We start from the raw sequence: 72089 nt of genomic DNA, 5'->3' as shown, positions 1-72089 counted from the left end.
GCAAACGTGTAGCTTTTCGGCGAAAATCGCCGTTTTGAATCCAAATTGGTCATTTGTGTGAATCATGCAGATTCGTTAAAAAAATGTTTAGGGGGGTGGGGGGGTGTCGTGTCGTCAGAGCAGCAGTGAGAAGAGGAGCGTTTATTTCTTATTCTCGGCGCCGTCCGTTTTGTCAGTACGATGGTGTTGAAGGTGGATGGGGAAGTGGGTCGTTTTATTTTTTAACAAATCAAGCGCTCTTTTTATTTTTTATTTTTATTGAACAATATACAATTTACAAAATATTCAGGTATTCAAATAGCACAAATAGACCATAAAAACATGACATACAGGAGAAAAAAAAGACAAAAAACAACAATACAAGCATATTATCTGGTAACATTAAACAGAGAAATCGGGAAAATGAAGATTATACAAAGTTAAGAGTTTTACATTTTTTTTGTTATTTACTAGATCTAGTGATTTGATTAGAAGATTGAATTCCAATTTGAAGTGGGTGAAAATAGGTGGGGATTTGGCGAATTTTTGCTTGTGAATAAAAATTTTGGCATAAAGAGTAATGAAATTAAAAATAAACTCCAGTTCGTCATTGTCTGGGTTGCTGTAGTAGCAAATGATGTCCTTGAGGTTAAAGGAATAATTTAAATTTTATGTCGAATTTTATGTTCACTTTTGGGAGCTTATACAATCGCCCTTAATAAACATGTACAAAGAGTGTATTAGTCAGGGAGAGATGACTACATCAATGAAGCAGGGTGTCATCTCTCTAATCCCTAAACCAGATAAAGACCATTTATTAATAGATAACTGGCGCCCTATCACTCTTTTAACTATTGATTACAAAATTCTGGCCTCTGTGTAATATGCAAACAGATTAAAAAAAGGGTTAGATTCGATTGTAGCCTTTCGGCTACAAACAGGATTTATGAAGAATCGTCATATCAGTGGTAATATTAGACTTGTCTTGGACTTGTTGGATTATGCTGATAATGTTAATACTGAAGCCTTAATTTTATTTTTGGATTTTTATAAGGCATTTGACACAATTGAGCACCCGTTTCTTTTACACACGATGAAGGCTTTCGGTTTTGGCAATGTTTTTGTTGACACTGTCAGCATATGTTCTACAATGACATCAATAGTTCTGTTATAGTTAATTATAATACGTCACAAAGATTTAAGATTAGCAGAGGAGTTAGGCAACGTTGTAACATTTCCCCTTTTCTCTTTATTTTAGTAACAGAATTATTGTCTATTAATATCACTAAGGATGTGGGTTTCGAAGGTATCTCCATCTTTGGGAAGGAACTAAAAAAAACAAATCAAGCGCTCCCTGAGTCCCTTCTCTTCCATGTGACGTCGTCGTCAGCTGGCAGCGCTCAAGTCAACACTGACTGCACTCACTCAGTGCGCTGCGAGCCACAGACACAGAGGAGAGCAGAGCGGTCTCAAAGCTTGCAAAGTTGCCGTAGTTGTGGTGTGACTGTGGACTGTTGGCTGTTTGATTCGCTTGCATCGCGGTCGTGCGCTATTCTGCATCGATGTGTGATGCGATATTATCGGTTATAGCCTTGTTGATTTTACGATGATTCGCTAGCTTAGCCACATGCTAACATTAAAGAGTCGCCGTGACTTCTTCCTACAGAAGGAGGCTGAGACATGTCACAAAAAGTCTGGTCTCAACTTAAGAACGGACTAACTGAGCTCGAGTTACAAGTGAAAAGGAAAGGATCGACCTTTTCTTTGACGATGATGGCTAGCTAGATTGCAGTTAGCCAGGAGAATCCACTAAATGAATCATGTGATTTACAACTGTTTCCCAAACACTGGGTCGGGACCCATGTGTGGGTCGTGGACACATTTTTATGGGTCCCTTCATTTTTGGTTTCCTACATTTCGTTTTTAATTATTTCAAAACATTTTCAAAAAACATTCCCTCCCCAAAAAAGCTAAACATTTCATGATAAAAAAAAAAAAAGTAAATTACTTTTCTAATTTCATGAATAAATAAAATACAAAATGATCTAAGAAATGATCTTAGAAAACAAATAGGCCTATTTAAGTAGTTAAAATAGCCGATCTACAAGCTCACAGTGCACATTGTCACTATGCCTGTTTATTAAAGACAAGTCGCTAAATATTAGGATATTCCTATAACTACCGGTATATCTGTAGGCTATATTATTGTAGATTTAATTTTCTTTATTATATCTAGAACAATTGGTGGCAACAAGTCCAATGTTGCTGCATATGTATGATATGTATGAGTAAGTCACTGTTTAACCGAGTTAGAAACGTGCAAATTCAGTAAAGAAAGGTCAATTTTATCCCCATGAAAATGTGTCACCTTTTTCACCTTGGGGCTGTTTGCATGTCTGTAAGTAAATGTACTTTACACCACTGGTTTTGCCAATAAAGCTTACTTGAATTGAATTGCTAAAGGGTTAACTTACTGTAGATACAGTATATATTTTTTGTCTAGAATGCATATTTTTTTGTGCTGTAAGTGAAATTATCTACACAATGTAGTCTGTATGTTGTATTGACGCTCATAAAGAACAAAAACACTAAAGACTGTCTTGTATTAGTCCATGTTAGTTTGAACATGTGGTTACTGTACATGTTACATACAAAGGATTAAAGCAAAAATAAAGCATGTGTACTGAAAAGATGTTTGTCAGGCCACGTCCCAATCTGCCATTTGTGAAAAGGCGTGAAAGGACCTCACTCTCAGAGTTACAGACCTCAGTTACATTGTTGTTTTTTTCCCACCAACAGTAAACAAACCAACATACATTAAGTTTACACAGGGTATCTGCAACCTTTATAAACTTACAATTGAATGACTTTTAAGACCTTAGAAGACCCAAAAATAAAGCAAACATTGTGAGAATAGCAGAAATACAAGCTCACGCCGACTCGCTGTGTGAGGCGTTGTGATCTTGTAGTTCAGCCATTTTCACAATATGCATCTGTGTACTAGGACCTATTACATGCTGTGTTAAATTAAAAGATTCGGTCAAGTGCAAGAAATCAGCAGCGAACTTGTCGGACGCAACATCAATATGAATATTAAAATCACCTGACAGTACTACTTGGCTGTATGTAACTATCACGGAGGATAAAAACTCTGAAAACTCATTTAAAAAGGCACTGTTAGGGCCAGGAACACGGTAGATTAAAATAGAGTAAAAAGGATTAGAAGAGCCAATCTTAAACATGTGTGCCTCAAAATGTATTAAAAGAACCAATGTCGATAGAGCGACAACTGAATTTCTGATTAAAAACAATGGCTAGCCCACCACCTCTACCAGAAGGCCTGGGGTCGCTGATATATTTGCAGTCGGGTGGACATATGGCATTCATCACTACACAGTCATTACCTTTCAGCCATGTCTCTGTTAAAAAGAGAAAGTCAAGATTATGGGAGGAGAAAAAATCCCGTAATATAAACTTTTTATTGCAGACGGACCTAGCATTTATTAGTGCCATTTTTAGAATAAATGAATTGGCATTTGTAGATTGTTGCTTTTGATTTTTTTGGCTGCTAGGCAGTGTTGCCAGACGTACGATAATTATCGTATTTGTACGATAATTTGACCCTCTGTACGATGTACGATCAATAATTCAAAAAATGCCCAAATGTACGATAATTTCGGCATATCATCAAAAAGAGCGTGAATTCACTATTTTCCCTGGCTGCTGATCTGGGATCTGGTTTGGCTTCTCAAAATAAGCCAGGAAATCAGTCAATCTGACCCTAGATCTGTACTTGGAGGCATTAAAAACACTGGTTGCATCTTTCCAGACCAGTTTCAGGCTTTTATTTGTGTAAGCTCCAAAAAGTTGCCTGCCTCCACACAGCATATCTGATGCGTTTTTGTCACGCAGGAGTCTAAAACGAGGTCTAAAGACGCATTTTTTGGTGAAATTACGTTTTTACGCGAGTGATTTCTCTTTTTTTGGCCGTGTACGATAGTTTCATGTCAAATACGATAATTCTGAGACTCCGGTACGATAATTCAACATTTCCCATCTGGTAACACTGCTGCTAGGGATCAGGGGAACTGTAATTAAAATGGATGCATCACGCTTTGTGCTGATGTGCATATGGGCTCTAGCTGTTATCAACACAGGAATCTGACATGGCACAGAGGGTGTGAGAATAGGGGAGCAGACAGGGGCTGAGCATAGGAAGGACAGGGGATGTAAAACAAAGGTAGGGGTGGAGGGGGTGCTATTTAGTCCTGTCCTCCTGGCCCATCAGGGGCTTTGTAGCTGGATTCTGATGTTTGATGATAGAACACTGGTACCCTTGTTATTTAAGTGGAGATTGTCTGGTTTATACAGGTCTCTTCTGGTCCAGAAATAGTCACAATTGCTTATGAAGCCATGGCCCTCTACTATACAAAACTTAGTGAGCCAGCAATGCAGTGCATAGAGGCGGCTGACATTTTCACTGTTTTTCCTAAGTGTAGGAATTGGTCCAGAAAAAATGCACGTTTTACCTAAATTCTTAATCGTCAATGCAAGTAGTTCATAGTCCTGATGTAACTTGGTGGATTGTCTGTACCTAATATCATTGGTTCCGACATGAACAATGATGGTATGAGCTGTTGGGTGGCGGTTAGTGATAGATGGAATGAATTCAGCCAAGTCCAGAACTTTTGCACCGGGTAAACAGTATGTAATACCATTTGGTGGTTCTAGAGACCTCACCATAGAGTCTCCTATTATTAGGAACTGAGGTTGTTTGCAGCCTCCGTTGTACACGGCCAGTTTAGCCGGCGCACCGGAAAGGGGGAGCGAATTGACTGTGACACCATCCGTCATAACAGACAAACATGGAGCGGCGGCAGGCGAAGCACTCACTCTATGACGGACAGAACCGCTGGCCTCGGGGAGAGAACCCAGGCTCAGCTACTGCCGCCGGCTGCTTACCACGGCTCTGCGGGGGAGACGACGCCGGGCGTTCATCGCGACTCTGCGGAGTCGCATGGCTGCTCTTGGGCTGGGAGTTTCGCTGGACAGCGGCTTGGAGCTGGAGGTGCTTTGCAGATGGTTGCTGGGTTTTCTTTGGCACTTTCTTTGCTGTGGATCTGTAAGGCAGAGGAGGGAAATCCTCCTGTTCATCCAGGACGCTAAAACTATTTGTTAGCGGAATCCCCTGCTGTTGTTGCTGATGGTCCGACGATCTGACTGCTTTTCCACCTACGACCACAGCCCAGTGGTTCGCCAGTTTGTGCCGGGGAGTGGAGCTGACGCAGGCCCTGGGTCTGGTTCCTGGATCAGGAGCAACCTCCCGACACCCATTTTCCATGGAGGAGGACCACGGAATGGTGGAGTCATTGTCCGATGGAATCCTGCTCAGGGCCTCGAGCTCAGAAGCCCCTAGGATCGCGAGCCTTTTTGCCTGGACAGTAGCAAGCGTGGAGAAGTCCAATACCATTTTGGCTTTTTGAGCTAGTTCGGTCTTCAGGCGGGAGATGTCATCCCTCAGCTTCATGAAGGTAGGCTTGGTACGGATGGGGGGCGAGGGGTCGGCGATGTTGTCGAGACATTCCTGCTTGATGAGTTTAGCTACATCCGGTGGGAAGTTCTGGTAGCCGAACATGACGTAGTTTCTCAAAATCAGACCACTTTCAAAGCGAGTCATCTCATCTGGAGAGAGACCATAAAGGACAGGATGGAGGGATCACATTTAAGGGCCAAAGGGATTATTGGCCCCTTAATGGCCTGGACATCTGAGGTATAAATGTATGGGCTTTTTATGTCCCCATTGTAGATCAGTGAGCTCGAGTTCCAATGTAATGTTAAAGGACAGGCTTGCAGGGAACTCACCTACTGTTTTCAGTGTGAGGACAAGGATTAAATAGGTTCTAAAGTCAGGGAGCAGTTCAAGTTTCTGGCAAGGCAGTTAAGGAAAAGCACATAAACACAATAGCCAAAGTTAGCAGCAAGGCTTTCCAATAGGAGGAAATTGTAAACAGCCATGTAAGGGATCCCGGTTGTCACTTTATGACCGCATAATTAGAAAATATTTTCAGATGGGAATTTGTCTTGTCTTTTGACAGGACAAATTTTGGACAGGTTTGAGAACACTGCGGTAGGAGGATACTTGTAGTTGGGCAGCTTCCTGTGTTGTCGTGTTGGACGACTGGAAGTCCTTGAGAATTTGGAGGACCTGCTTGAGTACCTGCTCATCTGGCTGCCACTCCATCTGGGGACGATCAAACAAGACACTCTCCATTAGATCAGTGGTTCTCAACCTGTAGGTCGGGACCCAAATAATTTTGGGGGGTCCCCAGATGATTAACTTAATGTGCAACACTGTTTTCTCACTCAATAGTAAACAAACCAACATCAAGTTTAAGAGGGTATATCTGCACATTTCTTAAGTGACAATTTAAGGACTTTTTAATACCTCTAAACATTGGCCAAATTGTCAAATATTAACTCAACTCAACTCAACTTTATTTATATAGCACATTTCACATGACAAGTCAACCAAAGTGCTGTACAAGTTAAAAACAAAGAGCGAACAGTGCAATCAAAACAAAACAATAGCATACAATGAAAAAAGCATACAAAAAGAAAAAGCATTATTACCAATAAAGGAAGTCAGGTGTCGCTAAAAGCCAGGGAGAAGAAATACGTTTTTAAGAGGGATTTAAAAATAGATATTGACTGGGCAGCTCGGATGTGAATAGGTAAGTTATTCCAGAGCCTAGGGGCAGCTGCTGCAAAGGCCCGGTCACCCCTAGTTGTTCTGCTAACTCAGTCAACAGCAACTGGTCAGCGGACCTCAGGGCTCTGGCTGGGGAGTAGTCGGAAATGAGTTCTGCGAGTGATGGGGGTGCCGTCCCATTCCTAATTTTAAAAACATACATAAGAATCTTAAAATTAATTCGGAAGCGGACAGGGAGCCAGTGGAGTGAAGCTAAGACTGGTGTAATATGGTCACGTTTCTTTTTTCCGGTGAGGAGGCGGGCAGCGGCATTTTGGACCATCTGTAGGCGTCTAAGTAGTGCTTGATCTATACCGACATACAGGGAGTTACAGTAGTCCAACCTAGAGGAAATGAAAGCATGGATAACCTTCTCAAGGTCGTTATGGGATAAATATGGTTTGATTTTTGCTAAAAGTCTAAGGTGAAAGAAGCTGGTTTTGATGACAGAACTAACCTGTTTGTCCAATTTGAAAGCTGTGTCAAAAATTACACCGAGGTTTTTAACGGAGGAGTGAATGTATGGACTAAGGGGACCAAGGATGTCAGGGGGGGGGGGGGGGGGGGGGGGGTAGGAGAGTGTAGACCAAAGGTGATAATTTCAGTTTTACTGTCATTGAGATTAAGGAAGTTTGAGGCCATCCATGATTTGATATCTGCCAGGCAGTTTTGCAGTAACTGTAATGGGTTGTAAGCTGGGTCGTTGTATTTTGACTTGAGGGGCAGGTAGATTTGAATGTCATCAGCGAAGCAATGAAATGAAATATTATGTCTTGTTATGATTTCTCCTAGGGGCAGAATGTACAGTAAAAATAAGATGGGTCCCAGGATCGAGCCCTGGGGGACCCCACAGGTGAGAGGGGCCTTACTAGAAGAGAATTCCCCAAGCTTCACGGAAAAACTCCTGTTTGTTAAATAGGATTTGAACCACTGCAGGGCGGTACCAGTGATGCCTACACTTTGTTCGAGGCGAGATAATAAAATATTATGGTCAACCGTGTCGAATGCAGCCGTCAGGTCAAGAAGCACCAGAACAGCTGGGCAGCCGTCATCTACAGTTAAAAGGAGATCATTAAAAACTCTTAAAAGTGCCGTTTCTGTACTGTGGCCTGGTTTAAAACCAGACTGGAACTTTTCGTGAATACCATGGGTGGTTAAAAACTGCTGCAACTGTGCGTACACTGTCTTTTCTAAGACCTTCGATAAAAAAGGCAACTGGGAGATGCGTCTAAAATTTGATAAGACAGAGGGGTCCAGATTTTTTTTTTATTAAAGGCTGCACCACAGCATGTTTGAAGACAGCTGGGACGCAACCTGTGATGAGACATGTGTTAATGATTGATAAAATTGTAGGACCGACAGAGCTAAAGACATCTTTAAGAAGGCGAGAGGGAATACAATCAGATGGACAGTTTGTGGGGCGTAGGTGACTGACTATATCCGACAGTGCAGTGAGGGATATAGGGTCAAAATTCTCAAGAGATGCATGGCAGAGGGGAGGAACTGGGGAAAGAATAGCAGGCATGTGAGCTGATCTAAGGGTTGCAATTTTATCAATAAAATATTTTGAAAAGTGCTCACAGAGGGTGGGTGATGGCACAACAGACGGTATAGCGCAGGGATTAATTAGGGAATTAAAAACATTAAAAAGAACCTGGGGTTTGTGGCAATTAGTTGAAACTATGTTTGAGATGTATTCTGTTTTGGCACGTTTGACCGCGTTCTGATAATCAGAAAGACAGCAACGTAAGATCTCTAGTGAGACATGCAATTTGTCTTTTTGCCATTTTCTCTCAGCTTGCCTACAAGCTCGCCTGAGAGCGCAGGTGGAATCATTGAGCCATGGCTCATAAAGTGTCTTTGTGCGTGTGGTCCTGAGGGGAGCAACAGAATTCAAAATATCAGTGCATGTTTGGTTAAAACTAGAGATTAGTATCTCAGCACTGGGATCACTAATACAATCCAGGGTGGGGAACGATGTAGCATCAAACATAGCAGAGAATTGTAATGGAGTTGAGGGTTTAATTGCACGTGAGCGTCGTGTGGGAGCAGATGGAATAAGCTCTGCACATGGAATAGAAATAGTGAATAAGACAGGAATATGGTCAGAAATGGTTGTAGATATGGGGGACAGTGTAACGGGGGAAACAGATAGTCCATGGGACAAAACAAGGTCCAGTGTGTGGCCCTTATCGTGAGTCGGGACATTTACAGACTGGGTACGATTAAAACAATCCAAAAGATTTAGGAATTCCTTAACTAAGGGTTTAGACTCACAGCATACATGCACGTTAAAATCACCAGTTAAAAGTATGAGGCTTGCAGGGAACTCACCTACTGTTTTCAGTGTGAGGACAAGGATTAAATAGTTTCTAAAGTCAGGGAGCAGTTCAAGTTTCTGGCAAGGCAGTTAAGGAAAAGCACATAAACACAATAGCCAAAGTTAGCAGCAAGGCTTTCCAATAGGAGGAAATTGTAAACAGCCATGTAAGGGATCCCGGTTGTCACTTTATGACCGCATAATTAGAAAATATTTTCAGATGGGAATTTGACAGGTTTGAGAACACTGCGGTAGGAGGATACTTGTAGTTGGGCAGCTTCCTGTGTTGTCGTGTTGGACGACTGGAAGTCCTTGAGAATTTGGAGGACCTGCTTGAGTACCTGCTCATCTGGCTGCCACTCCATCTGGGGACGATCAAACAAGACACTCTCCATTAGATCAGTGGTTCTCAACCTGTAGGTCGGGACCCAAATAATTTTGGGGGGTCCCCAGATGATTAACTTAATGTGCAACACTGTTTTCTCACTCAATAGTAAACAAACCAACATAAAGTTTAAGAGGGTATATCTGCACATTTCTTAAGTGACAATTTAAGGACTTTTTAATACCTCTAAACATTGGCCAAATTGTCAAATATTAACTCAACTCAACTCAACTTTATTTATATAGCACATTTCACATGACAAGTCAACCAAAGTGCTGTACAAGTTAAAAACAAAGAGCGAACAGTGCAATAAAAACAAAACAATAGCATACAATGAAAAAAGCATACAAAAAGAAAAAGCATTATTACCAATAAAGGAAGTCAGGTGTCGCTAAAAGCCAGGGAGAAGAAATACGTTTTTAAGAGGGATTTAAAAATAGATATTGACTGGGCAGCTCGGATGTGAATAGGTAAGTTATTCCAGAGCCTAGGGGCAGCTGCTGCAAAGGCCCGGTCACCCCTAGTTGTTCTGTTTGTTGCTAACTCAGTCAACAGCAACTGGTCAGCGGACCTCAGGGCTCTGGCTGGGGAGTAGTCGGAAATGAGTTCTGCGAGTGATGGGGGTGCCGTCCCATTCCTAATTTTAAAAACATACATAAGAATCTTAAAATTAATTCGGAAGCAGACAGGGAGCCAGTGGAGTGAAGCTAAGACTGGTGTAATATGGTCACGTTTCTTTTTTCCGGTGAGGAGGCGGGCAGCGGCATTTTGGACCATCTGTAGGCGTCTAAGTAGTGCTTGATCTATACCGACATACAGGGAGTTACAGTAGTCCAACCTAGAGGAAATGAAAGCATGGATAACCTTCTCAAGGTCGTTATGGGATAAATATGGTTTGATTTTTGCTAAAAGTCTAAGGTGAAAGAAGCTAGTTTTGATGACAGAACTAACCTGTTTGTCCAATTTGAAAGCTGTGTCAAAAATTACACCAAGGTTTTTAACGGAGGAGTGAATGTATGGACTAAGGGGACCAAGGATGTCAGGGGGGGGATAGGAGAGTGTAGACCAAAGGTGATAATTTCAGTTTTACTGTCATTGAGATTAAGGAAGTTTGAGGCCATCCATGATTTGATATCTGCCAGGCAGTTTTGCAGTAACTGTAATGGGTTGTAAGCTGGGTCGTTGTATTTTGACTTGAGGGGCAGGTAGATTTGAATGTCATCAGCGAAGCAATGAAATGAAATATTATGTCTTGTTATGATTTCTCCTAGGGGCAGAATGTACAGTAAAAATAAGATGGGTCCCAGGATCGAGCCCTGGGGGACCCCACAGGTGAGAGGGGCCTTACTAGAAGAGAATTCCCCAAGCTTCACGGAAAAACTCCTGTTTGTTAAATAGGATTTGAACCACAGCAGTCACAGCAGTAATAAGTTGAGTAAACATGTTGCTAAATTCTTCTGCAGAGTGGCTATTGATAGAACGGGATCTGATTGAGCGTTTTGTGGATTGTAAGTTAACATTAAAAACTATATCAAAAATAATGGCTTTATGATCTGACACAAACAGTTCATGGGTACATATGGCACTGAGGTTTAGGCCCAAGGTAAAAACTAAGTCCAATGTATGCCCATGAGTATGCGTAGGACCTATTACATGCTGTGTTAAATTAAAAGATTCGGTCAAGTGCAAGAAATCAGCAGCGAACTTGTCGGACGCAACATCAATATGAATATTAAAATCACCTGACAGTACTACTTGGCTGTATGTAACTATCACGGAGGATAAAAACTCTGAAAACTCATTTAAAAAGGCACTGTTAGGGCCAGGAACACGGTAGATTAAAATAGAGTAAAAAGGATTAGAAGAGCCAATCTTAAACATGTGTGCCTCAAATGTATTAAAAGAACCAATGTCGATAGAGCGACAACTGAATTTCTGATTAAAAACAATGGCTAGCCCACCACCTCTACCAGAAGGCCTGGGGTCGCTGATATATTTGCAGTCGGGTGGACATATGGCATTCATCACTACACAGTCATTACCTTTCAGCCATGTCTCTGTTAAAAAGAGAAAGTCAAGATTATGGGAGGAGAAAAAATCCCGTAATATAAACTTTTTATTGCAGACGGACCTAGCATTTATTAGTGCCATTTTTTAGAATAAATGAATTGGCATTTGTAGATTGTTGCTTTTGATTTTTGTGGCTGCTAGGGATCAGGGGAACTGTAATTAAAATGGATGCATCACGCTTTGTGCTGATGTGCATATGGGCTCTAGCTGTTATCAACACAGTTAATCTGACATGGCACAGAGGGTGTGAGAATAGGGGAGCAGACAGGGGCTGAGCATAGGAAGGACAGGGGATGTAAAACAAAGGTAGGGGTGGAGGGGGTGCTATTTAGTCCTGTCCTCCTGGCCCATCAGGGGCTTTGTAGCTGGATTCTGATGTTTGATGATAGAACACTGGTACCCTTGTTATTTAAGTGGAGATTGTCTGGTTTATACAGGTCTCTTCTGGTCCAGAAATAGTCAAAATTGCTTATGAAGCCATGGCCCTCTACTATACAAAACTTAGTGAGCCAGCAATGCAGTGCATAGAGGCGGCTGACATTTTCACTGTTTTTCCTAAGTGTAGGAATTGGTCCAGAAAAAATGCACGTTTTACTTAATCGTCAATGCAAGTAGTTCATAGTCCTGATGTAACTTGGTGGATTGTCTGTACCTAATATCATTGGTTCCGACATGAACAATGATGGTATGAGCTGTTGGGTGGCGGTTAGTGATAGATGGAATGAATTCAGCCAAGTCCAGAACTTTTGCACCAGGTAAACAGTATGTAATACCATTTGGTGGTTCTAGAGACCTCACCATAGAGTCTCCTATTATTAGGAATGAGGTTGTTTGCAGCCTCCGTTGTACACGGCCAGTTTAGCCGGCGCACCGGAAAGGGGGAGCGAATTGACTGTGACACCATCCGTCATAACAGACAAACATGGAGCGGCGGCAGGCGAAGCACTCACTCTATGACGGACAGAACCGCTGGCCTCGGGGTTCTCTTCCAGCGGCCGCTCGCCTGACCCAGGCTCAGCTACTGCCGCCGGCTGCTTACCACGGCTCTGCGGGGGAGACGACGCCGGGCGTTCATCGCGACTCTGCGGAGTCGCATGGCTGCTCTTGGGCTGGGAGTTTCGCTGGACAGCGGCTTGGAGCTGGAGGTGCTTTGCAGATGGTTGCTGGGTTTTCTTTGGCACTTTCTTTGCTGTGGATCTGTAAGGCAGAGGAGGGAAATCCTCCTGTTCATCCAGGACGCTAAAACTATTTGTTAGCGGAATCCCCTGCTGTTGTTGCTGATGGTCCGACGATCTGACTGCTTTTCCACCTACGACCACAGCCCAGTGGTTCGCCAGTTTGTGCCGGGGAGTGGAGCTGACGCAGGCCCTGGGTCTGGTTCCTGGATCAGGAGCAACCTCCCGACACCCATTTTCCATGGAGGAGGACCACGGAATGGTGGAGTCATTGTCCGATGGAATCCTGCTCAGGGCCTCGAGCTCAGAAGCCCCTAGGATCGCGAGCCTTTTTGCCTGGACAGTAGCAAGCGTGGAGAAGTCCAATACCATTTTGGCTTTTTGAGCTAGTTCGGTCTTCAGGCGGGAGATGTCATCCCTCAGCTTCATGAAGGTAGGCTTGGTACGGATGGGGGGCGAGGGGTCGGCGATGTTGTTGAGACATTCCCGCTTGATGAATTTAGCTACATCCGGTGGGAAGTTCTGGTAGTCGGCCATGACGTAGTTTTTCAAAATCAGACCACTTTGAGAGCGAGTGGACTCATCTGGAGAGAGACCATAAAGGACAGGATGGAGGGATCAAATTTAAGGGCCAAAGGGATTATTGGCCCCTTAATGGCCTGGACATCTGAGGTATAAATGTATGGGCTTTTTATGTCCCCATTGTAGATCAGTGAGCTCGAGTTCCAATGTAAGATGTTAAAGGACAGGCTTGCAGGGAACTCACCTACTGTTTTCAGTGTGAGGACAAGGATTAAATAGTTTCTAAAGTCAGGGAGCAGTTCAAGTTTCTGGCAAGGCAGTTAAGGAAAAGCACATAAACACAATAGCCAAAGTTAGCAGCAAGGCTTTCCAAAAGGAGGAAATTGTAAACAGCCATGTAAGGGATCCCGGTTGTCACTTTATGACCGCATAATTAGAAAATATTTTCAGATGGGAATTTGTCTTGTCTTTTGACAGGACACATTTTTGACAGGTTTGAGAACACTGCGGTAGGAGGATACTTGTAGTTGGGCAGCTTCCTGTGTTGTCGTGTGGGACGACTGGAAGTCCTTGAGAATTTGGAGGACCTGCTTGAGTACCTGCTCATCTGGCTGCCACTCCATCTGGGGACGATCAAACAAGACACTCTCCATTAGATCAGTGGTTCTCAACCTGTAGGTCGGGACCCAAATAATTTTGGGGGGTCCCCAGATGATTAACTTAATGTGCAACACTGTTTTCTCACTCAATAGTAAACAAACCAACATCAAGTTTAAGAGGGTATATCTGCACATTTCTTAAGTGACAATTTAAGGACTTTTTAATACCTCTAAACATTGGCCAAATTGTCAAATATTAACTCAACTCAACTCAACTTTATTTATATAGCACATTTCACATGACAAGTCAACCAAAGTGCTGTACAAGTTAAAAACAAAGAGCGAACAGTGCAATAAAAACAAAACAATAGCATACAATGAAAAAAGCATACAAAAAGAAAAAGCATTATTACCAATAAAGGAAGTCAGGTGTCGCTAAAAGCCAGGGAGAAGAAATACGTTTTTAAGAGGGATTTAAAAATAGATATTGACTGGGCAGCTCGGATGTGAATAGGTAAGTTATTCCAGAGCCTAGGGGCAGCTGCTGCAAAGGCCCGGTCACCCCTAGTTGTTCTGTTTGTTGCTAACTCAGTCAACAGCAACTGGTCAGCGGACCTCAGGGCTCTGGCTGGGGAGTAGTCGGAAATGAGTTCTGCGAGTGATGGGGGTGCCGTCCCATTCCTAATTTTAAAAACATACATAAGAATCTTAAAATTAATTCGGAAGCGGACAGGGAGCCAGTGGAGTGAAGCTAAGACTGGTGTAATATGGTCACGTTTCTTTTTTCCGGTGAGGAGGCGGGCAGCGGCATTTTGGACCATAAGTAGTGCTTGATCTATACCGACATACAGGGAGTTACAGTAGTCCAACCTAGAGGAAATGAAAGCATGGATAACCTTCTCAAGGTCGTTATGGGATAAATATGGTTTGATTTTTGCTAAAAGTCTAAGGTGAAAGAAGCTGGTTTTGATGACAGAACTAACCTGTTTGTCCAATTTGAAAGCTGTGTCAAAAATTACACAGAGGTTTTTAACGGAGGAGTGAATGTATGGACTAAGGGGACCAAGGATGTCAGGGGGGGGATAGGAGAGTGTAGACCAAAGGTGATAATTTCAGTTTTACTGTCATTGAGATTAAGGAAGTTTGAGGCCATCCATGATTTGATATCTGCCAGGCAGTTTTGCAGTAACTGTAATGGGTTGTAAGCTGGGTCGTTGTATTTTGACTTGAGGGGCAGGTAGATTTGAATGTCATCAGCGAAGCAATGAAATGAAATATTATGTCTTGTTATGATTTCTCCTAGGGGCAGAATGTACAGTAAAAATAAGATGGGTCCCAGGATCGAGCCCTGGGGGACCCCACAGGTGAGAGGGGCCTTACTAGAAGAGAATTCCCCAAGCTTCACGGAAAAACTCCTGTTTGTTAAATAGGATTTGAACCACTGCAGGGCGGTACCAGTGATGCCTACACTTTGTTCGAGGCGAGATAATAAAATATTATGGTCAACCGTGTCGAATGCAGCCGTCAGGTCAAGAAGCACCAGAACAGCTGGGCAGCCGTCATCTACAGTTAAAAGGAGATCATTAAAAACTCTTAAAAGTGCCGTTTCTGTACTGTGGCCTGGTTTAAAACCAGACTGGAACTTTTCGTGAATACCATGGGTGGTTAAAAACTGCTGCAACTGTGCGTACACTGTCTTTTCTAAGACCTTCGATAAAAAAGGCAACTGGGAGATGGGTCTAAAATTTGATAAGACAGAGGGGTCCAGATTTTTTTTTTAATTAAAGGCTGCACCACAGCATGTTTGAAGACAGCTGGGACGCAACCTGTGATGAGACATGTGTTAATGATTGATAAAATTGTAGGACCGACAGAGCTAAAGACATCTTTAAGAAGGCGAGAGGGAATACAATCAGATGGACAGTTTGTGGGGCGTAGGTGACTGACTATATCCGACAGTGCAGTGAGGGATATAGGGTCAAAATTCTCAAGAGATGCATGGCAGAGGGGAGGAACTGGGGAAAGAATAGCAGGCATGTGAGCTGATCTAAGGGTTGCAATTTTATCAATAAAATATTTTGAAAAGTGCTCACAGAGGGTGGGTGATGGCACAACAGACGGTATAGTGCAGGGATTAATTAGGGAATTAAAAACATTAAAAAGAACCTGGGGTTTGTGGCTAGATTAAAACAATCCAAAAGATTTAGGAATTCCTTAACTAAGGGTTTAGACTCACAGCATACATGCACGTTAAAATCACCAGTTAAAAGTATGAGGCTTGCAGGGAACTCACCTACTGTTTTCAGTGTGAGGACAAGGATTAAATAGTTTCTAAAGTCAGGGAGCAGTTCAAGTTTCTGGCAAGGCAGTTAAGGAAAAGCACATAAACACAATAGCCAAAGTTAGCAGCAAGGCTTTCCAATAGGAGGAAATTGTAAACAGCCATGTAAGGGATCCCGGTTGTCACTTTATGACCGCATAATTAGAAAATATTTTCAGATGGGAATTTGTCTTGTCTTTTGACAGGACACATTTTTGACAGGTTTGAGAACACTGCGGTAGGAGGATACTTGTAGTTGGGCAGCTTCCTGTGTTGTCGTGTTGGACGACTGGAAGTCCTTGAGAATTTGGAGGACCTGCTTGAGTACCTGCTCATCTGGCTGCCACTCCATCTGGGGACGATCAAACAAGACACTCTCCATTAGATCAGTGGTTCTCAACCTGTAGGTCGGGACCCAAATAATTTTGGGGGGTCCCCAGATGATTAACTTAATGTGCAACACTGTTTTCTCACTCAATAGTAAACAAACCAACATCAAGTTTAAGAGGGTATATCTGCACATTTCTTAAGTGACAATTTAAGGACTTTTTAATACCTCTAAACATTGGCCAAATTGTCAAATATTAGAGGCATAAATTGTGAAAATAGCTGATCTACATGCTAGAACCATATTATACAAAATGTAATCCCTCAACTCTCAGTGCTTGTCAGGGTGGGGGGGGGGGTCCCCAGTTAAAATATGATTCTTTTGAGGCTGGAATCACACATTAGCGTGAAAAAACTTGTCTCCTCCGTATGAAAACGGCCTCTTGGGGGCGCTGTACTAATGCATTGTCAATGGAAGGTCGTTTGTTTTAGTTTTGGGCAATCCCGTTCATTTCAGTGATCGGATCATTTCGTTCACGGTAAAGATCCGTTCAAAAGATTCGTTCAAACGATTCGTTCATAGCGCGATCGTCCCGTGAAAAACACAATCGCGGGAGCGTTTTTATTACATCGCGAGTACAGCCCACCGTCGCGTCCTGTCTGCCGGCCGGGGCTTTTAGGGGGAGGGGCGGGGTTGTGAACGAAAGTGTGAACGACCCATTTCAGAGATTTGAACGAATCGTTCACGAGTCATGCTAATGATTCGAATCTTATGAACGAATCACTCATGAACGACACATCACTAGTTTGTTTACTTGTCGTTGCCGTGTCTCTTGCGCAACCGAAGGCAAGAGACACGGCCAAGAGACACGGCAACGACAAACAACAAAACAACCTTGCATTGACAATGCATTAGTACAGCGCCCCCAAGAGGACGTTTTCATACGGGGAAGACAAGTTTTTTCACGCTAATGTGTGATTCCAGCCTGAGGGTGTGCTGGGCTGGCGTTAGCCGCTAAGCTAGCTGGCTATCTGGCGTTAACCGCTAGTAAAGCTAACTGTTGCCGTTTGCCACCACGTTAATCTGCTGCTGGCGTTAGCCGCTGAGCTAACTAGCTGGGCAGCCGATGTTAAAAGGAGCTAACACTCCAGCTAACCGCTATATCACATTCTCAACGCGTTGACAATACCCAACCCAACTAGTAGGCGTGCCTGCATGAACTGTGTTTGTTTGCATTAGCGCAGCTAGCTAGCTACCTAGCTAGCTGCGTAGCAGTGGAGTGAGGGGTTCCGTTTCCACGGTAACAACATCAAATACAGCAACACGTTCACGACACAGTTTTCACGTACAATAAATATCGTTTTGTGTAGATTGTTTTGTCTTTTTTCTTCGACGGTTGTGCTCTTCTGTCGCGGATCCTCGCTGCTGGTTCAAATCAGCCCGCCGTAAGGAGCGCTCCCTAGTAGAGGTGGGACGTTCGCGAACGAATTGAGTCTTTTGAACGGCTCTTTGAAATGAACGATATGATTCGGTTCACAGTGGTGGTAAAGAACAGTGGTGGGAAAAGTACTCAATTTCTTTACTTGAATAAAATACTGCAATCAAGTAGAAGTTTGGAATGTTAATGTAGCCTACTTGAGTAAAAGTAAAAAACGTATTGGTATCAAAATGTACTCAAAGTACCAATATTAGAATGTACTCATTATGCAGAATGTCCTGTTTCACAGGTTTTCCAATGAGTAAAATGTAGAAAAATCATTTGAAAATAGCCGATCTACAAGCTCACAATGTGTCGCAACGTGACACATTTTGAGCTGAGCTTGTAGATCTGCTATTTTCAAATGGCAGGTATGTATATAGGGTTGAAGTTATTTGTAATACAAAGTAGGCTAACTATAGTAACTCGAATGAGCCATTTTTTTTGTTCTCTCATTTTCTTTTCTTTACATATCTACTGCATAGTACTGTGTTCTATTTGTCTGACATTCAATGTTATATGAGATACTTTAATGGTTTCCTGTGGAAATAAGCTTATAAGTCTTTTCATGGATCTCCTTTTAGTAGACCTTGTAGTCTACCAGTGAACTGTACCGTCATGAAACTGTACCTTTTCCTATGCAAACTTCTAATAAAGTCTTCAATCAATCAATCAAGTCTTTTGAACGGCTCTTTCAAAGGAACGGATCCCAGAGATCCGGCTCACTTCAAAGAGCCATAAATCCCATCTCTACTCCCTAGCGCCAGTTCAGCCAATCAAAAGCTTCCATGGGCGGGGTTTGCCCAGAACTCATGTGCAATTCCAAATAACGCCTCGGTGACAAGACTCTCTCTCTCAACTGACTCTGCCTCCATGCTGTCGGGCAGAAAGCACGTAGAACGTCACAACAACAATAGCGTTGCCCATGGAAGAGAATACGCAAGCTGATAATAATGCTCACTGTAAAACACAACACTAACTGATAGGGTTAGTGTTAGTAGTACTACTAAATATATACTAAGGACATGCTACTAAATATCATCAGCCGAAGATCTGGCCGCAAGAAAATATATCGCTCAGCGATTTCTTCCCGAGCGTTTCTAGATATCTAGTAGCAATTGATATTTGGCGCTGTCTCTGTCGCAAACTGATCATACAGTATGAAAGAGGCTGCGCACCCTCAAAGATCCGTGTTAAATGGGAGCAGACTGTCTGTCTGTCTGTCTGTCTGTCTGTATGGGTAGATCGATGGATGGATATATCATGAACTGAAGCGTAGGGAACGTTAGGCGAACGAGGCGCCCGCCTTCTAACTGAGAGCTGATCTCGCCTAAATTAAAACATAAAATCATTCTCTATTTCCATTGTGTAAAGACCTGACTGGACCTAGGAATGTCGCTCAACCAGTTCCATTCATTGACTATAGTAAGCGGCTGGGCCATTGAGAAAGTGTTACCCTTTTAGAGATGTAAATTTAATTGGGCTCAAGTCGCAACAACAGAGACAATAACACACTGAACAAAGTACACTCTGCTTTCCTCCTACCTGTAGGATATCCTCTGTTCCAAATTAATAAAGTCCATAATAGTAAACAGCTTCCAAACACAATATGTGATGATCATTGTGTTGTTTAAATCCAGCACGGCTGGATTAAGAATTGACGTCTTGTTGTATCTCCTTCTCCAGCTGTAGCATATTATCTGCATATTATCTGCCTCTAATTTCTGACAATTTGGTCCATGTTTAATTTGTCATTTAAAGGGGAACTCCACCACTTTTCAACCTATGTTCATATAATTGATCCTCACTCAAAAATAGCTTTTCCTTTTTTTTTTTTTTTTTTTTTTTCAGAGGAGGGCTGTGGGCAGGTCAGAAACCCATAGTCTTGTGACATCATCGATTGCCAATCCAGCTTATAGAAACTGCAGGCTTTCTATTCCTGAAAAGTTGCAATTTTAAAGTGGAAGCCATTGTTCTCGCGATAATAAAAATCTTTTTTTTTTTTTTTTTAAATATTGATAAAAAAAAAAATTGGAAAATGATGATGTCACAAGACTATGGATTCTGAACTTCCCACAGCTCTCCTATAGTCAGGTTCACTATGTATTTTCGTTCAAAATTTGTGGGGATTAGTAAAACTATACATTTTTGGAATCTTCAGATTATGGGGAATCCAAAAATCTTTGTTTACATTTGCACAGAAACCTGCAAAGCTGCCATTTTGGACGTTCAAAATGGCTGACATAAAATACATAACTTGTGCTATCTTGGCTTCTAGACAACCTAGAAACCTAATTAAACATGCCAATCCTATGTTTTCTGGGTCAAGGAATCAAATGAGTAAATGATGGGTGTAAGATATTGCGGACCCCCACCCCCTTTCTGGGTGTTATCTATTTTGGGACCTCCCAGAACAGTACACCAGCCAGTTAATGTCCGATTTTCATAATATTAGAGTTGTTTTGTAGGTTTTAAAACATCCTGAGTTCATTTATTACACTTTTAAAGCAGCCAAAATGACCTTTCTGACTTTTGGTTGGGGTCTTTCCTCACCTGGGACCCCCCAGATGGACCCCTGCCTGAACCCAGTAATCTCAGTGATCTCAGTAATCGCTCTGCTCCAGAACAATGTTAAATTAGATCATAATTGAAGCATAGAAGTTGTTGTAGCTGGGCTCTGAAAACAAAAAGGAGTAGTAGCAAATACCAGGGGTCTTCCACAGGAGGTCCGGGACCCCTGGGAGGTCCTCAGAGTTACTACAGGGGGCCCGCCAAATCTTGATGGGATTTCTTTTGAAACTTTTTTTAAAACTTTTAATGTTTTTATGTATACTGATGGTTTATTAGTATTCTCAGTATTATTTATAATTTTTTAAGGTATTGCAACTTCTTTCACAGTTCCATTGACCCAAGCTGGAACACAATCAGTTAAAATAATCAATGCTCTGAAAAATACACGAGATGGGTGGACCACCCATCTGACCACTCAACACGGCAGCCGAGAGAGAGAGAGTCTTTCCAGATTTCCAGAGTGCGCCCTGATCCAGAGGCGAGAATCGAAACACCATCCCACTTTCAACAATGGACCAAGGGCGGAGCGCTTGTTTTCGGGGGGATGACGAAGGCATGCCGTCTCAGGCTACCATGAGCCACGTGAGACACAGTGGCGAGTAAGCGGTAGTGAGCGAGTTGCCGCGTCGAGCATTGACCGAATTCACGTTACGCACCTTCCTGGCGCTGATGTCACGGTAGAAGGGGAAAAACTACTAATATCCCATAGAGTTAACACAGAAATCGCAAATTTAATGCAATTCCGAATCGTAATGTATAAAATACGGCTAGCATGATCAAGAACACAAGATAGTATGTAGCAACTCATAATGTAATAAGGGCTCATAATGTAATAAGGGCTCATAATGTAATAAGAACAATTTAATAAAAACTCATAATGTAATAATCAGCTCATAATGTAATAAAAAAACGAGCGCATAACGTAATAATGGATTTTTCAATAATGTAATAATGTAATAATGTGTTACATTAAGAACCTCCCCATAGGAGGCTCATAATGTAATAAAACTTCATGTATGCGATAAGGTCTTGCTGCGCAGTCATTATGGCTTATATGGACACGACGGGGTAATAATTCCCCGAGGCGGAGCCGAGGGGAATTATCAGCCCGAAGTGTCCATATAAGCCATTCAACATTCAACGAAATAATGCAATCCTAACATCACGGTAATAACAATCAGTATTGCCTGCATGTGCCGTCAAAAAGGCATTTCTTGCAGGTCAGCCTGTGCGTGTGCGAGCTGTACGGGGGCTGGATGACGTTCTGCCCGGACTGGCTGGCCGGCAGCCCCAGCCTGAACATAGGCCAGTCAATCTAAGCTAAAAAAGGGCCTGACCCAAAAGAAATTGCAATAGTAATGGTTCAAGATTTTTTATGATCCTTAGGGTCATCCAAATAACATATTAAAAGTTGTGAATGATATATTTAGTGGATCACGGTAAATTCAGGGGGTTCAAGTTTGGGTCCATTCACTTACTATACAGGAAAAAAGACCCCCAAAAATATCTTCTTTAAGTAGCATGTGAGGGGTCTAACTAGGGCTAAAAACGGACCCATAGAACTATGGTATAGTGATGAGTCATCACTTTTCTGGGGTCAGCTCCATTTTGTGGTGTCCGTTTTTAACCCGACAAATGTTTTTTGTGCAAAATGAATGCTTGCAATGGATTCAGGATCATGAAAACCCCTAGTTAGACCCCTCACATGCTACTTAAAGAAGATTTTTTGGTGGTCTTTTTTTCCTGTATAGTAAGTGAATGGACCCAAACTTGAACCCCCTAAATTTACCTTGATCCACTAAATATATAATTCACAACTTTTAATATGTTATTTGGATGACCCTAAGGATCATAAAAAGCCTTGAACCATTACTATTGCAATTTCTTTTGGGTCAAACCTTAGATTGACTAGCCTAACACCTCCAACTGGCTGTACCTGTGGGTGTACCTGGTGTTCTTCAACGGCCTCTGGGTGGCGGTGCCGCTCCTGCTGCTGCACCAGTCCTGGACGGCGCTGGGACGAATGCACCACCACGCCGCCGCCGCGCACGCAAAGCTCTCATAATTAGAGATGGAGCTCGTTCATTTTCTTTTTTTGGATAATGAGTGCCTTATCGATCCTGCTTCTTGAGCCGGGCTTTTATCGAGCCCACGCCACTATTGAGTATTTTCTAATATTGATATTGATATTGCTAATACATTTGTTATCGAGTTTGTAATGGGCTCGGGTTTCGAGCTCCATTCCTTCTCATAATCGAGTGCATGGATTAAACGCACTGTTCCCCAAACAATGGGCCAGGACCCATTTGTGGGTCGCAGACACATTTGTATGGGTCATCAGTAGATATATATTTTTGCAGTCAAGATTATTTTTTTAAAGGAGAAAAAAAACTTTTCAGGAAGACAATCTTAACATTTTTCAAAAGAAATGCATACAATCCAAGGTATTCCATGAAAAAAACGTAGGAAGTAGTGAAAATAGCCGATCTACAAGCTCACAACGCAGCGCGAAGTGACGTGTTGTGAGCTTGTAGATCTGCTGTTTCTCGAAGCTAAAAGGTTTGGGAACCGCTGGGTTAAAGCAAAGTAAAATCTCAAGGATCAAAAGCCAAGTCCTAATGTTGCAATTTGTGAAACAGGATCGAGCCCCTCCACACACTAGCAGTAGTGATTCCTAAACAGTTAGCACAATAAAAGGTAAAATGATGATGTTTTAGTAATATTGTTCCTGCTGTGCTACATATAACTGCCAACCAGGTGAAGAAATCACGTATTGAGGCTTTAACCTTTGCTTTTATATGAACGATCTGGGATTATTACGATTTTATAGAAGACACTTGAACATACCATATGACCTTACAGTTACAGTTACAGTTTATTTTTTTAATAATCAGTAACTAGTAAAAGTATAATATTTGGATCCAAGTTGTAGTGGAGTAGAAGTAAAAGAATTGGAAATTGGAAATACTAAGTCCTCAAAATAATGCAATACTTAAGTAAATGTACTTTACACCACTGGTTTTGACAATAAAGCTTACTTGAATTGAATTGCTAGAGGGTTAACTTGCATAGATACTGTAGCCTATATATATTTGTCTAGAATGCATATTTTTTGTGCTGTAAGTGAAATTATCTACACAATGTAGTCTGTATGTTGTATTGACTTGACACTCAAAGAACAAAAACACTAAAGACTGTCTTGTATTAGTCCATGTTAGTTTGAACATGTGGTTACTGTACATGTTACATACAAAGGATTAAAGCAAAAATAAAGCACATATGCACTGAAAAGATGTTTGTCAGGCCAGGTCCCAATCTGCCATTTGTGAAACAGCGTGAAAGGACCCCACTCTCAGAGTTACAGACCTCAGTTACATTGTTGTTTTTTTCCCACCAACAGTAAACAAACCAACATACATTAAGTTTACACAGGGTATCTGCAACCTTTATAAACTTACAATTGAATGACTTTTAAGACCTTAGAATACCAAAAATAAAGCAAACATTGTGAGAATAGCAGAAATACAAGCTCACGCCGACTCGCTGTGTGCCATTTTCACAATATGCATCTGTGCAACCGACTCAAAATAAAATGTAATGTCTACAATTCCAAGTATAGCGGCCTGAAATGTTGGGAACCCCTGCCATAGAAGAAATGCTGTACGACTTTATCCATGTTTTATTCTTGGCTATTCAAAGAGAGCAGATGCACAACCTCACAATCTGCCATTTCTTCTTTTAACGCAAACCTTCTCTTCTGGGGATCACTTACCCAGGGGGCAAAGGAAGGTGTGCTGCATTTCCCCCGACATACAAAGTTGTCCACCAGAAATATTTTCTATGACCCAGTAGGATCACAACCTATATGGACAACCCGGTCAATTTGTACAACAAAGTCCAATATGGCCGCCTCAATAGCCCCTATTAGTTTTAATGGGGGGTGAATAGGGCAAAATTTTAAACTGAGGGATATTTCCACGAAACTTCACAGGTTGATCAATGGTATACATATGAAAATGTTTTGTATTGCAAGTTTCCATGAAATCCAATATGGCCGCCACAATATGGCCGCCATAATGTAAGGACCCAGAAAATAGGTTTTGCCTCTAACTTCTGAACCAGATGAGCTAGAAATGCAAACTTGGTGTCTATTTCATGGTGTCTGACCATGGGAGACTCAATGGAATAGCTAATTTTATTATTGGGTGTGTCTGGAACTTTATTGTGCATATTTGCAAGATGGTGGACTCCCAAAATAGAGCTTTAACATAATTTCTACCATGATTGTTGACTGCTTTTGCAAATACAAGCAATATGAATCCATTTGCTAAGATTTATGGCACAGAAGGGACTTATACCTGTATTATTCTTGAGTTTGCATGTTGTCAAAATGGCTGTAAACGAGATATTATATTTCCTGTCCGATTCTACTGTATGTAGTTGTAGTAGCAATGACTTCAGATAAAATCAGAGACCAAAACAATGTATCTTAGAAATTATTTAATTTATTTATATTAAAAAAAAGAAAAAAAGAGAGAGATTATCTCAATGAAATGAATGCAACTGCCTTTTTGGGTCTTTTACACATAGACATGCACATGCTTTCCAACAACTTCAGCTTCAGGGAAATTATAATGAACACATGATATCCTCCACTCAGGTAAAGATGGGTTGTACCAATCTTCCTATCCATCACATGGTCTCAGCCCTTGGACTCGCACAGTGTCGTGCCTGCCCTTTATTCACAGCCTGAGTGGCAGATATACCACCAGCTATCCCTTTTTCACTGGAAAGAAGGCATGGTTCAAGACCAGCATGGGTCTAAATGTCCCTGCACTTCAGGAGTTTGGTGAAAATTCCTCTTATTCCCTCTCAGAGGATGTCAAGAATCAGGCTAGAGACCTCACAATAGCTGTATATGCATCAAAAGCTGACCATTCGGAGGACTTTGACCTGGCAAAGCTGAGAGTGTACAAGTTCCTAAATAACCGATCAACCCTGTTGAAGCTGCTGCCACCTACAGAAAATGCCTTTGGCCTGCACCTGAAAAGAGCTGCTCTAGCAGCAATAATAGATAAAACTGCACACATCGTGAAGCCAGACATCACTTGCTTCACTGAATATGGATGGTCTCTCAGTGGTGGGAAGGCAGTCCCCTGTCCATCTACAGAGCCAGCCTGGCCTATATCAATGGACAAGGCAATATCATGTAGCTGTATCAAAGGCTGCCAGAAAAACTGTTCATGTGCGAAGAAGGGAATTGCATGCTACTTGGGGTGTCGTTGCCAAGGACTGGAGACAAGATGCAGCAGGATAGGTACACATGACAGTGATAGTGACTAGCAATTATTTGCATTATAATGCAGCCTGTTTTAATCATGTGTTCATTATAATTTCGCTGAAGTTGTTGGAAAGCATGTGCATGTCTATGTGTGAAAGACCCAAAAAGGCAGTTGCATTCATTTCATTGAGATAATCTTTCTCTTTTTTTCTTTTTTTTTTAACCCTACCAGTGCCAGCCCCTAGATGGCGCCAAAGAATGCCAGGCTTTCTCCCATAGGCGAGCGCATTAGCATCCGGGGACTCACGTTGCAGTGACGCGCGTGCTCACGTTCGTGCACGTCATGGAAAGGTCCCGGATGATAATGCTAACAGAATAGCTATTCCCATTTTGTCATTTTAAAGATCATTTTTCGGCGATTTCGCCGTAAATAAACCTCGCGCCACATCCCTAAAAACACAATCCAGAGATATGGGCCTCCAAAGATGTGGTTTTTCATTGGATTCGGCGGCGATTCGCGGCTACGTTCGCGGCTCACGGCCGGCATGGCTTCCCCAGGATTTGGACCACTGGATTTTAAATTTAGGCTCAGGCTTCAGAAGGCCTCGGATCATTTTATTCATTTCATTAAAAATCCCGAACATGTTCGGGATAGGCACACTGGACTACGTTCCGGAAGCGGCGCTGAACATTCGGTGAACATTGGGGGTCTCAAAAATGTATTTTAAACCATTTTTAATGGAATATATCGTCGGACCATGTAAAATGGCTAGCTGGCTAGCGTAGGACGAGCCAGGACCACCCACGACTCTACAAGCACATCAGGGTAAGTCAATTAATAAAAAAAAAATTGTTTTGGATTGAACATATCCCGAACATGTTCGGGATAGGCACAGAATGAGTTAATATAAATAAATTAAATAATTTCTAAGATACATTATTTTGGTCTCTGATTGTATCTGAAGTCATTTCTACAACTACATACAGTAGAATCGGATAGGAAATACAATATCTCGTTTACAGCCATTTTGACAACATGCAAACTCAAGAATAATACAGGTATAAGTCCCTTCTGTGCCATAAATCTTAGCAAATGGATTCATATTGCTTGTATTTGCAAAAACAGTCAACAATCATGGTAGAAATTATGTTAAAGCTCTATTTTGGGAGTCCACCATCTTGCAAATATGCACAATAAAGGTCCAGACACACCCAATAATAAAATTAGCTATTCCATTGAGTCTCCCATGGTCAGACACCATGAAATAGACACCAAGTTTGCGTTTCTAGCTCATCTGGTTCAGAAGTTAGAGGCAAAACCTATTTTCTGGGTCCTTACATTATGGCGGCCATATTGGATTTCATGGAAACTTGCAATACAAAAAATGTTCATATGTAGACCATTGATCAACCTGTGAAGTTTCGTGGAAATATAGCTCAGTTTAAAATTTTGCCCTATTCACCCCCCATTAAAACTAATAGGGGCTAATATTGAGGCGGCCATATTGGACTTTGTTGTACAAATTGACCGGGTTGTCCATATAGGTTGTGATCCTACTGGGTCATAGATAATATTTCTGGTGGACAACTTTGTATGTCGGGGCAAATGGAGGTTTCCTAAAAAAAGGCTGGTTTGCCCCCTGGGTAACTGGCACAAAATATTTTCACAAGCCACGTGTAGTGAATAACTAACTGTACTTGTGTAGTGAATAACTAACTGTACTTCACTCCAAATGTTCATCAAGCCACATGTGAAGTGAATTACTGTAACTGTAATTGACTCCAAATGTCCGTTTTAGATATTTTCAATGAATGTGAGCACTATAGCTTCTAATATAGCATCCTGACTTTCCAGGAATATAAAGCCTGTGGTTTCTATTAGCTTGGATTCCGTGGGTTTTGTAATAACAAATCCAAATCTACAAAGTAACTAAAGTTTTCAAATAATTGTAGTGGAGCAAAAAAAGAAGTAGAAGTAGAATTAAAAGTATTGAAAGTTGGAAATAAAGTAAAAAATACCTTTAGATTCTCATACAATCCAACAATTTGAGTTTAATGTCATGATATGACAGTTGCAAAGGCCAATAGGTTAAAACGCGTGTGTGCACACAAATACTATCTACAATACATTATCTCACATAGTTTGGAATACAGTAGTTTGGAAACGGATGGACCCTTGCAGGTCGTTAACTCTGAGAATAATATACAAATTTACTCTGAGAATAATATACAAATTTACTCTGAGAATAATATACAAATTTACTCTGAGAATAATATACAAATTTACTCTGAGAATAATATACAAATTTACACAGATATTGCTAATGAGGCTTATTCTAGCAGTCACCTGGCCTCTGTCCAATTCCAAACATCATCACATGACCATTATTATGGTTACTCCCACCCTAAAAAAATGCCCAACTAACTGCGTTGGAAACCCCCACACAATGGCAACATCATCATGATACATCAACTAGCTTTATACACACAGAGCATACAGTAAATGTAACAATTAAAAACAATCGTGATAATTTACAATGGCAAAGTCGTGCAACTGTGCATGTGTGTGTGTTTGTGAGAAAACAATTTGTGAATTATCTAATGATGTGAAATATTGACTGAATAGTCATAACAAGAAAAAAATTAAAATAGAAGTTGTGTGACACCGTGGTACGACAAAAAGAAAAATAACCCTTAAGTGATTTCTCAATAATTTAATTACTTTGAGGAGTGTGTGTATCCATACAGTATGTGTTAAACCTTGAACCACGTGTTGCTCAAATACTCTCAAAATAAGACTTTTTGAGAATGATTTAGGCCTATGCCACAGAATTACCGCTCTGTACTTGGTCTGCTCTTTTCCTCCCCCTCTACACCATATCTCTTGCTGTATAGTGAGCTTGTAGATCAGCTAGTTTCCCTGGGAAGATATTTAGTGTATAAATGAGGAATTTACAAACACAGCTGTCGTTCATGGATTCGAACAAAGCATTTAGGATTTACGCCGTTATCCAGATTTGTCCATAAAAAAGTTTAAAAAGCACAAATACAATGTACAAAAAATATATCCTAAATATATACCTCTCTGCATGTGGCATTTTTAACACTTTGAAGCAATGACATATTATGTCGACTTGAATTAACCTTTTCAAGGCCTTTTTTTAAAACGCACTTTCATTTAAGACTTTTTAACCTATTTAGAACTGGAATTATTATTAGCTATTGAAAAATAGCAGATATATGCTATTTTTGTAATAGTGGTTAAAATAATAATGTGTTCCAGGTTCTTAGTGGGTTAAGGCAGTGTTTCTCAAACTTTCAAATTTCAGCGTCTCCCCTTAACTCTGACAGTGTACAAATGGAACCAAATGAACCCTAACAGGTTCATTTGGTTCCATTTGTACCCTGTCAGAGTTACAGACTTGTATGGGTCAATTTAGACCCCTCTAAAAGGAACCATACAGAGTCCCTGGAATCCACTTTGAGAACCACTGGGTTAAGGATCCCTGGTTCCCGTGTTGGACCTCCTCTTCCTCAGCTCTTCTTGATGAGCTTGCTGACGGAGACGAAGGCTTGCTGGAGGCCCAGGCCCTTCAGGGCGCTGCACGCTTGGATCTCCCAGTGACGGCCCTGGCAGCTGGGCAGGTCCAGCTGCTTCGACACCTGCAATTTACGATTCACAATTTAGGCATTTAGCATTGTTTATCCAGAGCGACGTACACAATAAGAGAGGCAAACACATTTAAGGCCTGAGGCAGATAAAAAACTAGACCAGGTCACCTGGACGTGCCAGACCCACAATGAAAACTAGTATGGCACTGAACTAACACATGAACACACAGGATTTTATAGTCTCAGCAACAAAGCGTAGTGAGCTTGTAGATCGGCTGTTTTCACTAGTATGGCACTGAACTAACACATGAACACACAGGATTGTATAGGCTGAGCAGCTGGAAATGTTTGTGAGCTTGGAGATGGGCTGAGGAATTTATAGTGTCAGCAGCTCGTCAGCCAACTCAACTCAGCTGGTCCTGTACAGGTGACGGCACTCAAGGCAATCAGCCCAGCAAGGGAAGGGAGGGGCAGATGAGCAGTCACACTGAGGAAAAGAGGGACAGGCAGAGGAGGAAAAGAGGGACCGACAGACCGACAGACCGACCAACAGACCGACCGTCAAAGCCTTATGTAGGCCGACCCCCTGGGTCTGGCAAATATGTATTCTAAAATCCTAACTATCCTCCTGGTTCTCAAACCTTTTCATGTCAAGGACCCCCATAATTGTATGTATTCGGCCGCCGACCCCTCATCTGAAAATATCTCACATATCTCTCACATGGCCTCTCATCTTGACCTTGCATTCTCTGCTAAGACCTATTTTGTCAGATCTGCAATTTTTCGTCTTTCATAGAAATTGCTGTCCTGGGGCGCCCGCTGGCCTACTGGTCCAGGCGCATACCACTTAGGCATTGCCACATAGGCATGGATGCCTGGCGGCGTCACCGGTTCGATTTCCGATCCGGACGACCTTTGCCGCATGTCACTCCCCATCTCATTTCCTGTCAGTCTACTGTCCTATCAATAAAGGCATAAAAGCCCCAAAACAAATCTTTAAAAAATCGCTTTGTCCTAAAATGTTGATGTCTTCCACAAGTATAGTAATACAATGTGTGTGTGTGTGTGTGTGTGTGTGTGTGTGTGTGTGTGTGTGTGTGTGTGTGTGTGTGTGTGTGTGTGTGTGTGTGTGTGTGTGTGCGTGCGTGCGTCTCTGCGTTGTGTGCATGTGTACACTAGTCTACCTCTCGTATGGTCATGGAGTTGGGCAGGTCCTTCTTGTTGGCCAGCACCATCAGAGGAACTCCTTTGAGGTTGTCGTCGTTCAGGACCTTCCTGAGAACTTTCTGTGCTTCAGGCATCCTGCCTGCATCGCTGCTGTCCACCACAAACACCAGGGCCTTGCAGCCTTCCAGGTAGAACCTGGGCGGGACAGGACTGTTTACTATTTACAATTTAGGACACCCTTAAAGGTGATACACCATGAAAATTCACTTTTCCTATTTTAAAACCTTTTTTTGGGGTCCCACTAGCACCTTCTATCCTCACAAAGTCCCATTTCAGACCGTTGTGTCTTTCTCTGGTTTTGGGAAGGTGGAGGTTAAAAGCATCCCACAGGTTCTCAAAACAGGCTGTCCAGATTTGCTGCCGTTTGTGACGTCAAAAGTTTTTTTTCCAAAAGATTTTCTTTTTTTTTCATTTTTTTTTTTTTTTTTTTTTCAAAAAGATTTTGGTGGGGGGTGGCGCAGTTCAGGCCAAAGGTGGTACTGCAGCTGAAAATGCTCTGAGAGCCATTCAAAAATGAGAGGCTCTCTATTCAGGAGTGGTAATTTAGCCTCAAACCTTTTGAAAAACGTTTTTGGGACATAAACAATATGACATAAATACTTTTTAAATGCATGGTGTATCACCTTTAAAGCCATTTAGACCGGGTACGCATTATTTTGTATTATTATTTTATGTTTTAACTATTGAAAAATAGCAGATATAGATCTGCATTTTTTTTGTCGTCAACATTTGAATTTTGACCTGATTTTGACCCGATTCTCTAAGTGTCTCTCTAAGTGACTTCTAAATCCTTCTAAGGTGTTTTGAAAAAAAGTTTCTAGGTCAGTGGTTCTCAAACTCTTTCATGTCAAGGACACCCAAAATGACATATATGCATTTGGCCACGGACCCCCATCTCAAAATATGTTGTTCTAGTAGGGACCCCCCAGAAGCAAATATTTGAGTTACAAATGTTCGCTTTTTAAAGGATATATTCAAAGACTTGCCCAAAAAAAATCTAGATATTTCAAAAATAGTAGATCTACAAGCTCGCAGCGCGGCACTCGGTGCCGTGCTGTGAGCTTGTATATCTGCTATTTTTCAATTGTTAAAAGCATTCAATAATTCTAGGCCTAAAATGGGTTTTAATCCAGAGCGATTTACAGTAAACAAGGTGATACACCAAATGCATAGCAATAGTAAGGACCGCCAGTTTAACAGTAAAACAAGAAATGACAGTCCTTTTATACCAGCTTGCGCCTTGTGGACCAGCCTTGCGGAGGTGGTGACGTCACGCAAAATCTAATTGCGACCGTACTTAGTATGAAAACCTTCAGCTCATGTCACCTCATCCCAGCTCATCCATATTTGGGAAAATATGGACACATTTTGGCCAACTTAAACAACCAACGCAAGTCACACTTACAAATTAACTCTGTCCTAGTCCCTTTTATGCCCATATATGGAAATCACTGATGTCATCAATATTTAGCCTATATCTGGGAATGCCCATATATGGACATATTGTGTCAGTCATCTGCATATTTGGGAAAATACAGACACCAGGTGTGTGCATTTTTTTGGTCAAAGTTGACTTTGTCTTTAATAGACAAAGAAGCGTCCGCACACACTGTAGCCAAAGTGCCAATATTTATTTTAGGACGCAGAGGGAAAGATGATCTCATGCCAAAGCGCCAGCGCTCGGCCAGCAATCTGTCGTCACCCAGGCGGATGCGTGCGCGCGGCCCGCGCGCCCATGTGCACGCGCCCCCGCTTCTCGCCCTTAGGTTATCTTACTTATACTGTATATTGTCGTTGTCGGGTGGAAATCTTTTATGTCCAAAACCGTTCGTTTTGTATTTATCCTTTTTTTCAACCGGTTTAAAATAGTGAGAATAGCCAATCTACAAGCACACAACGCCTCGCACCGCAAGGTGTTGTGTGCTTGCTATTTCCACTAGTCTTGTATGATGAAGCAGGGCTTTACTTTAGGGGGAAAAAAAGAAAGAAAAAAAAAACATACAAACTTTGGAGATACAAGGTTTCTGCCCGACAGTGACGATGACGATATGCATTCACACTTGTTCACATTGTGATTTTGGACCCAATATGGTAAAAAATAAATTAAAAAAAATTCCATACTGGATGATGTCATATTGGCTGACCATCTGTAGATCATCTTTGCAGCTGGGAAAAACCTGCTCCATTCCTATTCAGAAGAATCCGCACTCATGTAGAATATAAATGTGGTGAGGCTGAAGCAAGAGTGGATTCCCCATTCCACCAATGCATTTCAATGAGAATGGAGCGTTTTTTTTTTGTTTTTGTTTTTTGCAGAAATCCTCTACTGGCATGAAACCACTCCATTCTCATTGAAATAAGTTGGCGGAATGGAGAATCCACACTCATACGTAGCTACCTTGGTGTGGCCTGAGCCTGACCGTGCCCTGAAGAAGGTTAATTAAGACTACTGTACTACTGAATGTATTTAGTTACTTTCAACCACGGTCCGTACCTCCAGTTGGCTCGCATCCGGTCTTGTCCTCCAACGTCCCAGATGGTCAGAGAGGTTTTCTTATCCAGCTCCAGAGTCCCTACGTTGAACCCTATGGTAGGAGACGTGTCCATCACCTGCACACAGTGATGGAACAAGTACTCACATGTTTTACTTAAGCAATAGTATCAATACTGCAATGTAGAAATACTCTGTTGCAAGCAAAAGTCAGGAATTCAAAACGTATACTTGAGTAAAGGTTTTGGCGTCAAAATGTACTTAAAGTAAAAGTACAAAGTGTTTGAAAATAGCAGATCTACAAGCTCACAAAGTGATGCGACAAAATAGGGCTAAAGTGGTTAATGTATGTTTTATAGTATCATTTATATCTGTAAAGCAAGGAAGTAACTAGTAACTAAAGTTTTCAAATAAATGTAATGCAGTAAAAGTACAATATTTGGATCCGAGATGCAGTGGAGTAGAAGTAAAAGTATATAATATACATACTTGATAAAGTTTATTTTTATTTTTATGTGAGCTTGTAGATCTGCTATTTTTTTGGCAAATGGTCCGGCCCTAAGTTAATGGATTTTGATTATCACGATAATATCATAAATCGCAATTTCTTTTGTAAAAATCATCGTGATATGAAATGTTCATATCGTCCCATCCCTAGCTTGGCGTGCTCACCTTCCCTGTCAGGAGCCGAGCCAGGAGGGTGGATTTCCCAGACGAGTCTAAACCCATCAGAATCACCTGGGGACAGACACACAGACCAACAGACAGACAGACGTTTGTATTACTTTATAATGCCATTTAGATTTTGCAATTTTTAACCAGATAAGCCACAACGTTTTGTGATAATAAAAATCCACCAAGTAAACCAAATTTTCAAATAATTGTAGTGAAGTAGAAGCATGATATTTGCCTCTGAGATGTAGTGGAGTAGACGTAAAAGTAAAGTGTACTTAAGGACAGTACTTGAGTAAATGTACTTACATTTCTGATATGGACATCAGTGAAATTGGGGAGCACCTGGGCCTGGGTGCTCACGCCCCTTTAAAAGCCTGTCTCGCCTCAACTGTGTCTTTGATTTTTGTACCTCACCATCTACAATATTATTTTGTTAACACAAATTGCTGTATGCAAATTTAAATTAAAAGGTTTTCCAGAAATGTTAAGTCAAAATGAACAAGCTACAGGCGTGTAATCAGCTATTTCCATTATATTTGAATTGTATATTTTGATGTAACTGGTGGTGAATTCGTACTGGACTACTGTACAATATTAGTGTAGTATCCAGAAAAATACAAATATTCAGGCTAAGTAGGTATAGTCTCACCTGTGGAGGATGTTTGATGGAGTTTCTAGAGATGACCAGGCCCATGGCAAAGTCCTCCTCACAAGGATGGGAGGATTGTCCTCTTTTTGTTCTTTGATTCGGTTGATTTAATCCTTAAATTCTCTTCTCTCCACATTGATTAACTCAACAGCTGTTGTTGAATCCTCACTGCTTGTATCTTCAAGGACATAGTGAATGACAGAGAGAGAGAAAGAGATAACCACCCCTCACCATGGAAGAAATGTTGACAAACCAGTTGCTGGGTCACATGACCGCGTTTGATTGGTGGAAAACTCTGACTTTGTGGCTCTGAGCCCAGCCCACACTTATCTGTGAAAATACCTGAGTCTGACAGACAGACAGACAGACAGACAGACACACACACACACACACACACACACACACACACACACACACACACACACACACACACACACACACACACACGAATCACAAGGAATCATTACTTTAGCTGGGAACTTCCTTCCTCCAAAAGCATTAACTTTTCACTTTCTCAAATTGTACTCTGTCCAGTCACTTATACTCCACCAATCTGGGAAACCACTGACAGAATCTGACTTGATTTAACTGACTGAGTAGATTTAACCGACATAACATTGATTGATTGAATACTTTCTTTGACAGAAATATAAATAGCATGTTGACACGTAAGACATGTTTGCTAAAAGGATAACACAAAAAAAAGTCCTGGGGACTTGTTTCCATTGTAGTCCTATGGATTACATTCCTCAGGGCATTTCACATTCTGTGGAGGCACTCCGAGGCAGAGATGGAGTAGTTATTGTTCTAAATTTGGGGAGAACCAGATCGTGGTCACTCCCTCTGGTGTTGTCACTCACAAGTACTTAGACAGATATGAGGAACTGTCTGAGTAAAAATATCAGAACCACCTCTCCCTCTCTCTCCGTCTCTCTCTCTCTCTCTAAAAACGGCCCAACCACAAATGGTTTGTGACAACCTGGAGAAGTGGCTATGGACGTGGAAAAAAAAAGCAGAATCTTTTTGTATTTTTTCCTTGCATAAAGTTAACGGTACCCCAACTTTCAGCATCTGTCACAGATTCTCCTAGGGAAATTTAATTTCAATCTTTGTGAGATGTGTTACTAGACACCTTTACAAAGACATTTATTGGTAAGGAATGTATTCACAGATTTGACAATGAGAGATCAGTGACTAGCCCTGGTGTGCAGGCTACACTGCAAGCACTTTGGAAAACTCTATACTCCCGAATAGACCTGGCATGTCTGGCGTGTCATTGGGAAACTCTTCAGACACCCTGAAGAAAGGAGTACTCATCAATGTATTGTTCAAAAATACTTATGTCTCGGGTATACATCAACAATTGAACAACAAGTTTGTTGATGTGCTGCTGGGGGGAACCCCTCTATATTAAAGAAGAAAATAATTTCTTCTAAGTGAGTGCTGGTTTCTTTTTTTCTAAAAACTCATCAGACACTCCTGCATCCCAGTTTGTCTCCAACCTCCCAGCTGTGAGTCCCTGAGTCAACGTGCTCTGAAGCTTGGACAACCATGTTACAGGAATCTCCTCTTGGTCATATCATCAGACGAGTCTATCATAGACAGTTTTGGAACAAGTTCTGTGCAATTGTTTAATTTTCTTAATTAAAAAAGCATTACAAAATATTCACATTAACATGACAAATCTATCATAGACAGTTTTGGAACAAGTTCTGTGCAATTGTTTATTTTTTTTAATTAAAAAAGCATTACAAAATATTCACATTAACATGTTGAGTGAACCACGTCCCGCTGAGTTAAAGGAGCTATAGTCAACTTTTTCTTGAAAAACGGATGCTAAAATAAAAATAATGTTTCGAAAATATTTTATAAAAAAATAAGCTTCATATATGTGTTTCAATTAAAAAATGACCACACAAAGCGTAAAATAATGATAAAATAATCATTTTGGCCCTTTGTTTACATTTACAGGGCCCGTACTTTGTTTACATCCTAGTCTGTAGACTAGGATGTACACCTACAATGAAAAAGTTGACTATAGCTCCTTTAACTAAATACTGATATATGAATTAATTAATTAAATCATTCATTCAGTCAGTCACAGATTGATATTTTCTTTTACTGAGATCATTCTTTTACTTCCTATCGTTATTGAGATCCGGTATAGAAACAACATTAAACTAATTAATTATAAAACAAATCTTTTTGTCAGTTGGCAATTGCCACACATACAGTAGAAGTATGAAGGTATACAAAGTATATCAATAGTTACTTTTATTATGATTTGTTATAAATCATTATCATAAAGTTGTTGACGTGTGCTAGCCGAAGCCTCCTTCTACTGTCCAATCAGGGGAGAGATGGAGTCGTTCTAAGAGCAACGATTGGTGGATGTGGTCTAGGGGCGGGACATTTGGAGAACTCTCTCCTCCAATCGGGCATAGCGTTTCAACATCCCATCAACCACCTAGAATTCACACACACACACACACACACACACACACACACACACACACACACACACACACACACACACACACACACACACACACACGCACACACACACACACACACACACACACACACACACACACAGGTTTGCAATTGCTACTTTGTGGGGACATTACACATAGTCTACTATCTTTGTGGGGACATTCCATTCATTTTAACCCTAACCCTAACCCTTACCCTTAACCTAACCCCTAAAGACCTTGTGGGGACGTATTAATTTGTCCCCACATGGTTTTTTCCCTGGATTGTACTATCTTTGTGGGGACATGAGGTCCCCACAAAGATAGCTTTGCAAGCCCACACACACACACACACACACACACACACACACACACACACACACACACACACACACACACACACACACACACACACACACACACACACACACACACACAATTCTCCTCCTGTATAGAAAGTCGATGGGAGCCCAACTTGATTTGGCCGCTGTGGCGACCCCGAAGGTCGCCGACTCGGGCGCCCTAGCTAAATCATTAGAGCATGCCCTGGGCTACATCTGTGCAAAATTTGGTGCTTTTAGACTGATTGGCACGAAAAAACCCTAAGGCCTCTGACTAATTTGGGGCAGTTGGTAAGAAACAGAGCACTTTTGGATCCCTTTAATTGCTGTGGTATATGAGACTATAATCCACACCTTGAATCAGTTTATATCAAACCCAGGTGCGTTATTTATTTCCACAGTGTTCCACAGTGCACCTGTGTTGTTGGCAAAAAAGCTGGGAACCTTCTTGTAGCTGGGAACTACTTTCTTGTAGCTGGAAACTATGTTCTCATTTTAATTGGTACATGATTTTTCATGTTGCCATATTGTAACCGTTTTAGAAAAGCAATATGCCACGCGAGGCATGTGGTTACCTGTAGAGGCTGAGAGGGTTGGAGACACTTGGCTTTGCCTCGTGTCTCACCACGCCTCTCAGCCGTTATAAAATACCAGGTAACCACATGCCTCTTGTTGCTTATTGCTTCAATATAGTGTTTAAGTGGTCAACTGTGTGTGTGTGTGTGTGTGTGTGTGTGTGTGTGTGTGTGTGTGTGTGTGTGTGTGTGTGTGTGTGTGTGTGTGTGTGTGTGTGTGTGTACCTGCTGTGCTCCAGGCTTTGGAGTGGCAGCTAGTTGTGGTTCTGCAGCGTTCCGTACAACATCAGAGAACAACACACCTGACTCGGCACGCACACCTACACACACACACACACACACACACACACACACACACACACACACACACACACACACACACACACACACACACACACACACACACACACACACACACACACAAAGTTGGAATTCAATGTGAATCTTAGAAGAAGTTTAAATGTCATCAGCTCTCTCTAATTAAAGATAATAAAAAAAGCAGACTGCTGCTACAATGTCTCTTTGCACGTGCGTGCATGCGCACACGCTACATCTCTTTGCGTGCGTGCGCAAAGATATTCATACTCCAGTTTAGGTGGGTTGCAACTCACCGCGGTATAGTTTTCTAAATTCCGAAAACTACAACATTATAACATCAGTCACTGCGGTGAGTAGCAACTCATCCTGACACATCTCTCTGTTTTTACTGACCGACAAAACGTGAGTAGCTACTCACCTCACCTTGGAGTATGAATGAGCCTTTAGCCTTCCCTGTGTGTGTGTGTGTGTGTGTGTGTGTGTGTGTGTGTGTGTGTGTGTGTGTGTGTGTGTGTGTGTGTGTGTGTGTGTGTGTGTGTGTTTAGAAGTAGAGGGCGCGTGTGTGCCCCGGACATGAATAGTGACTTTTCCCCATTAAAAAACAGGAATGGTGTGGTGGACAGAGATCAGATCTTACCATGCATGGCTCTGTAGGCGCAGCCCAGACAGGCTGAGTTGGAGACGTCTATACAGTAGACTGGAGCATTGAACACGTCTGACAGAACCTGGCCAGAGAAGGGAGAGGAGTTACCGATCGTACTGTAGGGCAGCGTCAGTGCTTCAAAACCGCTCTAAAAGAGCAAGTAGGCCAGTCACAATTATTACACAATCGTCTAATCGCAATTATTTTACATAATCGCAATGATTTTACACAATTGCAATTATTTGACACGATCGCAATTATTTTGTCATAGTCCTGGGAACTACAGTTTGTGAGTGTTTAAAATGTGTCAATTTGAAAATAAAATTATGTTAAAAAGTATTCTGTATATTTCAGAAAATACTAGACCTGAAACTATTTTGATACAAATTACATCTTGTTTTTTCCATCCCAGCCAAATACAAATGACAAAATAAAATAAAAATGTATTTCAAGTACATATTTCAAATACATGTATTTCAAATAGTGCCCATCTCTGTGGCCATGAGTATCTATGATGGCATCATTTCTCTGAGACACTCTGGATGAAGCGTCCAGAGGGACCCAAACATCACTGTTTGATGAACCCATCCTGAGGCCCATTCTACAAATGCCTTCTAAATCAGTAGTTTCTCACGCTCAAGATCTTTAAAAAATGTTCAAAAATAGCAGATGTGCAAGCTCGCAGGCTAGCAGCACACACACACACCTGCAGAATTTCTTTGTTGGATGAAGCCCCTCCCGTCGCCAGAACTCTGGTACCAGGAACTAAATAAAAAAACAACACACACACACACACACACACACACACACACACACACACACACACACACACACACACACACACACACACACACACTAAATGGTTTAGCATTTGTGTGTGTGTGTGTGTGTGTGTGTGTGTGTGTGTGTGTGTGTGTGTGTGTGTGTGTGTGTGTGTGTGTGTGTGTGTGTGTGTGTGTGTGTTTTAGGGCATTCACGAATAGTGTTTTTTGGTATTCGAATTATTCAACCTCAAAGTATTCGAATAGTCAAATATTCGACAGGACTGTCCAAACTGTCAAATATTAAGTAAGCAAGAGGCGAACATTGTGAAAATAGCCGATCTACATGCTCACAACGCCTCGCGTTGTGAGCATGTAGATCTGCTATTTTCACAATATTTATCTGCGGAACCGAGTCACATTAAATGTAATACCTACAATTCCAAGTGCTTGTCAGGGTGGGGTTCCCCAGTTCAAATATGTTTATTTTGGGGGTCGCGGCCTAAAAAGGTTTGAGAACCCCTGGTATAGACTAGAGCATTAACACATTCATCCACCAGGGGCATTGACAACTCATATTGGCTAGACTTCCTATCTAGCCAAGCTTTATAAACTATATATATTTTTAAAGGTGATACACCATGAAATTTCACTTTTCCTATTTTAAAACCTTTTTTTGGGGTCCCACTAGCACCTTCTATCCTCACAAAGTCCCATTTCTGACCGTTGTGTCTTTCTCTGGTTTTGGGAAGGCGGAGGTTAAAAGCATCCCACGGGTTCTCAAAACAGGCTGTCCAGATTTGCTGCCGTCGCTGACGTCAGCGACGGCCAAAGGTTCAGGCCAAAGGTTCAGGCCAAAGGTGGTACTGCAGCTGAAAATGCTCTGAGAGCCATTCAAAAATGAGAGAGGCTCTCTATTCAGGAGTGGTAATTTAGCCTCAAACCTTTTGAAAAACGTTTTTGGAACATAAACAATATGACATAAATAATTGTTAAATGCATGGTGTATCACCTATAAGAGACAATAAAAAAATAAAAATAAGCAAATATTCGACTTTGGTGAACAACGTTGAATAGTGACTTTGATATTCAAATATTCGAATATTTGGTGAATGCCCTAGTGTGTTTATAGAGGTCTTACATATCTGCCCAGTCTGTGTGAGTGTGTGAGTGTGTGTGCGTACAGTACAGAGGTCTTACGTATCTTGTATCCCAGTCTCTCAGCATGAAGTCTCTTAGACAGAAACTGTCCCTCCACCAACGCCCTGACCTCCTGTTGGGTGCTGAAACATGACACCTGAGAGACAGACAGACAGATCAGTGAACAACATTAAAGGACAGTGACATTATATAATATAAAATAATAACAAAATATAATCTAAAAATGTTTTATATCTTGAAACGACCGAACCCGCCTACTGATGATCGTCATTGGTAGGCTGGTTTCATATTTCATAACAGTTTCATGTTTACTTGACAACGGTCTTTAGAGAAAACAAAAAAAAATGTTGTTGCGTTCTCACTCGTTATTCTGCGTCTAGTTAAATGTTAAGTAATGTAAGATTATTTTTAATCTGTCCTTATGGAAAAGGATATTCTGTCAAGTTTTCCTCGTGACATACTCTATCTTAGGCGGAAATATTGACACATTTACGTAACAGTAATATAGTGTAAGATAAATGTAATGTGCTATAAAGTATAACAATTTAATTCAGGGGTGCCGTTGATGTAATCTGAAGACTTCACCCTAGCCCATAGCACTTACCGTAGCACTTGCCCTAGCTTCGATAACCTTCCAGGCTAATGCAAAGGCTAAGATGTCATTTAGATAGCATTATGTGTCTAGACTGATGCCAGGTCATTGACCTTATACATATAAATTTTTTTCTATGGGGAACATTTGCCAAAGTTTGTCTACAAACTCAAGACGCGTCGAGCTTTTAGATCAGCTATTTTGGGTGAATGTTTTGGTGAGACATTTGACGTAGAAGTGAGTGCAACTCAGTTACGTTTGACCAAGTATAGCGGGTCTAAGTATTCTGCGCCACCCCTGGACTTGTGTCACAGCACCCTAGGGTGCCATGGCACCCACTTTGAGAAACCCTGATCTAGCAGTACACACCTGTTCGTCATGGGAATCGAACCTGTGCAGTCCAACGGCAGCGGGTGTGATCTCCACCACGTCATAATAAAAGCCTGCAAAGATCAACCAATCACAATCAACCATAAAACGCCTGCAACAATCAACCAATGAACATTCAAACCATTACACAGCACTTCCTGCTTCGTTCACCCATAGACAGTAGCAAAAAGGCCTCAGAAATAGCGAAGCAGCAGTTCCGCAAGCTCACAAACGCATGGCATAGTGGGTTTGTCGATCGGTTATTTTTGCTACTTTTGCAATAAGGGTTAGGGTTAGGGTTAGTAACAATAACAACATTTCTAGTATTTTTTCTCAATGGTCCAAAATAAGAATCGCAGGTTGAAACTCTTTAAATGTAAAAGGTCAAGTGGGAAAGGGCTATTTCGAGTACATTGTAGAACGTTTAGTCCAACTCCTAGCATTGTCCAATTCCCTCCAAATTCTGCACAAAAACTGGTCATCATGATCTGCTATTTTTACTACCTTTGTGCGACACTTGTTTGATGTATAATATTAGGGCATTAATTTACAAAAAAAAATAAAAATGTTGAAATACTAGAATATCGCCCGCCTTCGGCGGGCGAATCCTAGTGTTCGCACATAAATCCTTAGTCTAGTTGTGGGAAGAAAAGGATATCATCATCATCATGGCCCCAAATAACTTTTAAATATCTTGCAATTGGCGACGAGTCTCGACTCTTAATAAATCGGCAAGAGTGCCTCTCATTTTCAATACAAAGGCTAAGCTATATAAGCTCTCCATCATCAGCAATAGTAGTCAGTGGTGCGTGTTCCGCACACTCCCAAGCCCCCACCGTTGCGCTTAGGTTCACCGGGAAAAACTCGGTCGCGAGAGGCGACATGGGTTCTGAAGGCAAAGGTGGAGTCAGTGACGTAGCGGCGGCTCCGGCAGAGAAGTATAGGTTCCACTTGCGCAAAGGCACGTCGCATCCGCATACGTCAGGGACGTTTACTTGAGAGACACGGAAGAAGGAGAGACTGTAAAGGATAAGTGATTGTCGTCTCAGGAAGAAGGACAGACCTTTCAGGAAGAATGATATGTGACGTAGCACCGTTCGCGGCTGAGGCAGAAAAGCGGGGCAAAGAAGGTAAAAGAATGCATACAGTACACGGGGCGTGAATAACTTCTCAGGGAGTGGCTAACTTCTAAATTGTATATAAGGATGGAGATTTTCTGACACTGCGAGGAAATGGGACATGTGAATGATCATGTGACCAGATGGCTGTACCTATGTTGCCATGGTTTCCGAGGGGCGTGTCTCTCAGGGAGGCGGAGAACATTTCCCATGATCCTTCGGCACACTCGTTCCTGATTCGCTCTCTGGTCAACGAGCCGTTCTTAAAACTGGAAGATAATACACAAACATGCATGATATTGACAGATTACCAATTCATTGCATGGTCAAATCAACGAAAACTGCAATGCAAATTTCCATTAGGGTTTACCTCACACCTGTTATACAGTAGGCACCGACCAAAATTACTTATACTGATATATTAGTGATCAAAGAGACCAATAACTGATATAGGATCAGATTTGTTCTCAAGCGTTACAGTGAAGAGAAGACTTACACACATCCAGATCCTCTCAAGCATGAGTTGCTATTGAATGCAATGCTATAATAATAAAATAAAAACAAATCTACAGTAAGTCTGATTGAGCTACTGGTGCCCTTTCTATAATTCTTGAAATTCTTGGCCTGCTCTGTGCATGATGTGTTCAGTTTTTTATTTGATTTTGTTTAAATATATTTTCTACTCTGACATTGGGAGGAGGACATGACAATATCTGTATATTGTTAATTTCCTTGTATTTTCTGGCATGACTTTTTATTTTCCCTTGTATTATTGTAATTTGTTACTTTCAATGGCTGCGTTTACATATTCCACTTGTATTCAGAATGTCTGCTCATTCAGAATAAAAATGCTCATGTAAACAAGTACATTTTCATTCAGGTTTTTATCCACAGCCAATGACACATTAGGATATCTAGAGGCACTGTGCACTTTACCTTTAACGATTAAAAAATAGCAGATATACAAGCTCACAGCTGCGAGCTTGCTATTTCTGAAAAAAACATTTGTGCAAGCCTTTGAATATTTTTTGATATATTCTAAGACTTGCAAAAAAAAAATCATGATTTTTCAAAAATAGCAGATCTACAAGCTCGCAGCGCTGCACTCACTGACATCATTGTTAGGCAGATTTTGTTGTTGTTTTGTGCGTGTGTGTAGTGCGTACCACAGTAAAGCCATGTATTTGTTACAGTCCACTGGGTTTGTGAAGACGTGTCCCTCGAGAGACGGACGAGGATCCTCAACCCACAGGAACACTGTGTCACTGGTTCCTAGAGACACCTGGCACACGCACACACACACACACACACACACACACCCACACCCACACACACACACACACACACACACACACACACTTTGATTGATTGACTGATTGATTTAGATCAGGGGTCTTCAACAGGGGGTCCGGGACCCTTAGGGGGTCCTCAGAGTTACAACAGTGGGTCCTCCAAATCTTTGTGTGATAGAAACCTTTTTTTCCTACTTTTTTATATTATGCATTTGAACCCTAGTGTCCATAATCTGAGACAACGCAATGCAGCGCGAGGCGTTGTGAGCTTGTAGATCTGCTATTTTGGCAAAGAGGTTTGATGCAGAGGGTAAAAATAGGAGACTAAGTACAGAGAGAAAGGTCAAGTTTATTAAGTGTTGACTGTTCAAGTGGTTAAATATCTGAAAACAAAAATTGACAAGAATCCAAAATACACTGATGATTGTGCTGTCAAACAATGAAATAATATGGAATCTATGAAAAGGTTGTGGGGGTCCCTGCTTCATCTCTCTCTCTCAACTAAGGGGTCCTTGGCCTGAAAACGTTGAAGACCCCTGATTTAGATGTATTAGTTAGAAATGTAAACAGCACAAGGTACAGACATTTGTGGTTTCATTCATTTCTGACTACTCTCTGTGTCTCAGAGGAGGTCTGTGGACAGTCATTCATGTTAATTCTACGTCCATGTACTGAGCAAAAGTCATGCATGGCGTACAACCAGCACGTACTGACATGATATTTTACATTCATGGCATCATCATCATGAATGTAAGCAAGGTGTCACTGTTCAAATCTGGATAGTTTGAGCGGTGCGATTACATACAAAATCAATGTAAAGGTGCCCGCTGGCCTACTGGTCCCTCTACTGTCCTATCAATAAAGGCATAAAAGCCCCGCAAAAAAGTCAATGCAAAGACAAGATGATGCGCGACCAGGCGGGCACGACACGAACGAGCCAAACAGGGCGACGCGATCGGTCATACAAACAGCACGTCAATGGCAGTGATCATGGCATCACTACTTTCAGGACACCCAACCGTACAACCCTTCTCGCTCCACACGTCCTATTCATGATATTCCTGGCCATTCTATGGAGGCTGCCATTTTCCTTTTACAGAGGGCGCTGGAGCATTTTTAAACATCTTTTCACTTCCTCCCAAGTCGAAGAACAAGAGATCCCAAGGAAGTGACAGGGAATTGTCTGTTGCCAGATATTGCCAGAGACAAGCGGCCAGGTCTATGAATAATAAGCCCAATAGAATTAACTAGGTTCAGTTTTACTACTTTACATTTACATTTGAAAATAGCAGATCAGCAAGCTCACAATGTGTCACATTGTGACACATTGTGAGCTTGTATATTTGCTATTTAAAAAATATAGAGGAAAGAAAAAACGAAAATAATTTGAATATTTTTGAAACATTTTAACAACACAAATCTGTGTGGCGGTCCCTGGCACCACATATTTTCAGATGGGGGTCTGCGACTGTGGACAAATCTGTTAATCTGGGGTCCTTGATATGAAAAGATTTGGGAACCACTGGTTTAAAAAATATTAGAAAGTAAGCCCAATAAACAACGACACCAATTGCTTATTATAAGCAGACATGGCAACACCGGTTCATTCAGAGCCAAGAGCCCAGAGCGCCTCTACTGACACTTTAATGCAAGGACACAGGAAACCAAATGATGTTTTTTATTTTCTTTCAGGATATGAACAGGAAGCCGGGGGCGGGGCCAGGAATATCGTGAATAGACTCTTCTACCTTAACTAAAACAGACCTTTACCCTACTTTCTCTGGTTTGACATCAATTGTAAATGTCAAATGGAATGAATTATACATTTTAAATGATGAATAGCAAATACTAAATAATCAATTATAAATTGTAAACATAAAGACTAGTTATAACTCACGGCAATGTCTCCTTCCTGTAGTCTCATACCTGCTAGAGATGCTGACATACGCGCACACACACACACACACACACAGACAGAGACAGAGAGAGAGAGAGAACATGATTAGAAACCAAAAGAAAATTATTTCTCACATGCCCCTCTTCTAGCGCCACCATGAGGATGCTAAGGCCAATTTGTGCATACATGCGACCTGATGGTCGCTTCTCTCCCGATTAGTGAGTCTTACTGGTGGTATGTAACTGTTATTGGATGGCATGGCTCAAACTGAGGACAGAGGTCTAAAGCTTTCTCAAGCCAAGGACCACCAAATGAATATGTATTTTATTTAAATTCATATGTATTTGACCACGGACGGACGGACCCCCATGTGAAAGAGTTGTGTGCCAGGGACCCTCATGCAGGATGTGTTGTTAATTACCTGGGTTGTCTCCAGTGAAGGCCACAACCTGACAGTCTTCATGGAAACCATAGCGGGAAACCAAATAGGATGAGACTCCACCCTGTGGACAAAACAACACACTGCATCACAACGCCTTCCACATTATAAATGTATGCGTCTATAGACCAATTTTTTGTTTACAAATATTGAGACTAAATGCACAGGTGACTGTATCACGTAATCAATTCCCAACAGATCCCCAAACCTGTTGTTTTGGGGAGCGCTGGTTTCAGTTCATTAACCTCCTTGTGTGTTGGCTAGTGAGGTGCACCCATGGGTGCGCCCTTATCGAGACATATATACTTCATTGCACAACGGTATTGCGCGTCGAGTGTAGCTGATATACAAGCTCACATGGGGTCAATGCAACCGTTCTGAGCTTGGAGGTCTGCGTGCGACACCGTCGCAGGACGGAGCATAAGTTAGGCTTTATGGACTGCAGCTGGGTGAGCAGTAGACGCTCTGGTAGCGCTGTGATGAGGAGCGCTCCTTCTGTTCTGATGAACGTGAATGGAGTTGGGGTTTGAAGGACAACTGTTTTGAATCGCTATTATTGTAACAGAAACAAAGGATAACATATTTCAAGATATATATAATATATATTTCAAATCACAGTAAAAATCCTAAACATTCTTCCTCCACACTGGGAGAAAAACAGCATCTGAAAGTTTGATGGAATGCTTTTTTAAACGTGACCGCTATCCATTGTATCCTATGGGCAGCGAGGTTCATTTGGTGCCGACCTGCGCGCGCATCTAGGTTCTTATCAGTGTAGCCTCGGAAACCCAGGCTTCTTTTGGCGATAGGAAGAAAAAGAAGCCTGGGCGATCGCGTTATGATCACTGTTGGAGGAAGTGTAGAATTTCCCTAACCAATCAGAGTGCAGAGAGCGTCGCACCGAATGTGTTGACGTCCTGACGCAGCAGCGTTCTCTGCGCTGAGCAGAGGAGCAGAGGGGGGTGGGGGGAGGAGAACACATGCTATTGGCCAGAGACTCGCGGAGAGATTCGCCGCGCCCGCCCATCTACCTACATAAACTGGTCCGCGTTAGGTTAGAGTGTTATCAGTGTGACATGGACCTGAAATGCTTATACATTCACAAAATGTGGAGTATGCCTCGGCCCTTATACTTACCAGCACTGCAGTGGAAGGCTGGGGGTTTCCCAGCAGAGTTTGAAGGCGAGGAGACGTGTTCTCCAAACACACCTCAGACCAGCTTCTACTGTGAATGTCCAACAGATTCATACCTGAACCTACACACACACACACACACACACACACACACACACACACACACACACACACACACAGATATGGTATATGGATAGCCAATATAGATGGATCAATAGATCGATAGATGGATGCTACTTGCATCAAGGCAATGATGTTGTGTTTCTGCAGATTCTGAAGAGTTATTGCGACCGTAGGTCGCAGTTTACTATCAGAACCATTAGAGCTTGTCCGTATACGACCATCCGGACTAGGGTGGATCTTAAATTACCTTTTTTAGATTTTCTTGAGTCTCACCCCCAATTATGTTCCAATGTACAAAAAAATGCTTTGGTTAAAATTTGGTTGAATTTCAAGCATATTTAGAGGTAGCTCAATCAAGTCAAAGATTGTACATTTTATTGGTCAAAATCGAATTGCACTGCAGGCACATTTAAGTTATACATTACACATTATTCTTATACTAAGCACAGAAATTATATTTTTTAAGCTTACAAATCTAAACACAAATCTGATTACATGTTTGTCATATGTCAAACCAGAATTAATGTATTGTAGGAAATAGCAAAGCAAAGAATGACAATTGCTATTTTTCATTTAACGTGCACAATGACATGTCTTTATTGCACACTCTTCAATCATACTCACAACAAGTACACAGCCCCACTTCCTTGTTTACCCCCAAAAACCCCGAAAGTCACTGCAGTATAGCAATTCAGTAGTTACTGATCAATTAAAGTTTGTTTACGGCTATCGGGATACTTGTGCCGATGGTTCTGCACAATTTGCAGCAAGTATTGGAGTTGGGACTCATCTTTAGTAATGAGACCACAATATTCTTGTATTAGGTCAACCCCACGCTCTGCATGATCATTGACAACATTCATTGCCTTCACTACAGCCAGAGCTTCTTGGTAGTCTACCCTGGGCTCCCACTCATCGGGATCAACGTCAAGGAAGTCATCTGGGAGATCCATCATTTTGAAAAGCACTTCAATGTTCTTCCTTGCAATTGTTCCAAGGTCAACAGTAATTCTCAGTTCATGATCTTCATTTCCATCTTTCATGGCTCTCACCATCAGCCTCTTCGTTTGCGCGCTCACTTGACTGTCAAACAATGCAAGTCCGACAATCTCTGGAGCAAAATACCATAAGTGATTGGAACACTTTTGAGAAGCAGCTTTAGACACCTCAGCATTTATTGATGAATATTCCAGCAACGATTTTAACAGCTGCCAAGTAATTTAGTGGAGCGCTGACAGCAACAGGTGCCATCATCCATGCCTTCACATAATTGCAAACTGCAAAAATGCACAAATCCATGCATGCTTTTTCTTCCCTGAAGGTCAGTTTGAATTGGCCATGAAACATCCAGATCTTCATACAATAAATAACCTTTGCCATCCAACGGGCATGATGGGTAGCTCCTGGAGCTCTGAACCGGATACCTCGAGCAGCGAGGTATCCGGTTCATCAATAAATGCTGAGGTGTCTAAAGCTGCTTCTCAAAAGTTTTCCAATCACTTATGGTGAACAGGGGCATATGAAGAGAATTACTGTTGACCTTGGAACAATTGCAAGGAAGAACATTGAAGATTTTTTCCAAGGTGCTTTGAGTGGGAGCCCAGGGAGGACTACCAAGAAGCTCTGGCTGTAGTGAAGGCGATGAATGTTGTTAATGATCATGCAGAGTGTGGGGTTGACCTACCTAATACAAGAATATTGTGGTCTCATTACTAAAGATGAGTCCCAACTCCAATACTTGCTGCAAATTGTGCAGGACTATCGGCACAAGTATCCCGATAGCCGTAAACAAACTTTAATTGATCAGTAACTACTGAATTGCTATACTGCAGTGACTTTCGGGGGTTTTGGGGGTAATCAAGGAAGTGGGGCTGTGTACTTGTTGTGTGTTGTGAGTATGATTGAAGAGTGTGCAATAAAGACATGTCATTGTGCACGTTAAATGAAAAATTGCAAATTGTCATTCTTTGCTTTGCTATTACCTACAATACATTAATTCTGGTTTGACATATGACAAACATGTAATCAGATTTGTGTTTAGATTTGTAAGCTTAAAAAATATCATTTCTGTGCTTAGTATAAGAATAATGTGTAATGTATAACTTAAATGTGCCTGCAGTGCAATTCGATTTTGACCAATAAAATGTACAATCTTTGACTTGATTGAGCTACCTCTAAATATGCTTGAAATTCAACCAAATTTTAACCAAAGCAGTTTTTTGTACATTGGAACATAATTGGGGGGTGAGACTCAAGAAAATCAGAAAAAGGTCATTTAAGATCCACCCTAATCCGGACGTGTACATTTTTGTAGGGTCTATCGGTTTGCAGCTCTGAGATCATGCTCTGACGTCGCTGTGATGTCAGGGGAACCACACTAACAGAATCCCTTTTATGCCCATATATGGTTTTCCCTGATGTCATCAATATTAAGCCAATATCTAACAGGACATATGGGAATGCCTATATATGGAGGCCACATACCACACTAACAGAATCCATATATGGCCACAACAGCCCATATCTGTGTGGCTGGTTCTACAGACATCTCCATGTATGGGCATAAAAGGGATTGTATGTATGATGTCAGATGTCATAGACGTCATTTAGGGTGAGGTAACTTGTCACTCTGAGGCGTCTTACTAGTTTCTTATAATGAAGATGTATTAGTTGCCCTGGCACAAAAGGGCGAAATAATAACACCATAAAAGAAAATAAACAAATATCGGTATCAGTATCGACTATTGGCAAAATTGTTATTTTAAACATTGGTATCGGACAAGAATTTCCATATCGGTGCTCACGTGCGTGCGTGGGTGTGTGGGTGGATGGATGGATGGATGGATGGATGGATGGATGGATGGATGGGTAGGTATTAAGGTAGGTAGGTAGAAGGACTTTACCATCACTGTAGTCAATAGCAGCGTATTCACCCAGGAAGAGAGATGCCGCAAAACTGCTCACCAATGAAATCCTCTGAAAACGCACACGCACACACACAAACAGTCGTTTACAGTCTTATTATACTTGTGAGGACCTTTTAGGACGATCTGTCACCATGACACTGCATAGTGACAGTGTCTGTATGCATGTACTACGCACGCACGCACGCACGCACGCACACACACACACACACACACACACACACACACACACACACACACACACACACACACACACACACACACACACACACACACACACACACACACACACACACACACACACACACACACACACACACACACACACACACACACACACACACACCTCAGTGTCTTCATACTGCTGTGGGCTGGTCTGGTAGAACTTGGAGATCTGATTCCCTGTGAAACGCTAGATAGAGAGAGAGAGAGTTTACATGATCTGGTTATTAGGCAGATACAAAGTAAAGTAGTGGATATGGATTCATATGAATGCTATTTTCAAAAGTTCTGCCCCTAATATTTGACAATTTGGTCAATGTTTAATTTGTCAATTTAGAGGTATTAAAAAGTCATTAAATTGTCACTTTAGAAATGTGCAGATACCCTCTATACACTTAAACTTTATGTTGGTTTGTTTACTGTTTGAGTGAGAAAACAATGTTGCACATCAATCATCTGGGGGCGCCTCAAACTATTTTGCGGACCCCCTCTGGGGATCCCGACCCACAGGTTGAGAACCACTGGCCTAGCGCAGCTAGACTATCTGGCATTTAACACAAGGCAGTGTGATAGCGTATGGCTACGTGAGGCTACGTTTGGAGTGGATCGGAGCAACGGTGCGCCTCGTAAATCCGGATGTTGGGTTCGTGACGCCTCCCGCACACCATCATCTACTCACCCTGTCCCTCTAAGCAGTTTTAACCAGTGGTGGAAAGAAGTACTCAAATGTTTTACCTAAGTAAAAGTATAAATACTGGAATGTAGAAATACTCTGTATATGTTTTTTAGACACCAATGTCTTGTTGAGATTCTGAATCGGGACATTTTGCGGATCGTTATACTATTTAAACCCTCAATTCTCTGACCTGAGTTACAATTGTGCATGGAACTCTTTTTTTCCGTTGTCTACACCAAATCACTTTAATAAAAATCTATCTATCTATCTATCTAAACATCAGTATCGGACAAAAATTTCCATATTGGTGCTCAGTCTGCTCACGTGCGTGGGTGAGTGGGTGGATGGATGGGTAGGTACTAAGGTAGGTAGGTAGAAGGACCTTACCATCACTGTAGTCGATAGCAGCGTATTCACCCAGGAAGAGAGATGCTGCAAAACTTACCCATGGATGGATGGGTAAAATAGAATCATCCCCAAATTACCTTTACCGCAGATTTGAAATCATTGTTTTATTTGATGACCCTCTAATATTAAAATTTAACTACCCCAAAAGGCTAAGTGGCCTTGACCCTAAAACAATGAAAGTCCAGGCCTGACTACAATGTTGCTTTTCCAAAAAGCTCTATTTCCTCATTATAGTAGACATACCGTAAATGCTCTAATAATATCCTATATTTAATAAAGAACCGGACCTGCTTTAATTTCCGGGTGCGCAATTGAATTAAGTAATTAAGAGCCGACGCTCCAATAAGAGCCTCCTTTTTCCTCTTTTTTTTACGTTACGTATCATTCAGGAGTACCTTTCTCCACTCTGTCTGACTGTCACTCACATCCCAAGCCAGCTGTTACGATGATTTACCGTACACTGTCTACAAACTGCGCAGCGATATTTGGACGCCGCTCATTTCACGTTCCGTTTGGCAAAGACGGATGACTTTGGCAACTTACCGGGGCGCGTGCGTGTGCGTAGTCCTCGCGAACATCGGCGTGGATGACGGCCGCACATGAGATCTTTAGCGTGGAAGTTTAATCCAAACAGTAAATGAAGCTCAATGAAGCTAATGCGGCTATACTAGTATCCATGCTAGTATCCTGTGGTTCCTGTTTACCAGGGAGAGTCGCATCTGAATGACGAAACGAGCCGCTGAGCTTGATGGGAAATGTAGTGTTTTTTATTCCCGAGCAGTATGCTTTGTGGACTGTATTCTATTCTGATACACATTATGAGGAGCTGATTTTCAGTATGAATTGGTTAATGCAATACAATACAGCAGAATGTTATCTCTGTATGAGCCTTTCTATGATGATTTTCCAATAAAAACGCTTTTCTTTATAAATAACCTAATATATAATATATAATATTTATATTTTTTTCCAAAAATACGGTATCTAATAAAAAAATCTGATCTGAATCATTCTGATATTTTTGAGAAATAGGAATAAAAGCCTTGTCTCTTATACTGTCCTGCTTCCAACAAGAGCCTGGTGCCCGCTACTCTTGAGACAAATAATAGCCCGGGTTCCTATAAGAGAATTTACGGTAGTTTTACACACATTACTTGCTTCTGTTTTTATTTCACACAATAGAAATGCAAATTTATGTTTGCCATGCCAATACAGCCTATTTGAATTTAATTGAGAAAGAGAGAGAGAAAGAGAGTCACATCACCTCATAAGCTCTGGATCCTGTGATGTCAGCCAGTCTCTGAGCGCCTCCTACTGATGACTCCAGGTACTGACACTGCTGAGTTGTACTGGAATCCATCCATACTGGGCTGTCAGAGACGGAGAAACTGCACTACGCACGGACGCACGCACGGACGCACGCACGCACGCACGCACGCACGCACACGCACACACACACACAAAGTTTGTATTAGTACCGGACATACAAATTCTTCAACAGCATTGAAAATAGCTCAAAACTAGAAGCAGTGCTCTTCTGAGCACAGTTCTCCGCCAGGTCAGGTACTGTAGGTTATTGTGGCCTCCTGGTGGTGCTATATAATATATAATAGGCCAATGTGAAAAGGGTGGCATTGGCATGTGTTCTTCGCCAATCTTAGGCCTTTCACGGCAATGGGAAGCTGCATGCATGATTTGAGGCATTGTGTTCCAGAAATGTGTTTTGCAAAAGTCTACCTGCTGGTGGCGCTAAAACAGGCCAATGTGAAAGGGGTGGCATTTGTTCCTTGACCTAGTGGGAATATGTGTGGAAAACAGACCAATCCTGCAAGCTTTGGAAGGCAATATTAGGCATTTAGGATGGAATATGAAATATGGGACAGATCGGTCTTGATCACATGACTATAGAGATACTATGTACTGATTTGTGTGGTTGTTGGAGAAAATCTGATCTGGAGTAATAGCAAAGAATGTGTTTTACATAAGTTGGCCTCCTGGTGGCATTATAAAATGCAAATGTGAAAACTGCAGGGCAGAGGTTTTCTTTAGGGAATGTGCATACAACGTTTTCCACTGATCGGAAAACATACTCGCGCCATGCCTTTCAGCCTGGCGAAGACAATCGCCAGGCTGAAAGGCCTGTGTGTGTGTGTGTGTGTGTGTGTGTGTGTGTGTGTGTGTGTGTGTGTGTGTGTGTGTGTGTGTGTGTGTGTGTGTGTGTGTGTGTGTGTGTGTACGTGCATGCATGTTGCAATAGTTCAGTGTCATAGTTCCTCCCCTTGCCAGACTAATCTGAGAGAAACCAGGAAACAGAGGTGGTTATTCTGCCTGTCCTCAGACTCCTCACTGATGACACACAGAGCCGGACGATAAGATTCACCTTCAGGTCAAACACACAACTTCCCATTAAGGAGTACAGACTGTCTTTCCACAGCTACAGGAGGGAATACTGACAACCTACTGCTTACGCTGCTCAACTTTAACAAGAACCAGGATTCAAAGTGAAAGTAAACTTCAGGGACAAGGAACATTCTAGAGGAGGGAGTGTCACCACCACTGACTGGCAGCTGATTTCCTGGCTTGGAACAGAGTGTTTGTAAATTTCACGCAGAGATCAAATGGCGTCCAAGGTGTCTCGCCTTGAAGAGGATTATTGCTGTCCTGTGTGTTGTGACATCTTTAAAGATCCTGTTATCCTGTCCTGTAGCCACAGCTTCTGTAAAGCCTGTCTGCAGGAATGGTGGAGAGAGAGGAACATAAAGGAATGTCCACTTTGTAAGGAGAGACATTCAGTGGATCCACCCAGAAACCTGGCTCTGAAGAACGTGTGTGAGGCCTTCATACAGGAGAGACATCAGAGAGCTTCAACAGGGTCTGGGGTTCTCTGCAGTCTGCATGCTGACGAGAAACTCAAACTGTTCTGTTTGGAATGTCAGCAGCCAGCGTGCCTTGTGTGTCGAGATTCTAAAAAACACATCAAGCACAGTTTCAGACCCGTCGATGAAGCTGCCCCGGAACACAAGGAGGAAGTCCAGACATTACTGAAGCCTTTACTGGAAAAATTGGAGGCCTTTAATAAAGTGAGAACCAACTGTGGCCAAACAGCAGAACACATTAAGGTCCGGGCCCGGTACGCAGAGTTGCAGATGAAGGAACAGTATAAGAAGATGCATCAGTTTCTACAAGAGGAAGAGGAGGCCAGGATCACTGCACTGAGGGAGGAAGAGCAGCAGAAGAGTCAGATGATGACGGAGAGGATTGAGGGTCTGAACAGAGACATATTAACCCTTTCAGACAGAGTCAGAGCCATAGAGAAGGAGCTCAGTGCTGAACACATCTCATTCCTGCAGAACTACAAGACCACAGTGGAAAGGGCCCAGCTCACACTGCAGGACCCACAGGTGGTCTCAGGGGCACTGATAGACGAGGCCAAACACCTGAAGAACCTGACCTTCAGAGTCTGGGAGAAGATGAAGGACATTGTCTCCTACACTCCTGTCATTCTGGACCCCAACACTGCCAATCCAGAACTCATCCTGTCTGATGATCTGACCAGTGTGAGATGTGGAGAGAAACAGCAGCTTCCTGACAACCCAGAGAGGTTTGACTGGTGGAACCGTGTCCTGGGTTCTGAGGGCTTTAACTCAGGGACTCACAGCTGGGATGTTGAGGTTGGAGACCGTACACTATGGACACTAGGTGTGTTAGCAGAGTCCTTTCAGAGGAAGGGACAGGGAGTGGGTCAACGCTGGGCCATACATTTATTTGAAGGTAAATACACAGCATTCTCCTCACCAGGGTCATCCACTGATTTATCAGTGAAGCAGAACCCCAAGATGATCAGAGTCCAACTGGACTGGAACAGAGGAACACTGTCGTTCTCTGATCCTGATACTAACACACACATACACACCATCACACACACTTTCACTGACACACTCTTTCCATACATTAACACACGCCAACCTCTGAAAATGTCACCATGGAAGGTCAGTGTAACTCTGGAACCACGTAGTTAGACATGATGATGATGATGATGATGATGGTGATGGTGATAAACTATTAGACACTTTAAGGGATATAGCATTCAATGTTAAAATCAATATGATTGTTGTGTTGTCGAGGGCAATGAACAACATGTAGATGATGATGATGATGATGATGATGATGTCTTGAAATAAACCCCCGCTACACTGCTACACCAAGACAGGCAGCCTCTGTGGATAGCTTTAAAGCACAGCTCAAGACCTATTTCTTTACTCTTGCTTTTAGCTGGATTTTTAAATTCTTGTGCTGCTATTGAAGTCTGCACTGTTCTGAAAATGTTCTTAAAATGTTTTAAATGTTCTTCAATGTTTTATGTTCTTATTTTTCTCTGCCTTATTGTTATCGTGTGTATTCTTTTCTGTTAAGCACTTGTGCTTCATTTTCTGCTCTGTAAAGCGCTTTGAGCTGCATTTCATGTCATGAATGGTGCTATACAAATAAAGTTTTATTATTATTATTGTTGGATAATTTCTACTGTCTATTGTCAATAATTACTAAAGTTATAGATAATATTTAGTGTCTATTGTCTGCTATCACTTTTCAATATAGTATTAATAATAAGAGTAATAGCACTAATGATAATAATAACAGGATTATTTGAATGATTTTAAAGGTAACAGTAATTCATATTGGGACATTGGCTCATGTAGAAATGATCTCAGTAATAATCATGTTTATTCTAAAATGTATCAGACTATTATACTTATATACTGTATACTTTCACAATTGTACTGTACTGTACTGACATTATAAAGCAATGGTTTTCAACGTTTTTCATATCACGGTCCATTATTTATTCAGCATTTGAGCCACAGACCACATTTGATGAGATTTAGCCTATCAGACCCAAAACGCTGAATATTTTGTTATAGTTAGATATCATTTTGTCCACAATTCCATGCTGTATTGATGTTGAACATAGGAGAGACAACAGTCAAAAAGATGACCAAAACAACAATTCGTCTACATTCTGCATTTGTGTAAACTTAAATTAAGTAATGCAGATGTTAAACAATAATTTTACTCCTGAGAGTGAGAAATTAAACTGCGAAATGTTTATCAACTCTAAATCATTTAGCTGGGGACCACCTGGAATTCCCTCAGGGACCACTGCCTCATGATTTGAGGCATTTTGTTCAAACTTTGGAAGCCAAAATTAGCCAATTAGGATGGAATATGAAATAATGGACAGATCCGTCTTGATCACATGACTATGGAGATACTGTGTACTGATTTGCGTGATCTTTTGATAAAATCTGAAAGAGTTATATTTAATTTTAATGTTTTACATAAGTCGGCCTCCTGGTGGCGCTATAAAAGGCAGATATGAAAAATGTTTTACACTGATTGGTGGAGTTATTGGTAAAAACACGAATCAGCCTGTTATAGCACCACCATGAAGCAGATTAAAAAAATTTGGGTGGCTTTTCTTCCTCTGGCTAGCGGGAATGTCTGTACACAATTTCACCAAAATTGCACGCTGCGTTCATGATTTGAGCATCTTGTTCAAAAGGGACCAATCCTGCAAACTTTCGAAGCCAATCTTAGCCAATCAGTAAGGAATATGGAAATGGAAACAGATCCATGTTGATCACATGACTGTAGAGATACTGTTGTGTCTAACCCTACCGATTTGCATGATTGCTGGACAAAATCTGCAGGAGTGGTGTGCAAAAAAGAGTTTCTCCTGGTGGTACTAGAACAGGCCCATGCAAAAATGTTCTGAATTGACATCCAGGGAGTGTGTGCACAGTTTGGTTCGGTCGGTCTGTCGGGTCGGTCGGGCGGTGGCGGGGGGGCCTTTGATTTGGAGAAGCGCCAAGGCCCGGGGATTCTTAATTCGCCACTGCGCACACGGACGGACACACGGACGGACGGACAGGGTGCAAAACATAGTCTCGCCATGCCTTCTGCCTGGTGGAGACAATTAGCTAATCCACAAGCTCATTAAGCATCACGCAACGCTTCGTGTAGATATTTTGGTGTGTGATATTTTGGTCACCGCACAACTACGTTTAAAATGGGGAAAACTCTCTTAGGAAATAGTGCATTTTATCCAAAGTGCTTTAAATAGATTGTGAATTACATTCACCCATACACAGATAGCGGAGGAAACCATGCAAGGCACCAACCTGCTCATCGAGAGAAATTAATGTAGTTGTTCAATGTCTTACTCAAGGACACTTCGACACCAACTCTGGGGGAGCCCGGGATCAAACTGGGAACCTTACGGTTCCCATCTGGCCACTCTACCCCTGAGCCCATCTTGTGACAGTGTCTATTTCAAATTCACTATATATCAGTGGCGATGCGTGCCCCAAGGGACCGGACCTTCGGGGACGCACCCCCCCCCCCCCCCGCCGCGCGTGCACATGCGCGCAAATTGTATGCCTTTTTCATTCTTCTTTTTCTTTTACAAAACTGGTTAACAATGAACAGCAGACTGTGTACAAGGCAAGCACGCTGGGTAGGCTTAACCTAATTAGCACTACACACATACTCCAAACAAACCAAGACTTCCAAACCAATGCCAATATAAGGATTAAATAGATGTGCGCTGCTGACAGACAGAGCCACACATGACACAACCAGCGCAACCAATCGAAACGTCCATTTAACATAGCGCGCTTTACAAAGCAAAACGCACTGTCCACCATCATGTAACAACACCAGCTATCAATGCAAAGAAAGACCACGTCAAGAAAGACCCACATTAAATAGACAAAAACAGGCTGTATCAATCTGTCACATTAAATAGACAAAAACAGGGTGTATCAATCTGTCTTTCAATGTTATATGAGATACATAAAGTGGTTCCTGTGTAAATAAGCTGTAAGGTTTACTAGGATCTCCTTTTAGCTGACCAGTGATTTGTACTGTCATGAAACTGTACCTTTTCCAATTGCAAACTTCTAATACATTCTTCAATGATCAATCAATGGAAATTAAATGCACAGCGGCATATCCAGCAATATAAATTAATTCAGTTTCTCTCACCAATGAAGTTGTTCACTTGAAGAAAAGAAAAACATCCTCCTGTCCTTTTGGGTGAATTTCTCAAAGATGGGTTCATAAAGCTATCATTCCTTTTAAGTTCTGTCCATCTTTTCATAAAACAGTCTTCTTGAAAAAGGCAACGATAATAATAAATCCACAGCATTCACTCCAGCTGCAGCCATGTCGCGTCTGTTTACTTTACAAGTTTCACGTGTTGTGCACATAGAGGTTGTGCATAGTGAGTGTGAAACATGCTTGTTGTTCCACTCCAAGTCCCGGAAAAGCCGTGTTGTGATTGGCCAGTAGTCACTTGACTCATTTTGATTGGTGGTTGAACCTGGGTGTTCCGTATACCCTTGACCAGAGCCCTAGAATGGAGAGTTGCGTCACTCCCGTTCACTTCATGGGGCCAGGTCTTCTACGCACACATCTATTGGCGTATAGTGACAAACGGCGAACCGGAAGTTTACAAAATGCATTGAAGTCTATGAGGTGTAAAGTGACAATGAACCACGTGACCAGCGCTGTTTCTGACCCCGCGGTGACACCACTCTCTGATTATACTGCTCTGCCCTTGACCAGAGCCCTCAAAATATGATTGGTTGATCAAACTGTCAATCCACACCAAGGCTTGTATTATGGGGAACTGGCTCAGGGAATTCTAGAAGTACTGCGAGTGAGAGTAATCTGCGCAGAGACTCAGTAGAAAAAATCTCTCATTGGCTGTTATTTTTCCCAGCACACAAGCACTCCCTATGCACAGAACTTGGGGAAGAAACAACTACAACGAGTATAGCGAGCGAAACAGTGCAGTTTAACAGATTACCAACACAAATAATTGTAATTATTTTAATAAAAATAATAAAAAATAAAAATATATTTTTTATTTAAAAATACAAATATTATTTTCTTTCTTCTGAGGATCCCTGGGTCTTCTCTGAATACCCTGAAGGTCCTGAAAATTCGCCACTGCTATATATATATATATATGATATAGTACTTTATTGTCAGTTCACACTGAAATTTGTCTTGCGACACAGCAGCCATGTATGCGAAACATATATACAGTACAAACATTTGACACAGGTAACAAAAACAAGACAGGTTTACATACATAAGGATAATATAGACAAGAGCAGTGTCCACCACTAAGCCTACCTATGGCCAAACTCCTGATTAAGCCTTAATGTCGACTGATGGACAAAGGACCTTTTTAGTCTGACCTTATTGTATGCAGGAACACTGTATCTCCTTCCTGAAGGCAGCAACCTATATTCTCTATGCAACACATGGCTACTATTAGAGGTAATATTTCTTGCCAACCTTAGAATGCTGTTATCATATGTAGTCGTATATAGCCTCTGAAGTGGTTGTCCAACTATCTTTGAACAAATGTTCAGTTGTTGCAGCAGTTGTGACTTAAGGGCTGCAGAAAAGCATCCATACCAGGTGGTACTACAGTACTGAAGAACACTAATAATGACAGACGTGAAAAACATAAGAAGAATCTGTCTACTAGCGCCAAATGATCTTAAACGGCGAAGGAAGTAGATTCTTTGCTTTGTTTTCTTACACACAGATTCAATCTGATCTTTCCATGACAAAAGATGGTCTATTACTACTCTGAGGTATGTATACAAACATACCTGGTTGATCTGTTCACCATGAATAGTAATGGGAGATCTGTGTGTATCTGGTGGTGCACCAAAAACAATCTCTTCTGTCTTTTTTGTGTTAATGATGAGAGCGTTGTTATCACTCCATTCAACCACCTTATTCACTCTGAGGTGGAGTCCAGGATCACTGGAACTATCTAAGAGTGAAAGAGTGAAATCGTATTTGTCAATACGACATTCAGACAGACATTCCTCAGTACGACAGCTGTCAGTATAAAGGGTGAAAAGTATAGCTGAGCTTACGCAACCTTGGGGGGCCCCAACATTAGTGGTTACTGCTGAGGAGAGGGTTCCGTTCACTTTCACCCTCTGTACCCTGTTGGTAAGAAAGGCAGCATACCAGTGTATTAAGTATGGATTCAGTTCCAACTGCACCATCTTTGACACTAGTATATCAGACTGTATTGTGTTGAAAGCTGAAGAAAAGTCTAAGAACAGCACCCTTGCATGATTCTTATTAGACTGATCTAGGTGTTTTGTAATTAAGTGGACCAGTGTGACAACTGCATCCTCTGTACCGCAACCTTTCTTGTATGCAAACTGGCAGGGGTCGAATTTGTCTTTGGTCATATTAACAAGATGTTGCAAGAGTAATCTTTCAAGTGATTTCATAATCACTGAAGTGAGAGCTATGGGTCTATAATCCTTGTTCTTTTGGTTCTTTTTATAGTAATAACACACACACACACACACACACACACACACACACACACACACACACACACACACACACACACACACACACACACACACACACACACACACACACACACACACACACCTGTAGTATTTGATGCAGGGGTTTCTCCGGGTCCAGTTGTCTGAGGGTCTCACCAGCTCCTCTCCTCCAATACACACTGCCATGTTGCTACACACACACACACGCGCACACACACACGCACACACACACGCACGTGTGCACGCGCACACACACACGCGCGTGTGCACGCGCGCACACACACACACACACACACACACACACACACACACACACACACACACACACACACACACACACACACTGGGTGAAATAAATAAAGTTGAAATCTAAAGTCTTTAAGATGTGCTGGATGGGGGCGTGTCTCCCACCTGTCCACTTCCTGAGAGAGCCCGGACGCGCGAGAAGTCAAACCCCGCCCCCTTCATCTTGTCCAATAGCAGGTCCAGGGCCTGCCGACAAACACACGCAACAACCAATCAGAGACCAGAAAAACAGGACGCGAGGGTTGAAAAGGTTAAACTGTCTGCTGATTCACAGTGACTCTGCAGCACTCTGGCTGTGTGTGTGTGTGTGTGTGTGTGTGTGTGTGTGTGTGTGTGTGTGTGTGTGTGTGTGTGTGTGTGTGTGTGTGTGTGTGTGTGTTACCTTAACCCACATCAGTACAGGAGAGGTGACTGTTAGTCTGTCATCATGAATATGAACTCCTCCCTCAGTCCTAGAGACAGACAGAGAGACGGTTATGCCAGAACGATAAAAAGTGTCAGGAAAAAAAGGAAAAGAAAACAAATTCTGGGAAATAGCAAGTGTGGTTGTAGTAGTAGTAGAAGTAGTAATAGTAATAGCTGATTTAATCAATTTTAAGCCCATATCTAAAAGGATTTCATGCCTATATATGGAGGAAGACAGCCCATATCATAAAAGGGTTTGTATGTATGATGTCAGATGTGATAGACGTCACAGGACTTTCACATAACGAATAACTGAGTACGCATGTTTGGGGTCTCACAGTATATCTCCATATACAGTACATGGATCTCCATATATGGGTACCAGCTACCAGGAGTCTCCATAATATGGGTAACTGGTCCGATATACTGTACATCACTGGCCAGACGGCCAAGACAAAGCGCGACCTGGCGAGGTCGCTTGTCGCCCTGAGGCGTCTTACTAGTATATTGTGATGTCAAGTGAAGCATGACCAATCCTGTCTGATTGGACATTATATTGTCCAAGATATCTAGCCTTTTAACCCAGATAACTTCAGTTAACAAAAAAATGGTTTACTTTAGCTTAGATATAGAGCATGAGTGTGTTGCCTATAATAGTAATAAAAAAGTAATAATATAATAATAGTATTAGTATAATGGGTAAGGGTAATAATAATACGATAATAATAATAATGATAATATTAATAATAGTAGTAGTAGTAGTAGTAATGTTACCTGAACTCAGGCAGTTCACTGTCAAAGTGAACATTGTTCTGATGAATCACATTGAGGTTTCCATCCATGGCCACCACCTTTAACTGCAATACACACAATACACACCTTTAACTACACAATAATCAACTTTAACCACACACACACACACACACACACACACACACACACACACACACACACACACACACACACACACACACACACACACAGCCTTCATCTACACAACACACAATTTTATTTCAAACGACACAATAACTCAAACAAACCATCAACAGACAACCTTCACAAGACAACACAGAATGACATTTATATGGGGGGTGGCTTGTTATAATTATAAACATTGTAAACTAACATTGTAACCACGCTTGGAAACTAGCCATAAATCATAACTCTTGTAGAGTGCTTTTATTTTGGGACTTCTTCTCAAAACGTCCCAAAATAAAAGCACTCTACAAGAGTTATGATTTATGGCTACTTGGAAACATTGCAACATTGTAGCATCATAAATAAGCACTAGCACACGTTTAAAGTGCCACTATAAACGTGTATTTGTGGACATTATAAACTTGTATTTGTGGACATTTATAAACTTGTATTTTCCTCTGCAAACTCTTCTTCTTCGAGCTGCATCCAGGACGTCTCTCCCTTTCTTCCCACGGTGTGTGTCGTGCGCGCGCCTTTACGCGCGTGACGCACCGTCTAATGAACGCATATAACGGATTAATTAACTAGCGTATAATCATGATTTAAGTGTTACCTGCTGGGTGCTGAAATCCAAGCCCAGGAACACTGCAGTGTCTGCGCCAGCCATGGTGTTGAGCTGCACTCTGGACTCTGATGGCTGCTGATCATAGAACTAATACGTTTGAGCTGTGCTTTAGATCACTGAGCCATTCATTCATTTACAGCTGTTTAAAGTTGTTGACTCTGCATCATAGAGGTAATAAGCTCTGCAGCAGTCTATGCATCTATCAAGACAAGAGTTTGGCTGTTTCCCACGGCTGTTGTTGATGTGTAGCGGTGTAACTACAATTACAGTCCGACAAGGCTTTTACAAAGTTATATGGTTCCACTCGTCGAAATCCTTAAAGTTTCCAGAGGCAAAACAAACGGAGAAATTGGGAAATGTTTTTATTTTTGTGCCATAAAAAATACCATTTGGTAATTAAATGATATAGCATGAATTATCTCTCTCCTGGCCTCACCGTGATTTCATTGCATAGATGTAGGCCTACAAAACAAGTTTTATTGTCACAATCTGAAAATAAACAGAATCATTATATATTATATACAGTAGATGGCGCCAGAACTGAAGGAATACTTGTCAGAGAGTAAGTCGAGTCTACACAGTAACTACTTTGGATCTTTCTTTAAAGGGGTAGTTCACCCCCAAAATTACTTTTTTTCTATTGATTACTCATGCCATAGAGACTTGAGTTCAATAATATGTTGTTGTATTTGTCATCTTCCTAAGACAAAATATTGATTATAGTAAATTTACCCCATTGATAACGGATGGGGACCCAAATGCATTTGGGTCCCCATCCGGAATCAATGGAGGACATTTATTGTAATCGAATTATTGTCTTAGGAATGTGACAAAAAACTGAAAATATTGTTGAATTCAAGTCTCCATGACGCATGACTAATCAATAGAAAAAAAGTCATTTTGGGGGTGAACTATTCCTTTAAGGGTGTGTGTGTGTGTGTGTGTGTGTGTGTGTGTGTGTGTGTGTGCGTGCGTGCGTGCGTGCGTGCGTGCGTGCGTGCGTGCGTGCGTGCGTGCGTGCGTGGGAGAGTGTAATGCATATTGTAAACTTGTAAAGTGTGTCTTTGGATAAAGGCTCTGCACTGTTTTACCATTTACACTACAGGAAACCAGTTGGGTTCAAACTAGTGATGCATGGTTAATCCACTGAGTCAGTTAGTTCCACAATGCAAAGGTCGTCCTCCTGAGCAGAGCAGCAGCTAGGAGGCCGGGGGTTGTTCATGTTTACTCATTAGAGATGTTTAAGATCCAAAGGTCACAAACGCTGCTGTCTATATGCTTCCAGGAAACCCATCCGCATATTGATATTACACACAGGGGCGTCACAAGGGGGGAGGTGGGACTGAGTTACTAGGGCCTAAGGTGGAGGGGCCTTAATTATTTTTATACTTTAGCTATTGAAAAAAAGCAGATATATACAAGCTCACAGCTCAGAGCTTGTAGATCTGCTATTTTTGAAAAATATTTGTGCAAATCTTAGTTTTAATATATGTATCTTTTAAGCGAACATTTGTAACTCAAATTTTGCTTCTGGGGGGTCCCTGGAACTAAATATTTTGAGATGTCATAGAAACATATCTGCTATTTTTCAATAAGCACAAAATAATGCGTTCCCAGTCTAAATGGGTTAAACCCCCTATATGAAGAACATTCATGGGGGACCCACAGTGAATCCTTGTACCCAGCGCCCAGAATCTGATGTGACACCCCTGATTACACAGTCAGATCCTACTTGTACACTCAGAGGGAACATGGATATTGAACATATTGATATTACACAGTCAGATCTAGGGGTGGGCGATATGGAAAAATGCAATATCACGATATTTTCCCAAGCTGTATCACGATACACAATTTTATCACGATTCTTTTTCACGTTGGTTTTGATGGTTATTTTTCAAGTTACTTGACAAAAACTAGACTCACTGGGTTCCTTTTGGGAGGTCTAAATTGAACTTTACAAGTATGTAACTCTGACAGTGTACAAATGAAACCAAATGGACCCTTACGGGTCCATTTGGTTTCATTTGTATACTGTCAGAGTTAAGTGGAGACCTTGACATTTTAAAGTTTGAGAACTACTGATTTAGACCAAAATGCAGGTTTAAATTGAATTCTGCAATGAATCTCTGTATTAACGATTAAAAAGGATTTTTTACAAGGTTCCCTCAATTGTATCACGATATATACGATATCTCTGAAAAGGCATATCATGGAGACATTGTATCGTCTCCACGATAATTATCACCATATCGCCCACCCCTAGTCAGATCCTACAGTGTCCAATGATCCACTCATGCACTCAGGAGGAAACCAACAGTTTAAGTCCATGAAACAAGCATTACTCTCGTGAGGACCAGGAGAATATTGTTCTGAAGCACGTCTGAAGATTTCGTCAAAAGGTCCTTTTCTTTCGACCATAAAATTATGTCCCTTGCGACTTCTGAAAAGCATTAGACCGATGATGAGAATAGGGATGCTATAGGGCTCAAGTGGTTAATGTAAAAATATATGTATATAATAATCTCTGAGGACCACCCACCCTGTTGAAGGCCCCTGCTATAATAGAACATATTCATAGTAATGATGCACAGAGCATAAACATGTGGGAGTCATAACTTAACATGGTAAGTTTCAACATTCCAGTATGTTTCAGTGCTATCATCACCAGTGAGTTTCGACTGAAACCGTAGGCCGCTATCAAAACACCTCATCTGGCAGAGCATGCAATCAAGTATCTCTGTGTGTGTGTGTGTGTGTGTGTGTGTGTGTGTGTGTGTGTGTGTGTGTGTGTGTGTGTGTGTGTGTGTGTGTGTGTGTGTGCGTGTGTGCGTGCGTGCGTGCGTGCGTGCGTGCGTGTGTGTGCGCGCCTGCGAGAGTGCGTGCCTGGCTGCCTGCATGTGATGGCAGTTGTCAGGGCGACTTGTCCATGGTGACATGTCTCTAGGAGACGTTCCCTACAGCTGTGTCTGCTGTCTCCGAGGGACAGAGTTGTCCTCCTAGTTGACTTCATACTTAGAACACCACAGGGTTGTTTGTGTGTTTATTTCAGTGTCTGGGGAAAACTGCATTCTCCAAAGAAAGTTTATGTTGTGACAGACACAAATCTGAATCCTTCTCAACCTTTTCAGGCCGTGATCCCCAAACTAATCTGGAATTGGGGACCCCCCACCCTGATAAGCACTTGGAATTGTGAGTTCAGGTATTTTTACTGTTCACAACGCCTTGCCTCGTGAGGTGCTGTGAGCTTTTAGATCTGCTATTTTCACCATTTGTACAATTTGGCCAATGTTTGACCAGATTTTTATAGTGTAGTTTGTTGATTATCTTTTTAATGCAGTAATGGTCCCTTTTCTAGTCCCCCCCCCCCCCCCTCTCTTCTTTAGGTATTAAAATGTCTTACTGAAAGTTCTTAAATTGTCACTTCACTGTCATACGAAGATGGAAGATGATTAGACAACATCAGCGTGATGATTAGGACCACAACAACGACTGCAATAGCAATGACATGGGCACCATGAAGGGAAAAGAAGAAAGGGAAGACCAAAGACCACCTGAGAAAGAAAGAAAAGAAGCAGGATTAAAATCATGGCCTGAAGTGAGCACTGCAGCAGCTGACTGTGAGAAGTGGGAGCGCCCTATGAAGGCCTTATCTGCCACAAGGCACGGAGTGGAGAGGTAAGGTAACAGGTAACCTGGTATCCCAATTACCTTAGCACTGAATTGATTTGTTTGCACTCGGTTAAACTGACAGTTATCCTGTCTCTTACTCTGTGTCAAAGGCAAGCCTAATTTGTTTGTAAATTGTTGTCATCCTTCATTGCTTGGAATGCAGGATTCCTTTCTTGGTCTACAATGCTTCTCTGTCTGTCTGGGTGATCTGCGTGGGTGTGTTGTCTGGAGATAAAGCGCGTGTAGGCCTTAAGTCAGTCAGTCAGCAGTGTTGCCTTGTCTGCTTTTTATAAGGGACTTTGTGCTTTTTTTCTGTAAGGTTGCATGTATACATTAGTAGTTGCGGGTTGTGTTGTTTTTTTGGAGGGGGGGGGGGGGGCAGGGGGGTAGTTTTGTTTAGTGTTGTACTGTTGTTTAAACCAGTGTTTCTCAAACATTTTCAAGGCAAGGACCCCCAAATTAATAGGCTATTTAAGCTTTGGACAGCAACTGTAACCCGGAAATGATCAGCACTCGATAGATAAACCTGTCGCCGTCGCAGCCGTGTCTACAACGCCAGAAACTCCCTTTCCACGTAGCGACTGCTGTATAGACGCGTTGCCATGCACCAAAGCGTTCAGTAAAAGGGGTGGGACTCCGTCGCCGACGGCTGTTTGCTTAACGATTTTTACCGCTACGGCGATTACGTCATAGCAGCCGTAGTCCCACCTCACGTCACGGTAGTAGAAACAGGCTCCTTAAATTCCCTATTTTATGCCAAGGAGTGAGATAGATTTTTTTGTTGTTAAAATGTTTGTTTGTTGAAAATAGCAGCAGCAGCGCATAGATCTGCTATTGTCCAATAACCAAATGTACATGTTTAAAGGGCGAAGGGCTCGCTTTCCTTTGGGCTTGTTTTCATAGACCTGGGTTGGGCTTGTTTCTCTGGCAAAACCTGGCAACGCTGTCAGTCAGCCACTCAAGCGAAGGAAGCGCACAAGGGGCTGATTGATAGCAGCATGGCACGTGTTGACAGCAGCAACGCGTGGCGTTTTTTGGCGTCCAAAAACCGGTCCGGGAAGGAAGACAAGAGGACAGGGGCGTCACAAGGTGGGAAGAAGTGGGACTGAGTTACTAGGGCCCAAGGTGTATCGAGGGGCCTTCATTTTTTTATACTTTAGCTATTGAAAAATAGCAGATCTACAAGCTCACACTGCGAGCTTGTAGATCTGCTATTTTTGAAAAGCGTGTGCAAATCTTTGAATAGGCTATATGTGTGTTTTTTAAGCGAACATTTGTAACTCAGATTTTGCTTCTGGGGGGTCCCTGGGCTGGAACTATATTTTTTGAGATGGGGGTCCGTGGCCAAATACATATCATTTTGGGGGTCCTTCACATGAAAAGGTTTGAGCACCACTGACATAGAAACATAGATTTTTCAAAAAACCTTAGAAGGATTTGAAATATTCAAAGAAATCTTGACACATTTTCAAGATTTTTCTAAAATAGCAGATCTATGAGCCTGTATATCTGCTGTTTTTCAATAGTTAAAGCACAACATTATGCGTAATAATGCGTTCCTAGTCTAAAAGGGTTAAACCCCCTCCCCCTATGAAGAACATTCATGGGGGGCCCGCAGTGAATCCTTGTACCCAGGGGGCCCAGAATTTGGTGTGACGCCCCTGCAAGAGACTCAGCTGTCTGTTTGCATGTAGCATCGACAAACCGCAGCAACAGTGATGTGTTTGTTTTGAGAGGAGCCAAAGTTCCCTTTTGTCACAGAGCCACCACAGAATCAGTTCAATAGGAGGACACTTCCTACTACTGCGCCCATTGTGACATCAACAGCAACATTGATCGTTGTCTGAAATGAGCAACAAGTAACATTATTGTGATCGCCTTTATAAAGGGCCTTCGTTAACTCTGCAAATATATTACAGACGCAGTGTGGCAGTACACATAAACTATCAGGGTCTCTGTTTAATTCTACTAGTAAAACGCCTCAGGGCGACAAGCGACCTCGCCCTAAAGAGCGAGGTCGTGCCACAGGGATGTGGACATCAGGGATCTCCATATATGGGCATAAAAGGGGAAGTCGTGCCACAGTGATGTGGACATCAGGGCCGTAGACATCAGGGATCTCCATATATGGGCATAAAAAGGATTTATTCCCCTGGCATCACAGGGATCTCCATATCTCCATATATGGGCATAAAAGGGATTTGTTCCCCCTGGCATCATTAATAAAATTGATGACATCAGGGAACTCCATATATGGGCATAAAATGGATCACAGTGAAGCCAGAGCATGATGTCAGAGGGCAAAACCATTCTGGTAGAGTGGTTCCCCTGACATCACAGTGACATCAGAAAATGATGTCAGAGCGGCAAACCCATAAACCGTAAAATGTGTACACGTCTACGCCATTCGCAACTGGTATAACAAACCTAGCCCAGCCTCCTCTGACCCTTCTCTGTATTTACCTACTGTATATATTTTTTGCACTGTTTATTTTATTTTTATTTACTTTTTTTTTACTATATCTACTGCATAGTACTGTGTTCTATCCGTCTGTCATTCAATGTTATATGAGATACTTCAATGGTTTCCTATGGAAATAAACTTAGTCTTTTTCTAGGATCTCCTTTTAGTTGACCTTGTACCAGTGAACTGTACCGTCATGAAACTGTACCTTTTTCTATGCTAACTTCTAATAAAGTCTTCAATCATCAATCAATATCAATCAAGGGACTGCATGGGCAAATTTCTGTTTATCCCCTTGGCCCTTTCTGATGTGGCACCATGCAGGAGAGCGGCCATGGCCCATGGTGAATCATGGGTAGAGAGAGAAAGACTTTAAAGAGGTGGTGCCATAGTTTTGTACTTTTATTTGTGTCTATGGAGTTAACATTACTCTAATAGACCCCCAGGTGTGGTGTGGTTATAATATGCAAATACGGTCTTCCCTGTGTATTTTTGGTTACTTCCTGAAAGCCTCTGAGTCAAGGGGAGGGGAGAGGAGGAGTGGAAATGGTGAATCATGTTTGTTTGATGTTTCAGTGCATCCTTGAAATGCTGTAGGAAACAAAATGGGAAGAGGTGGAGGCCAGCTGCGTTGTTTTGATTTGTACATCACACGCCTGTCATTCAGCCACAAGGGTCGGGTGTCACTTTGTATCGCTTCATGTCGCCGACTTCCTGTTGAAAATCCCGTTGATGTGTCACCGTTGGGGTGGGTGTGTGCGTGTGTGTGTGTGTGTGTGTCCTTTCGTTAACCATATTTTCAAATGAGTCAATTAAATGATGTCCCCTCATCTACTTATTCAAACTCTGAACTCTGGAAGGGAGTCTGGGAGATGGGAGATGTTATTGTTCTAATGATCATTACAGTGTCAAAAGAAGAAGGAAAGAAAAGGTTGTATTTGTGGACAATCAAAATCTGCTGGAAATATTTTGTGTCATAATTGAACGTAACTTGACAAGGCACGCGCTGACTGATCTAGAAAATAAAAACATGGCGCTTAATTTCAAAAAGGTTGCCGACACCTGATCCAAAGGATTTTACAACGTGGATTACATTGAAAACATTCACACACGGTAGCCTATATGGTAGAGCAGTGGTTCTCAAAGTGGATTTCAGGGACTCTCTAGGTTCCTTTATGGGGGTCTAATTTGACCCATACAAGTCTTAAGAGTTAAGGGGAGAACCTTGAAATTTGAAAGTATGAGAAATACTGTGGTAGAGGACACCATGGAAGTTGAAGTACCAATCATCCAAAGAGAGCAGTTAAGGGGTCATTCGAAATTGGTACATGCACTTTACTGGTGCAGACATAGGCCCTCACAGTAATACAAGTACACACACACACACACACACACACACACACACACACACACACACACACACACACACACACACACACACACACACACACACACACACACACACACACACACACACACACACACGCACGAACGCATTCACGCACGCACACATGCTGCTTAGTGCCTCATGGACAAATGAGTCACAAACCATGAATAGACACCAAACAGTGAGTGATGCTGCGCTGTGTGTGTGTGTGTGTGTGTGTGTGTGTGTGTGTGTGTGTGTGTGTGTGTGTGTGTGTGTGTGTGTTATGCTGCAGTGTCATTAAAACATGCAGAATAATGGTCAGAAGGAGATGAAGAAGCGAGCAGAGCCCCAGTGTAAACAGAACCCCACTGTTAGCCCTCAACTCCTCCGCACCGGCAGCTCCGCTTTGCCATCTGCGTGACAGTGCATTAATGATGTGTGTGTGTGTGTGTGTGTGTGTGTGTGTGTGTGTGTGTGTGTGTGTGTGTGTGTGCATACATGCGTACTTGTTTTACTAGACTTGTGTTGTGAGAACCTTAAAAGGCAGTGTTATTTCTGTCGACTAAGACTATGGTGAAACATGTTCATTGACTACCTTTATTCACTGTCGAAAACGAAAGGAACATTTTGCTACGATGACTAAAACTAAATACATTAACATCGTCAACAACTAGACAAAAATATAGTGGAGAAGAGTAGAACAAAAAGTAATTTTATGTTTGGTTGTGCTCGGGTGCTGCGCTCTGAAAATAGCAAAAAAAATGAAAAGAAAAAAAAAGTGTAAAATCAAGCATTACAACGCCAAAATACATTTTTGTCAACAAAATCAACTGTAGATCTAGTCGACTAAAATATTATGATATTTAGTCGACTAAAACTAAAACTTTTCAGATGACTAAAAACGAAATTGCATTTTATTGAAAAGACTGACAATCTCTGTCAAAATGAACACTGCTTAAACTAGTTATATTGTGTTGAAACCTGGACTTCTTTTGCCAAAATCTAACCAAATCCATCCATCCATCCATCCATTCACATT

The 72089-nt window shown here is 41.8% G+C and overlaps 4 protein-coding genes and 1 long non-coding RNA gene across 5 annotated transcripts; 1 reads left to right on the top strand and 4 right to left on the bottom strand.

Moving 5' to 3' along the window:
- Positions 1-11705: 11705 nt before the first annotated feature.
- On the bottom strand, positions 11706-13836 carry LOC308297438 (uncharacterized protein; the record flags this gene model as incomplete). Its single annotated transcript, XM_080740844.1, has 4 exons — positions 13721-13836; positions 13444-13507; positions 12453-13261; positions 11706-11729 (listed from the first exon to the last, which is right to left on the bottom strand). The coding sequence occupies exons 1-4, from the start codon at positions 13820-13822 to the stop codon at positions 11706-11708; spliced, it is 999 nt and encodes a 332-aa protein (XP_080596970.1). The 5' UTR covers positions 13823-13836.
- Positions 13837-16072: 2236 nt separating this feature from the next.
- LOC308296550 lies at positions 16073-19615 on the bottom strand. Its single transcript, XR_013962629.1, has 3 exons — positions 19469-19615; positions 16369-16470; positions 16073-16155 (listed from the first exon to the last, which is right to left on the bottom strand). It is a non-coding gene; the product is annotated as an uncharacterized lncRNA (long non-coding RNA).
- Positions 19616-29299: 9684 nt separating this feature from the next.
- Positions 29300-34197, bottom strand: arl11 (ADP-ribosylation factor-like 11; the record flags this gene model as incomplete). Its single annotated transcript, XM_080740843.1, has 5 exons — positions 29300-29438; positions 30572-30749; positions 33109-33224; positions 33778-33889; positions 34190-34197. 5 exons carry the CDS (start codon positions 34195-34197, stop codon positions 29310-29312), a joined length of 543 nt encoding a protein of 180 aa, XP_080596969.1. The 3' UTR covers positions 29300-29309.
- Positions 34198-36149: 1952 nt separating this feature from the next.
- xylb (xylulokinase homolog (H. influenzae)) lies at positions 36150-63765 on the bottom strand. Its single transcript, XM_080741162.1, has 19 exons — positions 63534-63765; positions 62777-62859; positions 61980-62049; positions 61703-61783; positions 61395-61481; positions 53158-53286; positions 50934-50999; positions 50567-50639; positions 47544-47662; positions 46389-46470; positions 45968-46008; positions 43945-44060; positions 42932-43047; positions 41661-41734; positions 40739-40835; positions 39484-39542; positions 38772-38859; positions 38042-38136; positions 36150-36896 (listed from the first exon to the last, which is right to left on the bottom strand). Exons 1-19 carry the CDS (start codon positions 63585-63587, stop codon positions 36828-36830), a joined length of 1599 nt encoding a protein of 532 aa, XP_080597288.1. The 5' UTR covers positions 63588-63765; the 3' UTR covers positions 36150-36827.
- Positions 54512-55912, top strand: LOC308296715 (nuclear factor 7, ovary-like; the record flags this gene model as incomplete). Its single annotated transcript, XM_080740043.1, has 1 exon — positions 54512-55912. The coding sequence occupies one exon, from the start codon at positions 54512-54514 to the stop codon at positions 55910-55912; it is 1401 nt and encodes a 466-aa protein (XP_080596169.1).
- Positions 63766-72089: the final 8324 nt, after the last annotated feature.

The sequence above is a fragment of the Nannobrachium achirus genome (assembly GCF_963921795.1).
Source record: "Nannobrachium achirus genome assembly, chromosome: 13".
NCBI classification, from domain to species: domain Eukaryota; kingdom Metazoa; phylum Chordata; class Actinopteri; order Myctophiformes; family Myctophidae; genus Nannobrachium; species Nannobrachium achirus.
Note: the sequence above shows the minus strand (reverse complement) of the source record. Positions and strands in the feature narration are given on the sequence as shown.

What these genes read in the sequence shown, in the direction of transcription:
- xylb (XM_080741162.1), bottom strand. Translation starts at nt 63,587, where the DNA reads ATGGCTGGCGCAGACACTGCAGTGTTCCTGGGCTTGGATTTCAGCACC. An exon ending in CTCTCTCAGGAAGTGGACAG is followed by an intron (nt 61,482 to 61,702) that starts GTGGGAGACACG and finishes GTGTGTGTGTAG; the next exon opens with CAACATGGCAGTGTGTATTG. An exon ending in TACAGGAAGGAGACATTGCC is followed by an intron (nt 44,061 to 45,967) that starts GTGAGTTATAAC and finishes TGCGTGTGCCAG; the next exon opens with GTGTCTCTAGGAACCAGTGA.